Source organism: Lycorma delicatula, chromosome 6, assembly GCF_047948215.1.
Source record: "Lycorma delicatula isolate Av1 chromosome 6, ASM4794821v1, whole genome shotgun sequence".
Taxonomy (NCBI): Eukaryota; Metazoa; Arthropoda; class Insecta; order Hemiptera; family Fulgoridae; genus Lycorma; species Lycorma delicatula.
In genome coordinates, this window is record NC_134460.1 from 132519372 (window position 1) to 132591460 (window position 72089).

The 72089-nt window shown below is 29.6% G+C and overlaps 1 protein-coding gene across 2 annotated transcripts; it reads left to right on the forward strand.

Moving 5' to 3' along the window:
• Nucleotides 1-22418: 22418 nt before the first annotated feature.
• Nucleotides 22419-44292, forward strand: Myc (bHLH transcription factor Myc). Of its 2 annotated transcripts, XM_075368552.1 has the most exons (3): nt 22545-22879; nt 25878-27370; nt 41497-44292. In XM_075368552.1, the coding sequence occupies exons 2-3, from the start codon at nt 25918-25920 to the stop codon at nt 42108-42110; spliced, it is 2067 nt and encodes a 688-aa protein (XP_075224667.1). In that variant the 5' UTR covers nt 22545-22879; nt 25878-25917; the 3' UTR covers nt 42111-44292. The 2 variants fall into 2 exon arrangements, 1 of the variants encoding a protein (XP_075224667.1); XR_012756730.1 differs by lacking the exon at nt 25878-27370 and having other exon boundaries at nt 22419-22879; nt 41497-41632.
• The last annotated feature ends 27797 nt before the right edge of the window (nt 44293-72089 follow it).

A 72089-nucleotide genomic window follows, 5' to 3' on the forward strand; every position in this document is an offset into this window, starting at 1 on the left:
AACAAAGTATCATTTATATAGTAGAACTTTTAATGAATAAATTTTAATGGATGTAATAGGTCGATTTGTAACAATCTGGCTAAGGGAAGAAAACAACGGAGAATTACTTCACTCCTCACTTTTTTACATAAGTCTGGAATAGTATCCTGGTTATTATTGATAATTACTGTACAAGTTTCTTTATTTTTTCGTTTGCGTTATTATCTCTTATAGCCCTTGACAGTAATTACAATTACGACACTAAATATACAATAAATAAATTTAATTTACGACCGAGATTGTTGAATAGCCTACAATCAAATCATGGCGGCGTTATTATACGGTAACAATATTAAACAAATCGTTTTTACTATTTCTTTGAATGACAGATTGGAAACATATTATTGAATGTTCTGCAGCCAATGAGAGTTCATAATATTTTGATTTTTTGTAACTTAATCTGGACGCAATCAATACAGTTTATACTAACAAAAATAATAAAACAACGAATAATATGTAAAATTAAAAAATTAAAAACGTATAGTAAATCTAATCATACGAGTAGTTAACTTTTCAACGCGTACATGTGTCTTCGTCATTTTATAATCTATAATATGCTTGGTTGCCTTAACAAAAAATGATGTGAGCAAAAAATAAGCAGCGGAAACATCACATGTATAGTTTCCGGTGTGTTAAACATAATTTGTTTTTTTTTTCCTTTTTTTAGATTATACTAGTAATATCCACACCCCACACATGAGAAATAAGATTCATATTATTCCGCGTAGGATTTAATATAAAAGATTGTCAAATATTCTCTTAAATTAATTAACACAATTTTGTAATATTTTACCAAAGGAATTATATATTTTTTTAAATCCCACTTTCAAATTTTATAATTTCATTTAATTTTCCATAGTAATAGACTGTTGTAAAAATTTAAATCAATGTAGAATTTATTTTTTTAATAATTTTTACCATGCTGTTGTCAATTTTTTTATTTGAAAAAGAATAATACTAATAAAATGATTTATTAAAATTGGTTTAAGTAAAAAGTTTACAACATTAAAAAAAACTATGCTTACCAAAAATTATAAACCAATACGATGTTAATACAACACTCGTTACAGAAGACTAGGAAAACAATCGTGGAGTGATAAAAAAAACGACACGTTATGCAACTTTCATCTAGAAATTTTTAGTTAAAAACAAAAAAATTAATTTACATTTTTCTTTTTAAATTAAACACAGTGTATTAGTATTACGCGAGGTATGTCACAGTTTTAAATCGAATGTATACAATCTATTTTAATAAAAACGAAATAATTTTTTATCTATGACTAATATTGTGTAAATCCATTATTTTTTTATCATTATCTATTATATAATTTTATAATGTATTTATTATTTAGTTATATTAATGTGAAAGATTATGTATTGATTACATTGAGAATTTACTTCAATGTAAAAAAATCTATGTTATTTTATCAATGTTTTAAAATTAGACTATGTATTTAAAGTAACGATTCAAATACGTTTTTTACCGATTAAGTTTCCTTTAAAATTTAAAGTATGTTTCTGATTAACTTATACATAACAACACCTTTCAATTAATAATTTAATTAGTAAAGAAGTATTAAAAAACGTGTTTTCGTTGCAAGCACGTATTTCATATAGTAATAATGTTTTTCACTTATGAATATTTACACTAATTGTTTTATTTCATGTCAATTAATTTCCTTCCTTCCAGTAGAACGTTTTCTGTTGCATTCTCCAAACAACTGAATAAAAAATTTGCGAAAGTAAATTGAATGTTAATTTGTTACTTAAAAATATGCGTTAACCAAGCGTAATGAAGACAGTATATACAGAGTGATATTTTAGAATGGAAAGCTTTATACTGCTTATCTGAGAGGTATTTGGAGGTAGAAAGAAATGGGTCCTACATAGTTAATAAAGTCTCATGTCGACATCACATGACTTCCTTGTGCACCTATTAAATTACATATAAAACATTTTTTTTTTTAAATGAAAAGTACATAACATTTTATTTCATTATAACTTCGGATATTTTTCATATGTTTTCTTTTTATTGTTATTATTAGATTATTATTTATCGTAATTTTTTTTTACAATCAGAGGTTAATAATTAGTAATAAATGAATATATTTAAATTAAAAAAAAAGGTAAAAAAAAAAAGGAATAGATGAAGTCTGATTCGAACCGATGTGCCTTCCCTTGATCCAGATATTTCATTAATTACAATTTTATTTGCCTATAACTTTGGAACCAATGAAAATAAGTACCACTAATGGTGGTGGTATATCGTTGAAAAGCTCTCAATGAGAGCATATTACTCCGGCTAAGAAAAAAACGAAAATTTAATTTTTTTTATTTTTGGGCTTTTTTGGACACCTTTGGTACAGTCGATTGCAATCAAAAAGGTTGAAATCAAAAAGGCACAACTAGATATCACGTCAGTCCTAACCCCAAGATTTCAGCATTCTACGGCTAATTTTTTTTGAATTATGCGAGATAAATATGTACGTACAGACGTCACACCGAAACTAGTCAAAATGGATTAAGGGATGATCAAAATTTCCGTTAAAATTAGAAAATCGAAATTTTTCGCTCTCACAATTCTTCCTTTACTTCGTACAAGGAAGTAAAAAATCTGCATTATGGTGGGTTTTTAATTTTTTTTCCGCCGTCTTAAATCCGCCATATTGAATCAAACTTAATTTTTTTAAATAGAAAGATGGAAATATGAGAAATGATACGATTTAATATTTTACAAGAAAAACAAGGTGAAACCCGTTTTTCTGTTAATGCCTTCGTTATCGAGTTATAAGCATACAAACTTGCAAGAACGGCATATGTTTCACCTTTGTTTTTCTTGTAAAATTTTAAATCGAAATCACGTGTTGTATTTCCACTTTCCTGTTTAAAAAAATTAACTTTGATTTAATATGGAGAATCCACGACGGCTGACAAAAAATAAAAACCTACCATAATGCGCATTTTTTTAAATCCATTTTTTTCTGGCTCTAAATACATCTCAGATATGCGGTAAAAAGTTGTTTCCATACTTAAAAAATATCACCCGATATTATAATTAACAGATATTTATTAAAATAATTCTTCTGAGAGAAAACAACTCATGCTGCAATATAAGGGGAGTATTTTATTTACTTGGTAGATAAAAAATATCGGTTTTAATAACAAAGTTTTCTGTCTTTTTCTGATATTACTTATTCATCTTCATGAAATAAATATATTTATTGATATAAATATATCCAATAATAAATCTGAACATTAAAAAAATGCTTAATTTTTACGATTTTCTTTATAAACACCTATCCTGATTTTTGATTTCCGGTTAAACTTTTCAAGATATTGATTCTGCTATTATTTTGTTTTGTTAAGACCAGGGTTACTTCTAAATTTTTACTCTTTTAGAACATCTAAAGGTGTTCTTTTTTACACATATAGTAGACAAACTGTTAATTATATGTATAATTTAAATTACTTTGTTTATAGACCACAAAAAATATTAAGGAATATAAAAAGTAATTCGAAGGAATTTAAGAAGAAAGATCTCTACCAACAGGTTAAACTTCGATAAGAGAAAAAGTTTCCACCCTTAACAGGATAGATTCAAGAACATATAAACAGTGAGCGTTCATCCTATAAACACCCCCTGTGGGAGATAGGGAATTTTTATGTTTTGAATTGTAAACGTTAGCCGGCTAACGTAAAATGGTTTCCTACGTAAATTAAAAAGCCAATCAAGAAGATTCCTCGGCCTCATTCTCAGAATTGCATGGCGTGTGGGATTATCTAAATGAACCATAAACCGTTCAGCCAGAACGTCGCAAGAAGTTGAATCTTCAGCCAATATTATTAAAGAAATTACAAGCCGAGTCGACTTGACATCGGTGGCATTACTGAATATCTTTTAACATTTACAAAAATATGGCTAGGGGATTTTTAAAAAATTTTTTAAAATGTATGATTCGGGCAAAAAACGTTTTTATTTCAAATAAAATTGCAAACTTATTTTTATGGCTGTATGGCTGTTTTTACTTTCCTAGTATTTAACTTTGTAGAAATATCTTTTTCTTTTTAAAATTTAAAATGTTATTTTTATTGAATTGTTTATTAGAAAATTATATAATTGTTATTTTATATATGAATCTATAATATATATGAATCTTAACAAAGTAACAAAATAACAATTTTGTGTATATCAAACATCAGCATTGTTAAAAATAGGACTCTGTTCAACTTTTCACTCATTTGTGGTTTTAACTACGGTTAAAGAAAATTATACGTTAGTATTATAAACCACAAACTCAAGAGATTATTTATTCCAATCCTAGTTTTTGCATTACGAAACATTTTTCACAATTATCTTTCAATCACTCACTCCCTCGTTCACTCTTTAGGTTTTTTAATCCATTCTTCATTTTCTTCACTCGTTTAACTCACTCCGTCTAGAATGTTTGACGTTTGTTTTGAATTAATATTGTTCTGCTTACTCTAAATTTATCTCCGTATATATTTTGCGTGCGTCTGCGTGTGAGAGTGAGTTATCGTGCGCGCATGAGAGCGTGAGTATGTGCATGCGTGTATGGGTGTTAAGTACAGTAAATGAATAGAATTTTTATTATAACATTTCTCAATTAAAATTAGTTAAGAATAAATTTCCATAAATGATTATAAAATGTATGTTAAGTTAGAATCAAATAAACTGGAACAAGAACTCAGTATCAGTTTTGACATTTAATCAGTAAACGAATAAAAAACATTGAACCAGAAATCAATAATAAACCGTTTGCAAAACAATTGTTTTATACCAAAAGACAGGTGGTTGGTACACAAGAAATTATTATAAATGAACTAATTGAAGGTGAGAAAAATATGGCAAAGGGCGTTATTCCTCAATAATCATAGCCGTATACCACATACACACAAACGCGCGCACGACGCTACTGAATAAATGGAAAAATGCGATTACTGATTTTCTTAATTTTTTAAATAGTTAAGATTTAATTTATTCCCCTTTATGAGGGCCCCTTTACAACCCAGATTAATGTTTCTATATTTTGTTTCGCACTTAAAAAAATTGTTTTTTATTACTTTAGTTCCGTTATTTAATCTCTTAAAATGTCCACTGAATTTTTGCGGGTCGTGATTATTAAACGATAATGATCCATATGGCTCTTAGCTCCTACAAAAAAAATAAAATCTGTTTTCTTGGGCGGAGGAAAGAAAGACAAGGTAAAGGAATAGTTTCTATAATTGATCATTCGATATAACTTTAGAAATACTTAAACGTAATATGATGAAAAAAATGACTTATAAGAAACATAAATATATCTTTTTTTTTTAAATATGAAATGATTTTGTTGAAAACTCTAAAGCGGTAAACCTGCATGTTATAAAAATATATTATTAAATAAAAAGACTCAGATCAATAATTTTGGTTTACCAATATTAAAACTATTTTATCTCTCCTAATATTAAAAAAAAAATGAATGTGTCTACAAATTATGTTTTTATAATTAATTTTTTTGATATGATGTTAATTCGAGATGAAAGCTGTTTTTTATTTAATAAAATGAAAGCTCTGCCCAGTTACCAGTATCGTTATTTCCTTTTAATTTTTTTTTTATTGTGTAATTTAATGGTTTTTATTTGATAAATTGTACAAAAGGATAAATAGTCTAGTAGGTTTTTCTTCATCTTTAAACAATTGTTGTTTTAGCTTGGTTTATAAGATTTATTAAATGTAAAGATAATGTATCTTAATTTATTTTAAAATAATAATTAATTATTACTAACTGTTTAATATATCAAGATAATGCTTAAGAAAATTTAAAAATATAACCAAACTGTATAATATTTCTAATAGACTTTTAAATGTATACTCCTTTCAATTTTTTATATAAATTACGTACCGTGTTTTAAAAATTTTTTTAAAGTAAAGTCGACTGCATTACATTTATTTTAAGGTAAGAAAATATCACCTGTGATTGAGTTAGCTTTTACTGAAAGTTAATAGTCTTCAGAGCCTCATAAACTGAAGTAGCTTAACGATGAGCGAAAGCTCGCTCTCAGGCAAATAAGATCTAGAAGTATTAATTTTAACAATTTTTCATAATAAATACTAGTTTTTCTTTCGTGTTGAAGTCTTAACGTAAGACTGAATTTATTTTAATAAGTTTCTCCGATTTGTTTTTATAAAATTTCATTCAGACATCAACGGAAGGTTGTTCTTAAACAAAAAAAATTACACTATAAAGTACAAGGTTTAATAGTAATTATAAACAATTTTAAATGTCATGGACCTTACTTCCAGAAGATCTTTCGAAGTTACTAAGCAGAACTTGCTTCAGTTGAAAGTTATCTGTGACATTACCAGTAACTAACCCTAGTGGCGAAGTTTAACCTAATCAACTTTATAATTTTTAATAGTGTTAAAGTTTAACATGTTTTGTCATCACGTTTAACGAATGTTTATACTTCTTTATAGTCATCATTACCTAGCGTTGGATTATTACTGAGCAATAATAAAGAGTTAATAACTCACCGGGTTGGTCTAGTGGTGATCTCGTCATCGCAAATCAGCTGATTTCGAAATCGAGAGTTTTAAGATTAAAATCCCAGTAAAGGGCAGTACAGATATGAATACTAGATAGCGGGTGCCGGTGTTCTTTGGTGGTTGGGTTTCAATTAACCACACATCTCAGAAATGGTCAACCTGAAACTGTGCAAGACTACATTTCATTTACAATCATACAGATCATTCTCTGAAGGTGGTTCCGGAGGGTAAACAGAAAACGAAAAAAGTAATAAAAAGCTCATCTTAGTCAGTATGATATAAGAAATATTTTTACAAGAAACATTAAGAACTTTAGAAAATTTCGAAAAATAAACGTTAAAACACTATCAATTTCCCTATCTTTGAGACAGCCTTAACTCACACTAGTAGTTGTTATTTAATTTTTTTCTGGATTAATTATTGTATTTTCTACATCAAAACATGGCATTCTCGCCATTTTTTCTTCTAAACTACTTCTTTACACATTCGTGGGTATTTCTGTAGATTTATCAGTATTTTAAATAGAAATAAAACTATAAAATAAAAAAATAATGATAATACATACAACTGACTTAAAAAAAATGCTACTAATTTCAACTAAAATCTAAGTTTGTGCTAAAATCTGATGTCTTTTTTTATGTTTACTGGTTTTCAGTCTGAGACGGATTTTAAAAAAATTGTTAGAATTTGATAAAATAAAAATTTATACTTTATGTTGAATTTTTTGAATTCTAATTTCCTTTATAAAAAGAAGAATAAAGTTTATACTTGTAAACTATCTAAACTAATTAAACAAACCTTCCCCCCATTCATTTCAGAATCTCATTACGAAAATAAATATTAGCAATATTTGGAATAGTTAAAGATAATGTAGGATTGGTGGACGTGATATGACAATGTTAGTGACACCAGATGAAAAGATAAAAAAACCTACTTTATAAATCCATAAAAAAATAGGTTTAGGACGTAATCATTTTACTACAATTAAAATTAAATTTTACCTTGAATATCTTGAAATAAAATTTTTGCTTGAGAAGTTTTAATTAGATTGAATCATATAAGGAGTGAAGGGAGATAAATAACTTAATATCATTTGAAAAAAAGGAAGCCAAAATTTTTGCTTGTTCACGCCCTTAACGCAATTACTCGATTACTGGCTAATCACTTGGCGTATCTCTTTGATGACTGACTGTTCTTTTATAATCTCACGCATCTGGTTTGCGGTGCAAATGTTTCCCTTGAGATCGTTAATCATTTTACATTTTGATATTCCGATGCTGTTCCTCTTCATTCTTTCATTATTAAACCGTTAGCTACGTCTTGTATTAATATAATCAATTAACGGACAAACTAGCAGTTGACCGTTTATTGCTTCAGTCAAATTAACAATTCGTTCTGTTTGGTATGTACTAAAATGTACTTTGTCCAGTTTGTTATTTTATAGTTTATCATTTTATTTATCGTATATAAATATACACACCTATAAATGTATTTTTCGATAATTATAAACTAAACTGAACAAAATATTTTACAGCTTGATTTTGTAACATCATACATAGTCTGAAAATTTAAATGAAAAACTGTTTAATAATATTTGAAATTTCAATTTTTTTATATATATAATAGTACGATTGATAGAACTATAGGAGAAGTATTAGTTTATTAATCAAAAATTATTTGTAAAGCGATTTTTTTTTTTAGAAATTTTCTATGAATTTTTTGTCATAAAATAAAACATTGTAAGTATAAGTAAAAGTTTTTTAGTTACCAAAAAATTACTTTTCACTTATGATTGTCTGCTCTCGGCAAACCTTTTGCTATCATGTCCGTCTCCATTCTGTTCTACTTCTAGCTAAACTTATGATTTCCTGATAGCTCCTTTATAGATAGATCGTCTATTTAATATTTCCCGGCCTCTCTTCTTCGTATTTTCAATTGATTCATTTAGCACTGTTTTAATCAATTCTTCCCCTCTTATGGTAGTCTAAATTATCTTTTCTATTCTAAATTGTTCTGATTAAGCTGTTCTTGTTCACCCCCTTATTAGTTCACTTATAACTGTCTATCCATCTAATCTTCTTCATTTTCCTCTATGCCCACAGTACAAACAACTTCAGTCTTTTTTCCCTGCAGTGAAGACGTGCATTCCAAATCTTAACGTCTTCCTTAAATCTTAACTACGTAATATTTCTATTAAACGCTTCTTTAGTTTTGCTATTCTAATTTTTATTCCGTATCACTTTTTAATACAATTTCTCTAGTTATCTGTTCTGTTTTTTAACATTTATTTTTTAATTCCGAATTCTGTCATAACGTCTTCCAATTCTTTTAAGGATGCTTTTAATTTTTTGTCATCATTTCTAAATTTAGATTATTTAGCTTGTTATTGTGATGTTGAAAGCATTTCCATACTAATATTGAAGATAACTAAATTTAGGTAAATAAAAGTTTATTAGTAATTAATAAACACTATAAAGTATATTAAAATTGAACTTATCATATGTATGTCTTTCGTAAAAAGAAATACATGATTCTAAGAATTCTATTAATGGGGTAGTCAACCCGATAAAAGATTTTTTATGGACTTTTTTTTGTATATTAAAGTGCGTTTTATTTGAATAAGTAACTCATATTTGAGAATATTAATTAGTAAATAGTTTTAAATGAATATTATCATGGTCTTACTCATAGCCTAAAAATTTAGTTTTGTTTTTATCTATCCTTAATCATATTCAATTCTATTTCATTTCTTTGTTTACAATTGTATTTTCTGAATAAACACCTATTATAAATAAGTGGCTGTTAAAAATGCCACTTATTAAACAGTGAACTAAACGAAAGCAGACATAAAAACCAATTAAATAAAAAAATTAACTCCTAAAAAAAGTCTTGAAAAAAGTTAGAATGTAAAACAAAACTTGGAGAATGTGAACCATTATCTGGAGCTTCTCAGGAAAGTGTTGGTAGTTTAATTTCGGTAACATATCCCGCATCTCTTCCATGAAAAGGAAAAGCTGATCACGAGAGTTTCCAAATAGGATAGCAACAAAATGAATGAAAGAAGAAAGCGTTGAATGACAACTTTCAAAAGTGTTGCATTTCAAGATAGTAAAGGCAGTTACTTTTATACGGATTTGAATACTAGATCGTGGATACCGTTGTTCTTTGGTAGTTGGGTTTCAATTAATCACACATCTCAGGAATAGTCGACCTGACACTGTACAAGACTAAATTTTATTTACACATTCATACATATCATCCTCACTGATCCTCTGAAGTAATATGTTACGGTGATTCCGGAGGCTAAACAGAAAAAGAAAAGAGTGCAACGTTTCAAGAAAGAAGAAAAAACCAAGACTAGAAAATTTAAGAAAGAAGAAGAAGGAGGAGAATCATTGGGACTGAGATGTTCTAAGATAGCTTTTCTGGCTAAGTGAGAATATATTGGTAAATTTATTTTTATTTCCCAAAAAATTGATTTTTTGGTTTTTGAAACACTAGGACAGCTCTAACTCAGCTTTTAAATAGGATATGTTAATGATTCTTTATGGAAATTGGACAGATTTTCTGTACCTGTGATTTTTAGAGGGTATTTTAAAATACTTTATGAAAAAAGGTGAAATATCAACTAAATAAGAAAATTTAAAAAAGTAAATAAGTAAAGTGAAATATCAAGGAAATAAGAAAATTTTGAACAATTTTTAGATGTAACTTTACGATGCGACTTTGAAAACAAGCAAATAAAAAGTCTCTCTACCGATCATAGTGCAGAATTTTCTGTTTCATGTGACACAAAAATTATTATTCTAGGATAAATAGTTTTTGAGAAATATCCGTCCCCATGAATCGCTATTTTTAACCCCCCACCATAATTTTTGGGGTTGTAATCTATCTGTATGCATAATTTTTTTGTTTAATAATCTAAATTTATATATTAATTATTGTTAGATGTACAGTAGAATATCTGCAAAACAAACTAATTTTTTTTTTTTGGTTGACTACCCTCTTAACATTTTTCTGCATTCCAAAGAGTCAGATTACTTTTCGTAGGTAGCAGTTGGTTTACGTCATTTTTTTAAAACACTTCTTATTTTTGTAAAGTTGAAGGTAGTTGGCTTTTTCGTTTGTCGCGAACTGTTTTTCCCCTAAAATAGCGCGCGCGCGTGTGGGTTTTATAAAAAAATCAAACTATACAAATAAATATAAATTTTTAAAAATAAACATTAAAATAATATGCTCACAATAATTAGTAAAAAAAATATTTTTTTGAAATTTTTGGGTTAGAAAAGTTTTTATTGTTTAAATTGCAAATTGCCGCCGACTTTAGATGTCAAAATTAAAAAATTGAAGAAGTATTACAATTTTTAAAAGTTTATTAAAAATTAGTTTTATTGTATGTTTTAATTTTGTTTATTAAACAATTTCACTAACTCAGTCTATTTGTCAAACATTTCATTTTTTGAAGTTTGAATGTTTCAGCAAGAAATTAAACGTTAGGAAAGCAGGTTGTTGAGGATTTAAAACTAAAGGAAAAATTTCAGTTTTTGTACTCGAAAACCACTTTGAAATACAAGTAATAGAAAGAAGATAAAATCATTTTACAAATTATTAAATGAACCTTATAATTGTTTTATATCTTGTAGAAATTAATCCCGAAAACATTTTGGATAAAATCTATTTTAATTACATAAAATAAAAAAAAATTTCTGTTTATACAAAGTTAAAATCGGATAGTGTATCTCCAAATAATTGACTTTCTGTCGTCTAAAGAAATACACCCACAAGTATATATACTATCCCAGTATCCCGTTTCATCAAACCCACTCGTACAGCCAACACCCACACACTACCATCCAAGAAAACTTGGAATTATTCCAGATTTTTCATCACCCTACCTTTCTCCCACTAGCACACAAACAAATTCTGATAACTTTAATCAAACTCAAAGGAATTTTTCTTTTTCAGGCACTCTTAAAACTATCTTCTCATCATTTATCGTACAATTTTATTTATCTATTTGAATGATTTTAGATTCCAATAAATACTGGAATTAAATAAAGAAAATATAATTTTAATTTCTTTCATTCAAGAATTCCGGGTTAATGAGAAACTTTTAATTGTACTTTTCTTATTTGCTTATCCTGATAGATAAAAAAAAAATATATGTATCAAATTATATACTAAAATTTGTGTCACTTAATTTATTATCCTTTTCAATAGCAGTGTCCTCAAGACATCCCCGTCCATGATTAGATACTTCCTAATAATTGTAATCGTATCATTATAATAGCAGAAATTAAGAGACCTGGCTCTATTCTATGAACGGTACTTTACGATAATCTAACTGCATAATCGTCTCACTTCCTACCAAAGTACATCGGGATCCACAGATCCTTTCAACTTTAACACGGATTTAAAACCATAAATTAATATGGATTGTGGGTAAAGTGCCTTACCTGAAAACCGAAGAAAACAAAAGGAAAAAAACGAATTAAAGCAAAGGAAAAGGAGTGAATTGTGAGAAATACAATTACCCTAGAAGGAACCACAGCACGGCTTTTACCACGGATAGCTAAACCATTACTGTACAAAACTGGCACAAACAAACCTTCATTAGATGGAAATATTTTAATCCGAGCTGGAACCAATACATTTCTTATCAGCTACTGTGTAACGACACGATACATTAATAAAATTTTTCTTGTTTCCAGAAAAAAAAGAATCGCCCGGTAACAGAGGTTTAGAATTCCTAAAGGAACATCCAGGAAATGTTATCGACGCGTGGACGTATCCAATCTAATCCTTCAGACGTTCACAGAAAAGTTAGTTCCTAATATTTGTAATAAAATAAGTGAAATGGGAAAGAAGTGGGTTTTCATTAGATTAATACTTTCACGGAAAATTTCCATCACATACGGAAATGTGGAATTTAGGAAAACAAACTTACTGGAATCTGGCCAGAAAGCGATCAATAGGTCCACGTTTTCCTCATGTGAAATATTTTTTCGTTTAGTGTTCTGCATCACGTTTCTCTTTTTAAAATAATAAAACACTTACTTAAAAAATAAATGACACAATAAATATTACTTTGAAGAAATCTAGCGTGTTTTTAAACAATTCCTAGACGATACAGCCTTTCAACTACGAAGTGAAATTGGCCGGTGTCAATTTTTCCCCTCTTTCCTAATCGTGTTCTGTACGGAAGTGAAAATAATATTTTGATAAATATAAAATCTTTTTTTTTTTTGTGAACTGAAAGATTTAGAGTTGAGAATAACAAAGAAAAATTGTATTATACTGTAAAACTTCCAAGACGAATGACATTTTTACTGTCTTTTAGAGAATTGAGAAAATTAATAAAATAAAAATTAATATTATTTATAAAGTATAAATGTTGGTAAAAACATCTTCAATCATTTTTAAAAAATATAGATTACCTAACTTTGAAAGAAAAAAAACAGCGTCATTCTTAATTTTACTTTCTATAAGAGAAGAAAGTAGGTCGGCAGCCATGTAAATACATCTTGTTAACACTAAATTAAGAGTATCGAATATAAATGTGGATGTGAGCAGTTATTTTACATCATTTAATGTCAGTAACTTAATATGTTAACTTAATATTTTAGTGACTTTTGAATCATTCTGTTATCTCTATAAATAAAAATATTTGCACAGTAATTTTGTGTAACCATATATTTTAATGTATCCATATTTACATACATTGCATTGTTTAGGAATTGCTGTTTTATTTATTTATATAAAACATAACACTATCTAAAACAAGGAACAAGGAAAAGCAAGCAGTACAATATAGAAAGCTGACCGCTTCATGTCAGATATCTTTAGAGGGGAGAAAGTTAGAACAATATTTGTAATCGTGAATAATACACTGAATACTGATCAAAGTGCAGTTCTCTGGAAAAATATATTTTGTTTACTAGTAACTATAATAAAATAAAAATAATACTTGCTAAGAACAGTATTATGTTTTACCATCATTTAAAACAGAATACATTATTTTAATTTTACAGTACATTAATGGAATAATCAATGCATTAATGGATATATAAAGCAAATTTTTGCAATGTTTAGCAGTAAGAATTGTTCATGTGTTCGCTATTTCACTGTTCTGGTTTTTTTTTTTGCCGTAAAGAAAGAAAAACTAAGGTACAGTTAATTAAATTAGTTTAATCACTGATTATTGTGTTTCTATTTAATTTTATTTATTTTAAGTTGTAGTTAGACAATTCTCAAACATTTATTAATAAAGTACAAGTTTACTGGATGAATATAGAATAATCTTTAATAGAGTAATACACAGATTTTTTCGTTTCTTTCCCTTAAATACATATTCTATTTTTTTTCTTTTTATTTATTTTTTTTCTAAACAAAGGAAGATTTATTATTCATAAAACTGCTAATAATAACTAATTAATAAAGAAGATTACGGATAATCCAATCGTATTATTAAAAATAATTTAGAATATACTTTAATTAGTTGCAAACCGATAGTTTCAATTTGTCATTAAAGATTATATTAGAAGTTCTTAGTAAATTACGTATAGGTATGAGAACTCCATGTGTCGATTTTGCTGAAAAATTAATTATAATTATCGGATGAAAAGCTGAAATATTTACATAGTTGTACTAATCTTTATACTAAATGGTGAACTGTATTTTTGTCGACAGGGTATAATAAAATATATAATTATCGATCGCATAATTATTTTTAAATGACTCAACGCATTAACCCATAGTAAAATATAAACTCATTATTATAGATTAAGTACACTCTACGTAGATTGATCTAATTTATATCCCTTGTTTGTGCTAACGACATCCTGTTTAATAGCTGATTATGGTGACCAACATTGTACAAAAGCGTTCCCACGCAAAATTGCTTACTCAGAAGACTAGAAATCTTATAGTAAGCAGGCTTGTGTCTCCACCGTCTGACATTTTATTACTTTATATACGCTGCATTTAATAAATAAATTCCTTTTTAATCAACAAGTACAAAGTTCAAACAAAATATTTAATGTACACTTTAAATGTATGAACAGTTATTTAGTTCTTTAACTTAAAAAGGAATAAATGTTTAGATTGCGCTCAGTTAAAATAGTGTACCACCAAAAAGCTTATCAATTCATGATATAGGTTATATTTAAGAGAAACTACTGCGGTATTAGTTCTATATTTGGACGATTGTTGACTTATCGATTCCAGAATCTAAAAAATATTAATCTATCATCTTGTTACTTCTAGGTGGAATTTTCCGTTCATTCAATCGATTGACCAGTTCAAATTTTACATAGGCCAACAACGACCAACATTTTAAAAGTTATGCATTTTCTAGACCTGTTCCTGTGTATTTTGATTAATTTTCTAATAATACTCGCTACAACCATTTAAATTACTGTAAATTTCATTTTATACCTATCAGTAGAGCAGTTTATAAACCAGTTGGCTCATTCAAACACCAAATAATGCTTAGTAATGCTAAAGGTGTACATTATGGAGCATGATAAGCATTTAAATTTTGGATAAAAAGGAATTGTTGGTGTACTGCTGAACAGCGAAGGTCGAATTGTGTTTTTAGGATAAATAAACGTAACGGCTAAATACACTCACTCACTCACTCCCTCACTCGCTCACTCGCTCACTCGCTCACTCGCTCCCTCACTCACTCACTCACTCACTCACTCACTCACTCACTCACTCACTCACTCACTCACTCACTCACTCACTCACTCACTCACTCACACACTCACACACTCACACACTCACTCACACGCACACTCACTCACACGCTCACACGCTCACTCGCTCACTCGCACACTCGCGCACTCTCACACTCGCGCACTCTCACACTCGCCACTCGCACACTCGCACACACACTCGCACACACACACACTCACACACACTCACACACACACTCACACACACACACACACTCTCACACACTCTCACACACACTCACACACACTCACACACTCTCACACACACTCTCACACACTCTCTCACACTCACACACACTCACACTCACTCTCTCACACACACTCACTCTCACTCTCACACACACACACTCACTCGCACTCTCTCACACACTCACTCTCACACACTCACTCTCACTCTCTCACACACTCTCTCTCACACACTCACTCACACTCACTCTCACACACTCACTCACACTCACTCTCACACACACTCTCACTCACACACACACACTCACTCTCACTCTCACTCTCTCACACTCTCTCTCACACACTCTCTCACACACTCACTCTCACACTCACTCTCACACTCTCACTCACACTTTCTCACTCTCACTCACTCACTCACACACTCTCACTCTCACTCACTCACTCACACACACTCTCACTCACTCACACACACTCTTACACACTCACTCACACACACTCTTACACACTCACGCACACACTCACACACACTCACTCACACACTCACACACACCCACTCACACATTCACACACACACTCACTCTCACACACTCTTACACACTCACGCACACACTCACACACACTCACTCACACACTCACACACACCCACTCACACATTCACACACACACTCACTCTCACACACACACACACACACACACTCACTCACACTCACACACACTCACACTCACACTCACACACACTCACACACACACAATCACTCTCACACACTCACTCTCACACACTCACACACTCACTCTCACACACTCACACACTCACTCTCACACACACACTCTCACACACACACTCACTCTCACTCACTCTCGCTCTCACACACACACTCACTCTCACACTCACTCTCACACGCACACTCTCACACTCTCACTCTCACTCACACACTCTCACTCACGCTCACACACTCACTCACTCTCACTCACACACTCACTCACACACTCACTCTCACTCACACACTAACTCTCACTCACACACTCACTCTCACTCACACACTCACTCTCACTCACACACTAACTCTCACTCACTCTCACTCACACACTCACTCACTCTCACACACTCACTCTCACTCACTCACACACTCTCACTCTCACTCACTCACACACACTCTCACTCTCACTCACTCACTCACACACACTCTCACTCACTCACTCACACACACTCTTACTCACTCACTCACTCACACACACTCTTACTCACTCACTCACACACTCTCACTCACACACACTCACACACACACTCACACACACACACACTCACACACACTCTCACACACACACTCACACACACACTCACACACACACACACACACACTCACACACACTCACTCACACACACTCACTCACACACACACACACTCACTCACACACTCACTCACACTCACACTCTCACACACACACACACCTACTCACACACACACTCACTCACACACACACTCACTCACACACACACACACACACACACCTACTCACACACACACCTACTCACACACACACTCACACTCACACACCTACTCACACTCACTCACTCACATTCACTCACTCTCACACTCACTCACACACTCACTCTCACACTCACTCACTCTCACACTCACTCACTCTCACACTCACACACTCACTCTCACACTCACACTCACACACTCACTCTCACACTCACTCACACACTCACTCACACACACTCTCACTCACTCACTCACACACACTCTCACTCTTACACTCACTCTCACTCTTACACACACGCTCACTCTTACACACTCTCACACACACACTCTCACTCACTCTCACTCACTCACACACTCTCACTCACTCACACACTCTCACTCTCACTCACACACTCTCACTCACTTACACACTCACTCACTCACTCACACACACACTCACTCACTCACTCACTCACTCACTCACTCACTCACTCACTCACTCACTCACTCACTCACTCACTCACGTGAGTGTTCAAATCTCAGAAATAGTTGACCTGTGACTGTACAAGATTACACTTCACTTACACTCATACATATCGTCATTATTCATCCTCTGAAGTAATACCTGTCGTTGATTCCCGGAGGCTAAACAGGAAAAAAGATTGATAGCAGACATTTTGAACAGTTTTTGTAATTTAAGAATAAATTACGCTATTTTATTTGTTTTAGAAGTTTAGTTTTTTTTTTTTAATTGTATCCAATAATAGAAGGCTGTTCGTTTTATTCTAAAATTGTAACTCAGTATTTTCCATATAGGTACATATTTTTTGCATTAAAGAATGCATTATTTTCTTGCACTATTATTTTTTTTTTATTGACTTTACATATACGAATTTTTCCAGTATTAAATTTTCTATCAATTTAACCGATAGATTTTAATTGTTTGCTGAGAATTTAACGAATTTTTTTACGCCAAAGCTAAAAAAAATTTGATTTTCAGTTCTAGGACCCACTTTTTTTAGTTTTTCAGGTCAAAACCATAACAAACTATTAAATTTGCCCTAAATTTACCTTCCTGGAATTTCAGTAAGGTTTCATTTCAGCGTAGGAGCAGAAATCGGGACGAAATCTTCCTAACTGTAACTCGCTAACGAAGCGTTTTCGAACCCATGCTTACATAAACTTTTATTATTATTATTTTAATGAAAGAACACACCCAAGAAGTTTAGCAGAATTCTAGCGGTACACTCTGTGTATGGGTGTGTATATTAATACCCCGAAGCGGACGGATAGAGGGTGCGTTTCGGAAGATAATCTTATAAACAAATCGCTCTATCGGATTCCAGCCACCAAAAATTCCTTTGGATCGGTCCGTCATCCCAAAATTCACCACGTAAACTATGAATAGTGGTCCCTTTTCTATTTATTTCCCTCAGTTTACTAGAAAGACCCAGCAGAAAATGACGTAAGTCCGGATACTGCAATAGGTATGAGATGGTTGTACCCTCCGACATCCTTGCGTTCTATTCCAAAGTCCCGAGATATGTTAGCCAGGCTTAAGGAACTGATTCAGTGCATGAAAATAAGCAAAAACATTTACGTGGACGCTTACTAATATTATTTCTTGCTTCATTTTTCCTCTGTTTGTCCTTTTCTCAATAAAATCTTATATTTAAAAAAATCTGATGTGGACACCACATGACTTCCTTGTACGCCTATTAAATTACATATACACATTTTTTAAAACGAAAAGTACATAAAACTTTATTTCATCAATAACTTCTGAAAGTTTTTCAAATTTATTTATTTTTTTGTTATTATTGAATTCTTATTTATCGTAATTTTTTTTACAATCAGAGGTTAATAAATCAATATATTTAAATTAAAAAATAGGTTAAATAAAAAGGAGAAGAAGTCTGATTCGAACTGATATGCCTTCCCCTTTTAAGATCCAAATATTTCATTAATAAAAATTCATTTGGCTATAACTCTGGAACCAATGAAAATAAGTACCACTTATGATATATCGTTCAAATTCTCTGAACGAGGGCTTATTCCTCCAGTTAAAAAAGAGTACAAAATTCAAATTGTTTTGAATTTTGGGCTGTTTTGGAAACTTTGGTTCTGTCGATTGCAATCAAAAGGGGAGGTGTACCACTAGATGTTACAACAGTCCTAAATCCAAAATTTCAACATCCTAGCCAAATCGTTTTTGAGTTATGCGAAATACATACGTACGTACGTACAGACGTCACGCCAAAACTATTCAAAATGGATTCAGGGTTTGTTCAATGTTTATTTCCGTTGAAATCTCAAAACCGAAATTTTTAGCGATCACAATACTGATACAATAGTAAAGATATCTAGACTATGGCCTAATAACTATGTAAAACAATTCCGGTTAATAGGACCACCGGTTTTTTTATTGTTAACCACCAGCCGTTTAATTGGGGCATTTTCTGTTATAAAAGAAACATATTGGTTTAATTCATGTAAAGTTACGCCAGTATAACGATCCAAAAGGCCGCTTATAAGGCCCCCTAGCTGGTTCATTTTTTCTTTTACTTCTATAATATCACTATTTTATTAGTGATTTAAATCGCTTGACTGTTTTTGAATGTTGTGTTGAGGGATATAATGTCCTTAAATCACTGGTCTGCATAGTACGTACCCACCGGGTTGGTCTAGTGTGAACGCATCTCCGCAAATCAGCTGATTTAGAAGTCGAGCATTCAGCGTTCCAGCATTCAAGTCCTAGTAAAGGCAGTGACTTTTATACGGATTCGAATAGTAGATCGTGGATATCGGTGCTCTTTGGTGGTTGGGTTTCCATTAACCACACATCTGAGAAATGGTCGACCTGAGACTGTACAAGACTACACTTCATTTACACTCATATATATCATCCTCCTTCATCATCTGAAGTAATACCTGACGGTGATTCCCGGAGGCTAAACAGGAAAAAAAGGAAGGTTTGCACAGTAAGACGTGCGTGGCGACACAGATCACATCATGCAGTTATGACGAAGCAAATGTTTTTATTTTCTTCATTGAGAGTCCGTTGTTCATTGTGTATGGTACTTTTGTTATCATTTTTGCGTAATTATTTTCATAATCGTGGGTCTCTCTGTTACAAACACATCGCGTTATCTGGCTCAAAAAAAAACCAATGGATCGAATTACTGTGCTTTTTTGGATAAATATGTCTGGCAGTGGCAAATTAAAACTTCTTGTTATTGGTAAAGCAGGTAAATCACGATGTTTTAAGTGAGTTAGAATGGAACATTTACCCGTGCACTACTATTTAAAAAAAAAGCCTGGATGACGAGTCTAATTTTTTGTAATTGGCTGAGTGCTTGGGACGAGTTATAGAAAAAAATCAAATAATATTTGGCTGTTTATTGGTAATTGTGCTGCCCATCCTAATGTAGATTTACGAAACATTCAAATTGAGCTTCTGCCACCGAATACGAGTTTAATTCAATCGCTCGACATGGGAATACTAAAAAATAAAAAAATTATTTACCGAAATAAACTAATGAGTTACATTTCACAAGAAATTGAGAGGAAATACGTTGACTTCCTCGACTGCGGCTAAAGATGTTACTACACGTGTAAATTTGTTGCAGGCAATTCAGTTTGTAACCGACAATTGGGATGAAGTGAAAAGTAGCACTATCAGACATTGCTTTGCCAAAAGTAGTTTAAAAGTCAATGCCGTCGATGATACTGAAACAATCGATGGTCATGATAATGATTACGTTCTTTTGCAACACTAGGTTCAAAAATTTAAAGAGTTTTCATATATAGACGAAAAAATACAACGCTATGATTAGAATGAACCTGGTGATGAAGAAATAATTTAAAAAATTACTGGTATTCAACAACTGGAAGAGATTAAAGAAAATGAAGACGAAACCGTTATCAAACGCGTATCTACACAAGATGCAAAAACATTCATTGAAGGACTTCATTAGTATTTTGTATAAGAAGGCAATGAAGGAAGCCCGCTAGAAGAACTCCTAGTCTATGGGAAATTTGTAGAGGGCCAAGTATTAAAAGGGAGACGACGAAATAAAAGAATTTTTCAAAAAGTTTAAACAAGTAAGAGACATTAAAGTATTTTTTTTATTTTACTGTTCATAAATAGCAATGATTACTGAATTTTGCTCTTCTTATTTTGTTTATTAATTACGCAAGATTGCAAAAACTATTCAATAATGCATTGTACCAAAACAGTAGTTCTTTTTAAATGTAGTAGGCCTGATTTTATATGTAACTATGTAATGTAAAAGGATAGTAAATAATGAATCGTATTTTATTAGTCACGTATGTTAGGTAGAGTATTTAAATGTTTATTATGTTGTAATTTATAATACTGTTCAAATAATCTTAATGTTAGAAATAAAATTCAGAATAGTAAATCGCTAATTCGAGTTAATAATTAGAATATACCTTAGTATACCTTATTAGTACTTATAATTAGTATACCTTATTTGTGCATAGCTCTTCATTTCTCGTTAATATTGCTTAATAGGGCCAGGCGTTTAATAGGGTCATTTAGCCCCGGTTCCGAAGTGATCCGATTATCCGAAATCTACTCTACATATAAATATATGTAAAATAACTCAAATCTATATATATATATATAGTACCATAAATTGTAAGAATCTTACATATACAAAAAAAAATCTATATATACTGTATGAAGATTCTTAAAAATTTGTATGCTGGATCAAATAATTCGATGTGTTGTTAATATTATGTATTACATATGATTTTATTAAAAAGGTTTGACAATAATAGGGCAGAGTATAAAAGTAAACTAAATCTACCAATGTTTTATTTTTCAACTCTACAATTATCTCAAAACGAATTAAAATACTTAAGACAGTGATGTCCGGGACTGTCTACAAACGTAAGGAGGGATGGTGGGTTTTCCAGTAACTATGACTAATGAAATAAAAGTAGAAAAACGCAAGGAATGCATCATGGGGTTGAAATATATAGGAAAGGGGTGAGTTAATACGGGTGGGGATCTTCAGAGCAAGAAAGATTGATAAAGAATACGCTTGCTTATAAGGGTGGGGTGAGAGAAAGAAAGATAGACAGAGTTAAAGGAGAGGCGATTAAATACTCGAAGAGAGAAAGAACGATAAAGAGAGAAGTTAGAGTGAGACGAATAGAGCGAATGAGCTTTGGCCGAAGCGCCGGCTGGGAGGGAATGCGCACTGCAGGGCCCATTGAATATCCCCCCCACTCAATACGACTCATGCCGCATCCGCGCACGAATAAAATAGTTCGCCGGTCCTTATATTAAAGTAATGAAAGTACGAAATGTCAGAATGAAATACCTTAGTGTACGGTTTCGTCAATAAGATAAATCATTTAATATACTTAATTTTCATTTTGATCGGAAATCGTTGGTAATTTTCATTTAAATAGCCTTGACGCAGATGACAGAACATGACCCATTTGTTAAGAGTACCCGCGTTCCCGCCATACTCCAAGGCCGGTGTCTAGTCGCCTGGCGGAATGATACTAAGTCGGGCGTTGCCTATGTGTCAAATGCAGTACTTAAGTCAGTCGCTCTGTGCGCCTCTACCGGAAAGGTTGGTTGAGTGATTGTGCTGTCTCCTGGAGCTAATACGTGGTCATTCACCATCCTAATTGACCGGTTTTTTATTTAATAATGTCAATTGTTCTTTCAACTGGAATATTGTGCTCTGTTTCTTGTATATGTCGTTTATTTAGACAGTGGGTGTACGATTTCATTCTGACATAAGTATACAGTGTTTCGGTGTTGTCTCTGGTCGACGGCCGGCCGGCATTTTTTTTTGTTGAATACATAGTCATTTCTTAATTATTGGTTTACCACAATTATTTGGATATCATTTATATAGGTAAGTTCCATATTTTATTGTTTTTCATGTTATATTTAAGTATATACTGGTGTTCCTCGTTGACGTGTTCGTACGTGGCATATTGTACATGCTTAGGTATAGATACATGCGTAGTCGTCTCTTTAAATACTACTGCTTATTGCGGAAATATTTAATAGTTTTGATAAAAAATTATGTAAGATTACATTTCTGTTATGATTTATTTTGAACCTATTCCACAAATGGTAGATGTACTCCTTTTAATTCATATGAATGTATTAAATTATTTTCTATTAATTTTTTTTTCTTTTTAATTCTGTAATTTTGACTTGCTACGAACAGTGCGAGATTTTTTTTCAAATTAAATATTTTAACAATGTCCCGGATAATTCTCCGGAGTACGGTGTTAATATTTTCCTTCCGTTGTTTTTTTTTCAAAATTTAAGTTATTTTTACCAAAAAAAAAAAATGGGGTAAAAATTAAAATATTACTGATATTGAGATATTTATGAGATATTTATTGAGATATTTATGAATGAATATATACCTATAATTGTGCATAATATTAATTTCACAAATGGAGTGGGACTAAAATGTTTTGTTTAAATATTGCAAGAGGCGCCTGAAATGAAGTGAATGTTACATAACGAAAAGTTAAAATTATACTGTGGGTTTCATTACGTGGTGTAACTATCTACGCCCCTTATGAACTTACATTGCCATATGTTTCAGTTAAATGCATTCTTATGTATAAATTTTGTGTTCGATTATTTTTATAACATTTCGTTGTATTCTAAAATTTGTCATTCGTAGAGAACGATTGGGGTGTATGTTTTTCCTAATAATGAATATACTTAATATTGCATAGATTAATTAATCGAACGTAACTAATCTACAACACATTTATATCGTCGTATATTATGTTTAAAACGTGTCTATATCCTTCAGTTTTTACAAAAAAAAATATCCCATAAAATGTGTTATTGACATAATACGTGAAATCCGTTCTGTCACGATTTACCGTAAATGGCGGGAAAACTAATACCGTAAACTGTGTTGTGTTGTATTTCATTCATGATTTTGCTTGTGGCATTTAAAGTTTAAAAAAACCGTTGTCAGTATTATGTTAATTCTTGTTTATTTTGCTTATCACTTCTCTTAATGTTTTTTTTTTAATCTTAATGTTCACATTTTGAATGTAAAGAATTAAGAATATGCAATTTCTTAATTTTCAAATTATCATTTAATATATTGAGAAATTTTACTTTATGTTTTTAATTTGTATTTTTGTTCAACTTAATTTGGTTGGGCATTTCGAAAAATTTTAATGTATAAATGAGTTTTATTAGATAAAGCGTTAGTTTTGATCTTTTCTTTTTCAATTTAGTTTCACAAATTCAAAATTAATTAACCCTAAATTTTGTATTAACCATTTCATAGTATTTAATTTATAAAATTAAATACACTTATTCAATTATTATAATTTCATTTTTTTGCTTTTTTATTGTGATAAATTTTATTTTTAAATTGCACAAGTTAATCTGTCGTTATTGGGTAATAATTACATGTTTCTGTAGTAATGTTGTAGTAAAAATAGTAAATACGGTTGGCTATACGTCATATCGTGTCATTTAATACTCCGACTTATTGAATTAATTTGTTTTAATATCTCCAGTTTTTATTTATCCCTGTATGTATTAAGATAAATAACAATTTTAATTATCAAGGTAAATAAAAAAATTTTATGATAACAATGTTGCATCACTTTTAAATGTCATTTTTTTCTTTATCTGTTTTATTAAATGGGTTCTTATCGATTTTCGTTGCTACGTTTTTATTTGAGGGCGTTATACAATGTTTATTCTTTACTTAAAAAAAAATAAATTTTTTTACTTTTTTATGATTTACAGTATACTATGAGAATGCGTACTTAGGATTAGATTTTGCAGCTAAAATTTACGTAAATTGAATTTTTGATTGGTTATTGCTTAAATTAGATTTCTGTACATTATTTATTTATTTATTTATTTGATTTTTTGTTATTATAATTAACTTCTGTTGTAAGTGTTGAAATAGTTCCAACTTGGACAGATTTTAATCCAGTGTTTAGTAGAACTAAAGCTTATTTTCAAAATTGACAACTATTAAAAACTATTAAATATAACGTTTAAAGGACAGTAAAAAATTATGTAAGTTTAATATTGGGAGTATTTTTCATTACACTAATATCAATTAGGTGTGTTCGTTAAGAAAAGAGTTCTAAATATATTTTGAATCAAAAAATAAGTAAACTATACAGTTAACTTATAAGTTTACTGTAACTGCATAAATGTGAGGTACCTATAATTTTTTTAATTTGTCGTTAATTCGTTATTCCTGAACTTTTATGCGCAGTGTCCTTCATTCATATTTATCCAAAAAAATAATAATTTGATTAATGTTTCAAATTTTTGCTTAAATAAGTATTTTTAATCTAATTGGTTCGTAACAATAATTAAAATAATTATACTAAAATTACTGTAAAATAAAAACTTTTTGACCGTATATTGAATAATTTTTTTCTTTTTTAATTTGAATTTCTCGGTCGGTTACTGTTATTAAGCGTGTCTTTCTTTTTTTAAATTTTATTTCGCTATTTAATCATTAATTTTCGCGCGTATACAATAATTAGAAAAATCGTACAAATTACAATTTTTGAAATCTTAGTCCATTTTATTTTGTAATATTCCTTTAAAACGTTGATTACTTATAATTCTTTTATATGTAAATTATTATATTATAAATATTGTAAACTGTGCGGCTTATGAAATGTTAGTCTTCATTTTTTTCATGAATGTATATATGTAGATGAAAAAAATAAATATTTTTGAACATCAGGGCTGCTGCACATTAAATTTTTCATTGGCGGATCTGTTAAATCAGTTTCTTCCAAAAAAAATTTTAATATATATATTTTTCTTTTTTTTTCTTCTTTTTTTTGTGTATTTATTTGACGCAGAAAAATGCTCGCGTGTTTCAGCAAACCCCTGTTGAACATCTGTACGTTTGACGAAGACGGAATGCCGATCCAGTTTTACAATTTGGATATTTTTGAGTGCTGGGGTGAAGACGATTCTTCATTCATCAATGATCTCGAATTCTACTCGTCTTCTTCATCATCCTCATCGCCAGTGATTCAGGATACAATAATGATGGGAGGTACATCAGCGTTATTCATACCCGGAACAAATTGTTGGAAAAAATTTGACAATTACGATGATGAATTTTTTATATCGATGTCATCACAGAATCCCTTACTGTTGGACGAATTAACAATCGATGATGAATGGGAAGCCGATGAGCTTATCGTATCACCGTCATATAGTGTATCTGATGATTATGATAGGAACGGTGTTATTAATCATGACTGTATGTGGGCTGGGCATTGCTTTGATAGTGAACACGAATCTAGGACGTTTTCAAGACAGTCTTTTAATTCTACGTTCAGTAGTGAAAGTGCTAACACAAACAATTACGTTATTAGTAGTAATATCAGTAGTAGTAGTAGTAGTAGTAGTAGTAGTAATAATAATAATAATAATAATAATAATAATAGGACAGGACCGACAATACACCAACCTCAGAGTAATAGTAATAATAATAATAATTGTAGTAATAATAATAATAACCCTAATAATTGTAGTGTTGTGCAAACAATTGAAGTGCCCAGTATATGTGGACCTATACGAAGGACAGGTGTTATCGTCCAAAAAACTGTTGGACGGAGTTTATTAATTAAATCAAGAACTAAAAGTGAAAATAATTTAATTAATAACAGTTGTAATAATAATAGCGTATGTAATAATAACAGTTCTGCTTATAATAGTAACAATAACGGATTAGTTAATATGAAAACAAGTAATACGATTAATAATAATTATGTCAATAATAGTTGTAGTGTTCCAACGCCACCTGTTACACATAGCAGACCCGAAACACCTCAGTCTTTACCAGAATCCGAAGATGATTCGTACGAAATCGATTTGTCTACGGTATTTTCTAATATAGATAACATTAAACCACCACAGGGAGCCTTGTGGGACGATGTTTTAGCTGCCGTTGAGCAGGAACAGGCCGATGGAATCGAAATACCTCTTATTAATAGTAATTGTAGTAATATTAATAGACTGATGGATGAATTACTAGAAGATTCTGAAACACCATCTTCGATATCATCAGTTGCTAGTGCGTTATGTTCGAATAAAATTACGGTTACGGATTCGGGTGGCTCTATTAGTGTTTCACCAGTGTTAAAGAAATCTTCCTTGTCAAATATTAATATCGGAATCAAGTCTGCAAACTCTACTAGCACTACCACAACTATCACTACCACTACCACCACCACAAGTAATACGACTACTGGAGTTAATAACATTATCGCAGCTGCCACAACAGTCGTCAGCGATCACAGTTATGATAAAAGTCCTTGGTCACATTTAGAACATCTTGGAATTCAAACTCCATCCGATTCAGGTAAATACCTACTGATATCTCACATACATTTAGTACATATAATATATATTTGTATATGAAATATTTATACAGTTCATTTTTTCACCGTAGTTTCATGGAATTTAATTTAAAATCAGTTTATCCTCCTTATTTTTCTTTATACGTTTCTTAAGTCTTTCATTTTACTTGCGGATATACTCTATTTCTTATTTTTTTCTCCGCTGGATACCACCCAAATATTATTTGTAATTTTTTTACCTTCCAGAAATTGTTTTCATTTTTTGAACTGTTTACCTCTTATTCCTTCAATCAATTCTCTGTTCGGTTTTTTCCATATTATTTTACATCTAAACGGTCTTTTTCCGTAATGTTGAACTTTTGAGTTTTTTCATCTATTTAATATAGTTACCTTGACCTTTGTAGTTCCAAAATTTGTTAGAAATCTGTTTATTTAACCATGTTCGTACATTCGGACCACGTATTCATATAATTTTAGTCATAATTTTATTGTTACTTACAGGTCTTCAATTTTTCTGTGCCCTTCTGTTCTTCTTTGACCATAATTTTTTATCTTTAGTAGATTTCCCATTTTAGTTATATTTGTAGTTTCCATGCTGTACAAGATGACTGGTGTTATAACTGTGCTATAATGGCTTAATATTGCGGATTTGTAGAAACGTTCTTTTTATTGTAAATATTTTTTGAGTAAACATTAGTTCTGATTTGTGCTTTTTCGTCTAAATCTGTTCGTTTCTACTAAAATTATTTAGTAGAAACAATTTTTTTTCTTTTATTTCAAATTTTTTATTAAAAAAAATCAATTTATAGAATTAAACAATATTGTAATGTTGTTTTATATATATGTCAATTAAGGATTGGGAAAATTAATAAAATTAGGCAGGGCCGAGAGATTTTCTTTTTGTCTGTTTATGTATTTATGTATAATGACTTTGCATAACATATAATTTAATATAGTTTGTACAGATTAAAAAAAAATCTACCTATTTTGTTAGAAGTGGGTAAATAAAATAAAAATTATTGCATTCTGATGAGCAACGCTCTCTACCTACAACGACTATTATCTAGTTGCACAAGTTGGAGGTCTGACAATGCTCTGCCTATTTTAGTAGTGAGGGAAAAAGCGCGGGAAACATTGACCGCCTCAAGGTCATATGTTTAAATGGCCCTGCTTGAACTCTAGTGTGGTATGGAGTATCATATTTTTATTCCTTATTTATCTGTTTTTTAAATGACGTTAATTTTTCTTTATTAAGTATTCTTTTCATTTATTTACGTTAAGTATTATTAATTTATTTTTATTCAAAAGTGATCAAATAACTAAATTATGTAGTTTTATCCTAATTTGTTAAAGATGTTTATAATAAATGTTTCATTTTCTAATTTATTAATCTTAGATGATGGAAATATTTGTTTTTTGCATCAGTGATTATATATGTACAATATTTTTATAGCTATTATCTTATCTATATTAGAAATGTATGTTTATTTATATTTTCGGTTTTGTTTTCCTTAATTTTTCAAATTAATTTGTAATAAATAAAAAAATATTTAAGTTAGCTTTCGTTAGGAAATTCTTATTTATTTCCAGGAATTTTTAGTTTTAACTTAGCTTTGACCTTGGTATTTTTATCAGTAGTTAAAATGTTGATGCAAATAAAACCTTGATGAGCCTCTACATAGTCCGGCTTTATTGATATAAAACAGGCGCCAGTTGTATTACGTCATTACCGTTTTCCTTATAAAATAAGTTATACTTGCTGTTTCTGCATTAACATTTATTTCCTGGTATTATTTATACATTACATCTATATTTATAATACGAAGAATTAATTGTTGGAAATTCTTAATTTAAGCTATTTTCTTAAGAATTTTAAATGTTTTTTTAAAGTCGTTAAAATTTAATTTGTTTTTATATAGCAAGCGGTTATAATTAGTTTCTTTTGCTACTTTACCCTTTATTAATATTAATTATTTTCAAACGTTGTATGAAGTATCGAGTTCATATTTTGTTTACTTTTTTAAGAATTGCAGGATAGTTTTCTTCCTTTTTTTCATACGGTTTATACAATTGTTATTTTATTTAGTTCAATAAATCTATTCTTTTTCCTACATTTTAGTTTTTCTTTTCAAATGTATTTTATACATTTCCTAACATTTGTTTTTCTTTTTGAAGGAGAATAGCTATTTTACTTTATTGATTTTATTAAAATTCCTTACTCCTGAAAAATTATGGGATATGTTAAAAGTTACATGTTGAACCGGTTTACTCATTTTATGCGATAACTTTAGTGCTTCATTTTAAAATTAAGTTTTTGGATGTATTTTTTATGGTAAAATAAATTTCTCTTTTTTATAAACATAATACGTAATGTTAATTTTACCTATACCTTAAGAGGTGTTTTAAGTAATTTACTTTTTTTGTCATTAAAATCTCTATAATGAAGTTCGTTTCGTTGAACTATAATAAGTTTTATTAGCCCTTTGTATTTCTTAACGCATAAGCAGATAAGGCATGCGCATTTTTATTTGTTAATTTGTACTCTGGTATGTAGCTATTTAGTGGATAATATTTGATTTCCGAGCAATGAATGGGATAGCTATGCGTAATCGCTGCCCTTGAATAGTTCACTGGGTCGTCGCTCAACTTCAAGGACAGATATAAACTGCCCACTAGCGATCTCTCATGTCGTATTGGGAAAACTATGCCTGCTTCCAGTGCTGCTCGATCTCCCTCTTCTTTTATATATCTTTGCCCCTCCCTGAATCATTCGACTCTCTGAACCATCCCACAACATTCGCAATGGAATGGAATGAATGTCCGTACAGTTTTCATACTTCCTTTCTCACGGATATTTTAATTCTTATTCTGCTTGATTTTTATTTGTTTTATTTTAAAAACTTTTAAAATATTTTTAATTTTTTCCGTAAACTTTAATGCTTAAATAATATTTAGTCGCGTTCTTTTACTATTTATATAATTTAATTAATGCAGATCTGTTTACTTCATTTTAATATATTTATCGAATTCATTTAGAAAAAATCTAACTACATAAGCCCGAGAGCTTCATGGAATAAAAACATTTTCTGGAAAACGCCTTTTCATTTCTCTTTAATAATATACATTTGTATCAATGATATATACAAAAAATAAAATAAATTCTGAAACTAGTTTCATTTGCTTTCTGAAGGGGTTATTTAAGTTTTTATGCCCTATCGTACAAAAATTTTCGACCGTACAAATTTATTTATAACTTAATTTGTATTCAGAACTGATGTCCTCCTTGCTTATATTTACAGTTTGTTTTTCTTTTACTATTTTATCAATTCATCTTATCCAAGATACTGCATTTATATCGTAACCTGAATGTTATAATGTAGTCTTCTGTTTACCGATCAGAATTGTGTCGCCGCCTACGTGGCGGCAACCTGTTCATTATTGTTAAAGTGTTGAATTGAATATTGTATTCTTATCGTAATATAACGTGTGTATGTATACATTATAGCAGTTGTTTGTAAATATGTTGTTTGTTTATTCATTCCTTTTGTTCGTAATGAACCAACAGTATTGTTGTAATAACATAGTATTTTATGGATGTGATGTACCTGTCATTTTCATTTACACTTTGACATAAAACTGTGGACTATATAATTTTTGACTTGTCACAAAAAATTATGTACATTTAGATGTTACTGTCGAATTATATTGAAATTCTATGGTCTTTTCACATAGGTTGTATTTCACTTTTGACTATACATTTATTCGTCACTATTAATTATTATTTTGAATAGTAATGGGGGGGAGGCAAATTGACCTATATTCAATGATGTTTAAAAGTATAAACGTATAATTGCATACAAATTTATTATTACCAGCTAAAAATATTTTTAGATATTCTTCTTTTTTTGTTAGAAAAACAAGCTATAAAATATTATCATTAATAATTTACTTCATTAAGTTATATATTTACCTCCTTTACTTTAAACGTATAGTTGCCGTGTCATTTCGATAATTATATAAATTTCCTTTAGGTCCAGAATTTCCTGCCCTACTGTAAAACATTTTATTAATTCAGTTATCTTTGATCGTACGTTTATATGATCCTTTAAAGAAAAAAAAAATTATATGTATTTAATTGGCGAGTAGAAATTTTATGAATCTATAATATTTTAATGTTAATAAGGGCCGTTTAGCATTATTGTTTTTAGTTCTTAGTTACTGTTACTGGACGATTTATTTTATTAGGCGTCGATGTCAAAAACTGAATGTTTTTCCTAACAAATACCTTTTACTTAACTTATAGATGTCAGTTCATTCATAGTACTCGTGTGTTTTACTTTTAATTGGATTATATTTTGTAATAATGTCTTAATTTAGCGTAATAAAAACAATTTAAATGTACGGGTAACCACGAAGTTACAGTGCAAAATATTTAGTGTTAACCTTGTAGGCAAAGATTTAAATAATAGCCTGAAGATACCTGAGCTTAAACATTTTGCTTTTCAATAAATTTAGAGAATTAGGTTATGTTAAAATTGACATTTAGATAGATGACTAAAAATAGTTCTTTTAAAAATTAATGTTTAATGATGATAAACAACGCAAAATATTATTAAGCATTTAGATACATTTATTTATCTATTGTTTTTTTCTCTATCAATACTAGTTAATGAATTTGAGAAAGTGCTAACAGTTTATTTGTTGAATTTAAACTATTATTTATTTACTATATACATAAATACAGGTGTTTTTGTAACGAGTAGATTCTTAGTTTACTAGTTCACGTGCATGCCACATGTTTATAAATGGAAATAGCCTGGTAAGAATTAAATAAGCTGTCAAGTCATCTAGTGCATGATTTCTTTATCCCTTCCAACATTTTTTGAACGAAGTCATGTTAGCCTATATGATTTGTAAAGAAAAGTTTTAATCCGAATTTTATAAATTATTTTTTAAGGTGCTTCATAATTGCTTTGCTTATTAGTCAACATTTATAAATTATTTCGGTATATTTTTTGTTTGTATTTATTTTTTTATGTAAAAAAAGCAGTTATTTTATATTTCTGAGAACCTATAAATATAATATAAATGAATGATGATTTAATAATACAAATGTGTGTGTTTGTAATAGAAAATGTGGAATACAATCTGCTAGTTTTTCTTAACCGCATTTTAAATTATATTAAATAAATATTATTTACTTATTAATCTATTATCATTTTCTTCGATTTTATTATTCCCTATTTACATTGATTAATAATGATTTATCAGGAAATTATTGTTATTCGTTCATTATTAATTTATTGTATTAAATATCTGCCTTTTTAGCTTTTATTATTCTATTACCTTACGTTGTTTCCGTTATAACCTGTAGTGTTGTTATGTATTGTAACTTTACTAATAACATATGTTTTTGGCTGAATCATTTAGTTAGTAGGAAGTTATCTATAATACTGTATTTTGTTAGAAAATGCATTAATATAAAATTAGATTCATGGGAATGAAATTTTATTTGATATTATTTCGCGTGTTTTGAGCAAGCATGTGTGATATAATAATACAGCATGCAATACGATTTTACATCCTCATAACTTTGATTTTATTTATTTTAGCTAAGTTAAAATGCTTTATGTAAATTATTTAATTTCCTATGAATTACTACCGGTCCAGTTACATATTTTTCTAATTAGTTATTTTTTGAAATTATGTCGAACTCGTTATCATAAATCTATTAACCTTTATAATATGGATGTTTGAATAGCCATACGCTTGTATACAGCCCTCTGAATATACGTTTGTATATTCAGAGTAAGGGTGGCGTAGAAAGTCATCACTTCTAAAGTATTCTTCAAAGATAGAATCGTTATTATATGGAGAGAAAAAAATAATTGCAATTATTATATTTTGATTGCTGTAAATATAATTCAAATATACAGCGCTCTGCTTTTCATTATAGACCCGTTGATAGACTGAGTGATAATACTTCATAATATCATTGTTGTGATAATTTACCCCACGGTTTTAGTTTGGTTTCTCTAAAATGATTGTACATATAGGTAGATTTTGATTGACACAACCTTCTTCGATAAATATATTTTAATTAAAACAATAATACTTAAACTTAATTTGGATTTTTATGTTTATAATATTTGTTGCATAAACTAATTGAAATCTGTTCATGAGTGGTGGATGAATGTAGTAGTAACACTAACCACCGGGTCGGTCTAGTGGTGAACGCTTCTTCCCAAATCAGCTGATTTGGAAATCGACAATTCCTGCGTTCAAGTCCTAGTAAAGTCAGTTATTTTTATACGGATTGAACACTAGATCGTGGATACCGGGTGTTCTTTGGTAGTTTGATTTCAATTAACCACACTTCTCAGGGTTGGTCGAACTGAGACTGTAGAAGATTACATTCGCACATATCATCCTCATTTATCCTCTGAAGTATTAACTGAACGGTAATTGCCGGAGGCTAAACAGGAAAAAGAAAGAAAGTAGTAGTAGTAACCCTATCCGTATTTCATATTTTATGCTTGTGTTATTAAAATACGTTTATATAAAGAGACTTCTGTTGATATTTACAAAATTTCGTTTATTAAATTTTCAAGATATATCTATTTATTTTTAATTTTTTTTTGTAATTTTTTAGATAGGCTTTCTTACTATTTTTATTTCATACTAATATTGTACGCATTAAATAAAGGAAAAAACTCTTGCAGTCAATGTAAGTTTTTAATTTGTTTAACCGGAATATTGTCTTATCAGAATTCTCCCTTTCTCTGTCGTTTTATTTCAGTACAGTTTTATCATTTTGCTATTTTGTTTCGTATAATTATATAAAAATTCGAAATGTTTAAAAGTCTAATTTTGATGTTGTTATATTCTTTGAACTTACCGATTAAATAAATATGTATAACTTTGAAAGAGACCGTAACAACACAAGTATTCAGCTTACACAATATTTAGTCTACTTTTGTTTAAATATTTTGTTGTTACAAAACTGAACTTCGAATTTATTATCTAATATATTTGTTGATTCTGAAGACTCTTCTTATAATTGCTTTATTTTTGCTCGGTTCAGTGGGATTCGGACAAGATTTTAATCAGTTTTTTAACGACTTTTATTGCTCTATTTATGTTAATAGGAATTTTTAAATTATTATTTTTATTTCTGAATTTTTTTTTAATTTGTTTTTTTATCATTTTCTTTTATGAATTGATTCTGTTTTTATAATATTGATTATTGGGCATATTGAACTTGTTATGTAGTAGTTATTTGATTATTATTTATAAATTATAGTTTTATTCTATCTTAAATCTGAAAATCCTTTTATAAAATTAGCAAATGATAATGAATTTCTTTTTGCAAGGTTTTTATTTTTATAATTACTTTAAGTAGGTCTGAAATTATTTAAATGTGTGTGTGTGTATGATAATACTTTTATATTTTTATGTGTGATACTTTGTGGTATAAAACGTCATAAAGAGGTCATCGACCGCCCTCACCTGTAGGAATGTTTCCTCTCCACGGTTCTCTTCTACTGTTCGCTTAACCCACCCTCCTTTCTTCTTCTCTTGTACTTCACTTCCCTTCACTGGTCTGTGCCGAGTCGTTCTTTGCAGACTGGATCGCTCGGAATCGCAAGCATTCCTTTATAACAACAGTGCAGTTTCCTTTGCTTAGTAACCATACTAATGATCTCTTAGTTGGCAGCAAAAGTGTACTAGGGCGATCCTAAAGTCTGCTAATCAAACTGACTAGATTGAATTAATTTGTGTGTGTGTGGAATGAGGTGGTTGGCTAGTAAGCTAATTTATATTTTGAAGACTGGCAGCTGATATAATTAAGCTTACAATTGAGACTGAACATCAGCTAAATAAAAATTTTAGTTTAATTTACGAGTCGAAAGTATTTTATAGGTTTAGTAGGTTTGTAATAGCAAAGCTTTTAATAACCAGTAATAAATTGGTATCTTGCTTTTCCCTCTACGTTATAACAAGAAATTTATTTATAAAGAAATAATCGTTATTTTAATATTAATTGGAAATTCCATTAGAATTTACGTTTACACCATTTTATTTCTACTGATTTTCCAAATATGGTTCAAATAAGTTTACTGCTGCTAACATTTCACCCGCCGTATAATAAATAGGTTTATTGTTATTTCACTTAAAACGTAGTGTAACATTTTGTGTGTGTCTGTGTTTTGAGATCACACTTTAATCATTAAAAGATGCAAATATTCAGAAAATATTTACCTCTGGGTGTTTATTATATTTCCATTATATATCTTTGATACGAAAAGACAATATTGACTGATAAAATTCCAGTCTACTGTATGAAGATTTTGTAAAGTTTATATATAAATTATTTATTGATGCGGCTTTACTGGATGTGTTTTACTTTTAGGTTCTGATTTAATATTTATTTTAATTTTAAAGAAAAATAATTAGGTAGATAATCGACGTAAACAACCCCTCTTTCTTTTTTTTATAACAGTTTTATTACACATTGCCTGATTAAAAAAAAATTTCATAGTTTCTTTTTTACCTATAAACATTCTTTCGATTAATGTCATATCCCATATTGTAATTATTAGCTTTCATAAAACGACTTTTATGAAGTTATTGGATGTTAAATTTTACGTAGTTAGGTACTCTGTTAAATTTATCGTTCCTTATTTTATTTACTTGATTTATTGCTGTTTTTCGCAAATTTAGATTATTAATTAACTGGCTTCAAAAGATTTTTAATTTTTTTCTGTTTTTTTTTTTTTTTTTGTAATAATAAGTTTTTCACTGGGCATAGATATACTTTTTTATGGAATAATACACCCTATGTGATAATGGGTTTAACCCAGAAAAACAGTATTTACTGACCTCAATCAAATGAGAGACTACTTTTTTAATATTATTACAGCGCAACTTTAATTTTATATCAATTTTGTCTTTACTTTTCTTCCAATAAAAATCGTAGAACTGTTATGTACTTCCGTAAAATAGAATTAATCTAAGGAATGTGAATTAATGTACACATGATTTCTCTGCTCAATAGAATTAAAATTTGGAACTTGTAGTTTTGGAAATAATTTTTCACCTTTAATAATAGTTGATTACACTTTTTATTACCTTACTGTGTTAAATTTTTTTAAATAAGTTAATCACTATAAAATATTTATCAAAATATATGGATTTCTTTAAGTTTAAATGTTTTGATGATCAACATTTACATTATTAAAAGTAGATTTCATTTGAATTATAATCAGATATTTCTTTTGTCAAGTACATGTTATAGATTATTAAAAGAAAAAAAGATCGTTGAATATAAATAAATAAAGTTATTACATAGCGTATTTAAAAGTTTCATTATTATAGACTAGTTTAAATTGAATATTTTTTGTAGTTGGTTAAAGCAACTCTTTGGCACGTTAGTTGCCCTAGATGTGCTGCTATAGATAGCGCAGTTTTAAACTATATTCATTCTCCCAACTCCTTTATATACCTGATACTGATTGCCCGCCTGGCGGCGTCGCTACAGTCAAGAGCTACTCGGCTCTTTGCCACCTCTTCCGCATTAGATTTTTTATTTATTATTTTTGAAACCACTTTGATAAAAAAGAAGAGTAACTAAATTATCCAGTAACATATTCTGACTAATCATTAGTAAAATAAAACAGGCTGTAAATGAGATCTTGTTTTACTTCTTTTTTTTCTTTTAATATAATGTTTATTGTAGTTAGTACGACTTTCTATTTTTTTCTGATAAATTTGTAAGAGCCATTGTTATACTGACTATATAAAAATATATCTCTTTCACACTCCCTTTCTGCCTTCTTCCTAGCTGGTTTTAAACAAATTTTACAATGTATACTTCTTTAGCCAGGTATTTGACTAATGTGTAAAATATTCTGAACGGTATCTAGAATCCAGTTACTGGACAGTACAAATGTAACCTAACTAAAAAATTGATTGAAGGTGCTACACAAAAATCAAATTGTTTAATTTACTATATTCTGATATTTCAACGCAATCTGTATGTATTCTGTACTTAAACAAATTAGAATATTATTAAATAGATAGCTTTCTTCTTATTTTAAACAATAGTATGTTAGCGAAACATTCAACAAAAATTTATTCTTAAATTTTGCGACTTGTAGTTACTGGGTTGTAATTAATTAATCATTCGGTCGCTGATCGTGAATTTACTACCTAGGTAATTGGTTCAGAAAGAATTCAAAAACAATTCCATGAATCACAAGGATAAAACAATGTATTATTATTTATGTCGTGTGTTTATCTTAATAAGGATTAATAAGTTTGTATCTTCCTATATAGCCATAATTCAATTTATTTGATTAAAGAGATTAGTAAGCTTGAGTAATAATTGTATTTTATTGCCGATTAATGTTGTGGGAAATAAATTCCGTTAATTAACGGTGACGTAAGTTACGATACGGTTTTATTTGTATATATATATATACTTTTTTTATATATATATTTTTTTCAATAAGGTTTATGTGAATGTGTCTCCTCCCAACGATGTTTTGTAAGTTCCTTTTTTTCTGAAAAATTATTATTGATATATTTGAATAAATGTTAAATTTCTTTTTCTATGTAAATTTGAATAAATCTATTGCAAAAATATTTGTTCAAGAAACTACTGCATAAATGTAATCTTTTTTAAATTATTAATTATAATTTTAAAATATAATAATATCTCAAACCTTATTTATGGGAAGAAAATATGGTGCTAAAATGTCTTAGTGCAAGAAAATAGAAATCGTAACATGGATTCAAACCTGACACTTAACGGATGAAAGGCTTTTAGTAGTATACAAACTCGCCATGAAAGTCCAGTATTCTTGTTATATTGTTGAGAGTAAATTTCATAATAGCATAACTCGTAAATAATTAGTTTTAATTAAATGTAGCTTAATTTATGTAATAATTAATTTTTATGATGTGATCAAGAAAACAAAAAGTGTTTCAGTCCGTTATTTTAAACTTAAGGGGGTAGAATTTCTGATGAGAAAAAAGGTGTTAAGTAAGCTGAAGTAGGAAGAGTCTGAAACAGAAGAAGGTCGTTGGACTGGCAGTTCAATTGAGAGCTGATCTCTCCTCGACTTACCCTACCACTGTTATATAGTATCATACTATTGCTATATACATGACGCCGGCCGACCCGGTTCTGAAACTCCCCCGCAAACTCTGCACATATTACTACTATTATTCTACAACCTCGCATCTTTTGCTATAAATGCATCCGGATATTTGCAGATTCAGTTTTAAAACGAGGACGATGTCACAGCTCATTGCTTCTTGCACCGTACCTGTCTCTCCGTTGCACTGTTAATTTTATTTAGTGTATATCTCTTTTAATAAACTTCCATTGACTTTGTTCGCAATTTTATTACGTGTTATATTATAATTTTATTCTTGTCTTAACTGAAGAAACACCTAAGGAAAACGTATTATTTTTTTTTAATAATTTAAATTGAAATATATCCTTAATATATAATAAATTTTTTTTTCGGAACAAAGGAATTAATTTTAATTAAAATCATTGCCTGTAGTTGTAATTTTTTTCGTTAAGTAAGCTTACGATCTTGTATTTCTAACAAAAAATCTTTTAATTATACTTGATGCTTCAATAAATCTGTATTTTTATACATTTTAATGATTGGTGGTTTTAACTCTGATTTAGAAAAAAACGCTATTTTTTTATTAATCGGTTATCTTTGTTTATGAAAATCTGTAAAGCGTTGGCCAAATAGTTAATCCCATTTTTTTTCTTTTTGTGTTTTTAAAATTGGTGTTATTTGTAACTAATTTGGTTTTTCTTTTTGTAAATTTTCGTAGTTTATACTCCATACACAAGTATTGTTAAAGCCAGTTATCTAATGATATGATTAATCTTATTGTATTGTTCTTTTCTATAATTGCCGTTGCAGATTACAATATTGATAATGTAAAAATAAATGTAATTGTTATTAGAAACAAGTTTTAGCATTCTGTACAGTACGAATAGATGTTAATGTCTGTCAACATGTGTCTACATATCTGGGGTGTGGCTGTGAAAAACTGGGAGTAGTACCAGAGTACATGATAGCGTTGCGGGCGGGCTGCGATTAATGATAAAGTATAGTAAGGCAGAAGGGTTTGTGAGTACGTGTCGGGTGGTAGTTGATGACGAAATGCAAGATGGCGGGAGTCCGTCGCGGCGCCTTGACGTCACTAGTGCGGTCGATGCGTCGCGGCAGTCCCGGCCTGCGCAATGTCGTCCATAGTATTGCATGGTCGGCGGGTCAATGCCTTAACGTGACCTTGACGCGGACCAGGGTGTGGCGTCTACATGCTCTGATAAGACGCCACCCCCCTCTCTTTTCACGTGTTCCTTGCTTTACTACTATATTTTCTTTAATAACTTATTTAATGATGAATAAGAAAGATCAGAATTTCTTAGGTTTGGAAGTAACATTGAACCACTTCGCTGTGAAAAGTGGTTGATTTTTTACATTTTACAACAAAGTTTACACATTATTCAAGAAACAGGCAGAAACATGAACCCCCCCCCCCCCAGAAAGAAAACGGGATTATTTATACCTATGAAAAAAGGGTGTTTTTCTACCCCCAGTTTTAAAAATGATGTGCTCAAAATTAATTGGGTTTAACTAATTTAGTAAAATATACTTGGTTTAAATTTTATAAATGAATTTAGTAATTATATATTAATAAAATTTAATCATCCACCCTTAATGTTAATCTAATCTCAACTGTTGGCAGAAATAGCTGCTTAACCACCAGTTCCGACATTACTAACCCAACCCGATGCCACAGCTGGATTGTTGATACAAAAATATTTGTATGATACAAAAGATATTTTTATTAATCGATATTGTTCATTTATATATTTATGAAATGACATTTAATACTATTCTTTATGTAAATATCTTTTTTTAATTGAAAACTTGGAATTTTATTTAAGATATTAATTGTAGAATCTTAAATGTGCTAATGAATTTAATGATTACTATTATTATATTTATATATGTAGATCTATCTCCATGAAATTGCATAAACTACATGTGGGTTAAAGGTCACGTGGTCATACTCTTATATAACCGATGGATCGTTTGTGGTAGTGGGGATGAATACTAGACGTCTGCATTCCCACCCCTATTTCGACCTCTTTGCAGTATTTATACCGCTGCTGTGGAAATAACATTAGTGTAGAGGGATGTGTTGTAAGCGTCGTAAATTAATTTAAAATTTAAGCTCTTCCTTTTTTTAAGCATGTTTTGTGCTCGTTTAAATAATACACAAATATATTTTTCCTTTTTTTTTATTTGTAGCTTAAAGTTTTATTAATATTTTTTTTTTTTTAATTGAAATGCATTAAATTATTTGTAGAAAATTTTAATCTTACAGCTAAGCTACTAATGACATATTTTTTTTTTAAATTAAGTTTACAACTTTTGTACGTGTAAATGGGGTAAAAATTATGTGGAGAACTACTTTTTTTCTTCTTGTAATGTATAATTTCTTATTGTTTTGGAATAGATCACTTATAAGCTCCATTCCAACTCTCGTCACTCCTAAATTAATAAAAAAAGGTCACACCCTATTTCCTCGTACTAGCTTCAAAGTTGTGTGATAAATAATGTAAAATATATATTGTTATATTTGTTCTATCATTGAGTAATTTTTATAGTTAATCAAGTCTTAATCATATTAAGCTATTTTAAAAACTTTGCTACGTGTGTAATTTCAGCTACGTAACCAAATCCCGTTCGATTACAGACAATGACATTTAATAGCAGCAGTAAAAAGCATTATTTCAATTCAGTAGCAGATATAATCGGAAGGTGTAAATACTCTACCGTATTATATTGGGCCATTTATTTAATTCATTCTTTGGAAGGCAATATCTTATCCTCTTGCAGTATTAATATAATTATAATGATTTTAGACAGAAAAAAGGTGCCTTTCTCTAGATAGAAAATGTAGATAAATTATATATTTTTTTAATGTAAATTTTACGTTAATTTAATTTTAATTATAGGATATTTATTTAAACGGAATTAAAATATTAATTTTATTCGTTTTTCTCTTTTTCTGTTCACAGAAGAAGAAATAGATGTAGTATCACTTTTTGAAAGATCGAGAACTGCTAGTAGATCATCGAGCGCTTCAAGTAATTCTGGATCGACAGCACTTCCGACTAAACCGAGTGCTAAAGATCAAGAAAAAATACAAGTGATAACTACATCAAAATTATTATCGGCATCAAGAGCGGTAAGTCGACGATTAAAAACAAAAGTAACCGGTAGAAGTAAACCGTTTCATCATTGCGGTAAAAGAAGAATATCTGAGAGTGAAGAATTCAAGACTAAAATAAATAAAAAACCTCGTGTGTACTATAAACCAGCCAAATCAAGATTTGCAACGGATTCTGAGTCTGATTCTAAAGAAAAAAGAGATATGCATAATAATATGGAAAGAATGAGACGGATCGATTTAAGGAATTCTTTTGAAGAATTAAGAGCACTTGTACCTTCATTGGCGAATAAAGAACGAGCGCCTAAAGTTGTAATATTACAGGACGCGGCCGGTTACTGTACCGATCTTAAAATACACAGTAGACAGCTCACTAGCCAAGTTACTGCATTAAGGAAAGAACAGGAACGACTTCGTGCTACAGTTTCTGGTTTACGGCGATCTTTAGCTGCTAACCGTTAAAGAAGGAAGACATTTAGCGTTAAATAATATAAACCCCCCGAATAAATACCGGCCTAAATCAGCCTGCACCTCCATTCGTAGTTTATTATTAATATTATTATATTGTGTCCTTTCTTATAATTTTGTACTTTTATATCAATTATATATATTCATAAATCTATTAAACTATTATTATACATAGTGTACAGTTTTATTGTAATTGATGATTGTAAGATGATGTTTGTTTTATTGTAAGATGATGTGTTATTTATATTATATTTATCATAGTGTATTTTCTACAGATTTTGTAATTTCGTTATAAAAAATTTTATAATTTAAAAGGATAAATAGTGTTATATTTCATCAGCGTTTATATTTTATATATAAGTTTTTTTTTATTATGCAACAAAGAAGATATTATTTTTTATTTTATTATTATTTTTTCTTTCACAATAAAAATAATATAAACTCGCAGTCAGTGATAATCATTTAGACAAAAGAAAATGCTAAATAATTTTTATATACAGAATATTAGTAAAATTATTATCCTTGAATTATATATCTATATATATTACTGTGCCTAATATTTTTACCGCAGTAGTTAGAGAATATTCATGGAATAAATAGGTATTACGAATATTTTTTAATTATTTCTAAAAAAAAGAGGGATGGATTTTTATAACAAAATAATTAGAGGTTTTATTTTGTTTAATTATACTATATATCCTGTTCTGTTGTAAAATTTTTGTTTGTTTTTTTCCTTTATATACATTTATATATGATATATATTTACATATTATATTATACAATGCATAATATATAGCCTTGAAATTACATACAAAATAGCAAAATTTTTATGCCGTTGTAATCAATACATGATTATTTTAGAAAAAAATAATCACAGTGAAACGAAAGAATTTTTTTTTATTAACAAAAATTGTTTATTAATAAATAGTAAGATAAAAAATATAATTATATGTTAGTTTATAAGACATTAAAGATGAATGCTATAAGCCAAAGTTGCTCATAATTAGTGAGAGTTGTATCAGTAATATAAAGTAAATATTGTTAATTTTTATTATTGGGAGAAATAATGCATCTTAAAACAAATATATATTACATAAGTAATGGTTAGGAAGGAGTGTGTTAAGTGTTATAATTTTTATTATATATGTAGCTATCCTATGGTTTTATTGTATTATAAAACATAGTTGAATTTATTTTAAATATTTTTGTATTGTAATTACTTGTTTTATCAATTAAAAATTTAATAAGAATTTTAAAGTTCACTTATTGATATTTTTTTCGGTTTAATCTTTTTTTTTCATATTTTGTATTTAGTGCATTTATATTTTGTGGTTTTTTTTTTTACTAGTGTATTTTAATTATATGTTGAGTATTTCTTGCATTACTTTGTTCGTAACCGATGATATTATAACTAAATTTACTTATAAACTAATTAATTATATAAAATTAACTTTGACAATAAAAAAATAAAAATATTGAAGTACTACAATAAATAGTAGTGGCGTTTTGCTTGTTGTAAATGTTATGTCACTTTTACTCACTAAAAAACAGAAAAAAAACATTTTTTATACGTTTTTAAATTTTTATTACTCATTGTTTTCTTTTTATAAAAATATTTATTTATGTAAAATGAATTTTTTTATGTTTGTAGAATAACGGTTTTTTTGGTAATATTATATTAGTTAAATTTCATTGTGAAACAATTAATCCCTACCTTTTTTTTATTTTTGTTATAAACTATTTTTTTTTTTTTTGCATGTTAGGTGATAATTTCTTCTTTTTTTGATTTAAAATATATTATCTTTAATTGTATTAAGATAGTTTTTTTTTTTAATTACTATTAATTGATTAATAATGAATTAAGTTATTTTTATGCATATTATAATCATTATTTTTAAATTACAATTTGTTAATTTAAATTACTTCAGAAAAATATTTTTTTAAAATTATATTTAAAAAATAAAATAACTTTTTATACATGTATTATTATATAAAAATGAAACAAAACAAAATTAGCGAGTATTTATTTGTAAATGTGAAATCGTATTAAAAATTTGAGAAATTACATTTCACAGGAAAATTAATAACGAACATAAATTTCATTTTAATGCTATGTATTTCTTCTTAGCTTTGATTGTTGGATTATGATAAAATAAAAAAAATATATATTACTGCATCGTATTGGAAGGTATTTATTGTTGTCTTCATGAGACCCGTACTTTATCATTTGAATTTATTAACTTAAATTATTGAAATTCAACCAGGTTCGTTAACTGCAATTTTCTTTCTGTAGTTTGAATCAAAGGAAGGTTCGTAGAATTTTGTTTAGTAGCATTTCATTTATGTTATTAAGGAATGACTAATGTGCCAGATGTTAAGTTTCTTCTGGGAATAGCAGTTCTGTCCCAGAGAATATTTTGTATTTATTTATCTCCTGTTTTTCCCCCTTTCCTTTTGAGATTGTAGACTTAACATTTTGCACGCAAAAATAATGTTACTTATACTTTAGAGAAATGTTTTAAAAATTATAAATTAATCTACCCCCCTCGCTAACTTGAGGGGACGGAAAATTTTGAGTTTCACGATAAACGTTTTGCATATTTTGAAAGCGATTCAAACGCCATTATTAAGAGGAAGTTCTGCTCAATGCAACATTGTATGGATTATATTATAACCGCTCATGGACATGTTAAAAATTTTTTACTTTTTTCAAAGATTCTAAAGTAACTTTGACTTTAATGCTTTTTTATTAATATTTCTGTTAAGAATGAAGTAATGCTTCTACTGGGTTGCGTAGAATATTTTTCGAGCAATTTAAAAAAAATATGTCGCTCAAATAGTAGAACTTAAGGTATATTTATTTAAAACTTATAGTTTTAACTGTTAGAATTTCCATTTTTAGAGTTCGAAATTTGGCGACATTATAGAAAACTAATAATATTATTACAAGTTGAATATGCTAATACTAAAGATACAAATAACGTTTATGAGTGTTCCAAAATAAATAATTTTAAATACTTATAGAACATAAGCACCAAAATATCATTTTTTGCACACATGAACGTAACCTCAAACTTGAAAAAAATCCCTAAATAAAAAATTAATTCGGCAGAAATTCAAAACACTCAATAATTTAATTAAAAGTCAAAATAACCTAAAAGAAATGCAAGTTTCAGAACGTAAGCATTACGTACAAAAACACATGAAATATTTTTATTTTCTGACTAGGAATAGCTGCCGGCCTCCGTGGCGCAAATGGCAGCGTCTTGGCATTTCATCCACAGGTCCAGGGTTTGAATCCCGGTCAGGCATGGCATTTTTACACACTACAAAAATTGTCATTCATTTCATCCTCTGCAGTAATACATTACTATGGTTCCGGAGGCTAAAAGAAAAGAAATAACATATAAATTCTCTCTGTAGGTAACATAATTTATGAGATAATCGCATTTAAATTAAGTTTTTTGCACGAGGGAAAATATTTCATCATGCAAATAATTTTTAAATATTTCTAGTCATAATTCTTAGGGGAAACAATTTAATAAAAATAAATTTTTATTTTACATTTAAAGAGCAGCTAAACATTTGCTCGTAAGAAGGTGTCTTTATTTTCTTTCGGTGAACATTCTATTGTCCTGTTTCTTCTCCGAATGATTGTAAAAATATTGGCAAAATTTCAAAGTTCTTCTCAAAATGCACAACTATATATGTATGGAGTTTATTGTATTCTAGAAATTATGCATCACACCTTTGAAAAATATGTACCTCTTGCAAAATAAAAATGTTAAAAAATAACTACGATAAAAAGAGGATTGATTGGATGTGAAATGTATAATTATACATATATATTTGCAAACCGAACTATGTTTCAGGTAGCATTTAGCTATAAGATTGACAACCTTCGATCATCGTACTCAGCTGGCTGTGTACGTAACTTATTAAGTTTCAAACAAAAATACTTGTGGCTGGTACCTCATTATCTATTTCAACCATCAGGTAGTGTAATGTTGAACATTGAATGGTAGGTATATCATAACAAAAGTCATTGGCTATATATATCCATAATTGTAAGTACGTCTCTTCGATGAAATAATACAATTAGTGTAGACTGTAACGTTACTTTTAAAGAACATAGAATGGAATATGATTAACCAATTTCAGGTACAAAAAGAAAGCAAGTCTCAATTGATGTAACTCTTAAATGAACAAGATTCCTTTGGCATCTGAAAACATCTTTATTACCAGGTAAGTTTGTCACTCCTTAATACGAAATAATTGGAAGGCAACTATTTGGAATAAGTAAATCCCTTTACACATGTCCCCTTTTAATCTTGCACTATTGCCTACATCTATAAATCGTCTGTACACCATTTATAAATGAAGCCAAAACGTTGTCTCGTTAGTACGATTTATCTTTTAATCTTTAGTTTGAAAACACTGCCGTTTGTAAATCTACGTCTTAAGTAAGTATAGATTTTAAATTCAGAAATGGATTCTTATCTCTTCCTTATCTGCTCAATTTACTGTCTTATCAATAACATATTTGAACTGATTGAAGTGAAGAATAGAATTGGTTAGAATAAGACTGATCAACCGTAAATTTATCTTGCAACTCATTAAAATAATTGGCCTAACTGAAATCCAACTGTTTCTCAAATATAAGTTTAATCATTATTAAAAAAGTATTCTAACAATCGTATACAGTCAATACAAATATAACAAAATTGGAATGCAAGAATAGCGGGAGTTTATCTCCCTACTAATCGCAGAGCCTGGACGAATGTCCTTTGCTGCTCTGTCTAGTTTATCAGGCGTGTCATTATTTATTTAGTGGCGGTTTTATAACAAAATTAAGCCGATATCTGTAATAACTGCCTGTAATTGCAGTATAAATTTTAGTTTTTGATTGGGTTTAATTAAAAGAAAACGAGCTGAAAATAAATTGTACACTGTTTTGAGGGGTAATAGCATTTAAGTTGAACATTATTCTTCTTGAGAGGCACAAATTTTTTTATTATAATTGTAAATCATATGCTGGCTTGAAACTAGTAAAACCTAAATTTCAAACTTGTGTGAAGAGGACTTCTGTAATATCAAATAAATGAATTTGTTTTGAGAACAACGTATATGAAAAGTTTGGCGACTAAATTCTTTCAGTAATTATACTTTTTAATTACAACATTTTGGAGTAGACAGGAAAATAAATGAATCATTAAAGATAATATAGTTGAGCTAATACTTAATTTGTAATCTTAAGATAAAAGTATAATTTGTTACACAAATATGTCAACAAAACTATTTTTTTACCTTCCAAGAAATCAAGAAGAATAATGATAAATGACAATAATTAATTAAATGAGCTTTCGATTCTTAATTGTACTTTATCATTTTATTAATACTTATATGTACTTTAATATAAAGTCTTTTTTTACAATTTGTGCCAAAATACTGTGACCTTAAACAGAGAAGTAAATTAAATAAAATAATTTCGTATAAAGATGATTTTAGTATTGTCGTTTTGACTGTAAATAACATGCTTAGTTACAAAATTAATTGCAGAAGTTATGTCACTACTGACCGGGATTTGAACTCTGTGCATTCTGGATGAAAGACAAAGAAACTGTAAAATAATATTTTTTGTACGGCTTTCGTAAATTATTACAGATAAATTTCTTATAATTAATAAATAGAATGGATTCGTTCAAAACCAGAATCATTTTACTTAATATTATTTCGCTGTAATATAAAAAGTAGGAAAATATTAACTAACTATATGCTTAATGTTTTTTTGCGCAAGAAATTTATTAAAATAAAAAACAGGAATAAATTTTTTTTGTTTAATATTAAAATTTAGACCCTTTACATAAGTACAAACTCGCTGTAAACACGAATACCAGGTGGGTATAATTTTAAAATTGAGGCTACCTTGAAAAGGAAATTCAATTTCACACTGTGCGACCGAAAGTAATACTGTACTTTTCTTCGAAAAGTCTGTAAAAATTTCTAAAATGTTATTTCGTTTTACTGTTACAAAATACTCGAAACGTTGTACCAATTTTAGACGTTTCTGTAGTTAAGGTAAACCCAACAATCATTTACATATGCTGAAATTGCTATATTTATTCAAATCAAGAAGAGAGGGCAGTTAATTTCCTAGAGAAATTTCTAGGTGGCCAAAATTAGTTTCTGATTCTAGAAGATATCCAATATCTTCTAGAATGCTGATTCAGTATTAGTGGATTTTCCAAAACCGAGAACAATGTTTCATTCTTTCATCGTGCTGACAAAACCACACTCCCGTCGAGATTGGTATTTGGTGAGTGAATACTACAGACTTCGTTTCTTAGAATTAATATATAATTTTATACGTAACACTTTCAAGTTACGATTATCGTAACACTGAACTGTTTATTATGGTACATGATAAATTAGAATTTGAAGTCTGTAATGACAACTAACTTTTAACGTTTCTGTTTACTCACTTTTAACGTGATAAATGGTGACATAGCTTCTTTTCTACCTCTTATTTTTGTTTTTAAGATACTATAATTTATAATTACTTATATAAGTTTGATGTAAAGTAATAATGTTTTGTTTATTTATTACCTTGTAGTAATATCCGAAGGCATCTTTACTTAAAACTTGCGATTTTAGGTAAGTATTTATAATAAATGGGACGTAAAGAAGTAAATCGCCCTTCATGAACAACCATCATAATTTCTACGTCACTGAAGAGCAATATCACTTTCAACCAGGTTTGTTGAAGAATCATCGTATATTAAAAACAAATATTGCTATTTCAAAACTGATGTAGAATGATGAGTAGGTTTTTGACTAAGGTATCCTAGCTAATAGCATTAAATAATTAGGTTTAGTTAAGAAATACTATAATTGTTACAACTTCTTTATTAATTATATAAACTTGTATATTTACGGGAAAAATTTAATTAATCATATATAAAAGAGTCTATAAAACAATAGAATAAATATTAAATTGAAATAAAATACCGGACCATTTATGTAAAATTTACAAATATTAATTAATGTTTAAAGATATTTTTAAACAACACATCTAAGTATTACATTTAAAATAATATATTATTGGTAAACCATACGGTGTTATAAGAGTAGAACAATATCATTTAGAAAGAAGTATAGTATGTGTAAGAATTTTTCAATGTAAATAAACAATAACAAACAGAAAAACATTTTCCTCTTAACCAAAAACAGACATTCTTATCTTATATACGAAAAGAGAATTTACAAGTTATTTAGAAATTACAAATAAAAGTACAAAAATATAATTTTTAACAATGAATGTACTAAAAAGTAAAGAACAAAATAATATTATATATATATATATATTCATACATTAATAGAATAATTTTAACCAAAAAATTTATCACCTATTTCCGGCTGCCAGATATATTTTTTTAATAAAGTGGTCTTTTTAGCTTTCTTTTTCCTGTTTAGCCTCCGGTAACTACCGTTTAGATAATTCTTCAGAGAATGATATGTATGAGTGTAAATGAAGTGTAGTCTTGTACATTCTCAGTTCGACCATTCCTGAGATGTGTGGTTAATTGAAACCCAACCACCAAAGAACACCGGTATCCACGATCTAGTATTCAAATCCGTGTAAAAATGGTCTTTTTAGCTGGTATAATAATACTCCACAGCACGATATTTAACCAATTTTCAATACCCTAATTTCTCCAAACGTGGAATGTCAAGGCAATACCGTTAATGTGACATAAATCTTGTTATGCTTTCACAAAAAAAGCATCAATGTTCAATGTTGGATATCCCAAAAATATTTGTAAGTTCTTTATGATAACTAAAATAATTGCCACTTGTTCATGTCAAGGTTTGTAGGAAGAATCAGGAATATACTATTATCCGGTTGTCTTCTTAAATGAGTCGAGTATACTTTTTGAATTAATATGCCAAGCTCATTAATGTAAATGTAATGTGTGTTTTTTCTTTATTATGTAATTTAAATTACTCTTTTTTAACCGTACGTTTTAATGTTATTATTACCGTAGTAAATTTTATTTAAAAAAAAAATTATAGTCTAAAAAATTTGTGATGATAACTGAGGTCATCCTAAAATTATATCAGTTTATAGACCTACATTATATTTACTTACGACATTCTTATCAGTTAGCCCTCTATTCCCTCTTTTAAATTATGTCAGATGTAATATAAATGATAAAGATAAGAACAGTGTTTTATAATTAACGAAAAAAAAATTAATGAAATTTAATTTGTATAGATAAAAATGGCCTTCAAATGGATATTAATAACATAAAAGAAACAAAAAATCAAATAACTTTTGACGCATGTTGTTATAAAGATAATTTTCACTAAAAAAAAATGTATGTATAACCTATTAGTATCTTTTTTTTTAAATTAAAATATAAAAATAATTTAATTTTGATAATTTAAATTTAAAAAATTGATTTTAATGTAACCTACTAATAAATAATACTAATACGTTACCTGACGTAAAACACAAGTTTGTTTAAGAACAGCAATAGTTCATGCAAGATTTTATAGGAAAATGAGGAATATAGTGGTGTCCATTGTCTTAAATGAGTCAAATATACTATTTCGAATTAATAAGTTACGCTCATTAAACTACTGTTGGAAATCAGGTTAAGCATTACAATTATTGTGATAGACATCTCGACAAATAAGCTTGAAGCTTGGACGTGGGATATGGAAATGGAATTTTGTAATGTATAAAAAATATCAATGCCTGATCGGGATTCGAACCCCACCACCAGTAAGATAGGCGAGACGGTACCACTCCGCTGCGGAGGTGGGCTAAATATAGAATACATATATTACAATATAATACATATATATAATATAACATAATACATATGTATATATATATAATATAATATATATATATACATATATAATACATATATAATATAACATAATACATATATATAATACAATATAGAATTTTACCAACCCTTCTATGAAGTTCATAGTAAAGGATATTGTTTGATAAATGCTTTATTTTTAAAGGTTTGTACTCGTAAACGTGGTCCAAACGCACCAAACATTTTTGTAAATTTTGTTAACAATGAATAAAACAAGATAAGTAGATTAAAAATACGCCGTGAGACTTCAATAACACCCCTAAATAGTTCGTAAGGTAAAATTCTATATTGTATTTTATATGTAAATAAAATATATACATTGTAATAAATAAATAAAATAGGTTTTTTATTTAAAAACCAAACCTCATACTTTTTTAGGGTTTAACGGATTTACAGCTCTAAGAATAAAACCATGCTGTACATCATAAGAACAATCTGTAAAACGAATATGATAATTTTTAGCAGTTTTCTTCGGTGGGAGAAATCAGAATGGTATAAAGTCGCAAATAAATGATTCCTTTTTTATCAAAAAAAAAAAAAACATTACGTAAAAGGTTTCTTCTCAATTATTTTAATTTTTACACAGCTAATTTTAATTTATTTGCAAAAATAAAGTCGATAATTTTTACGTATTATTTTTCGCTACGATATTAATTCAAAATCAAGAAACTAATTGAGCGTCACCCTCTTGTTTCTGGATTAAATAAAGGATAATGAAGGAGCTTTTATTAGAGGACAATCAAAAATACATTGTTTATACATATTCTTTTAAATGTTTAAAAATGTAGGACCTATGTGTTTGTATTTAAATTTTAACAGTTTTTAAGCTTTAGTCCCATTTCTTCTATTCATTAATGATGACAAAATACTATTTCCTATGAGATTATTCAAAAGTTAATACAGCAACAAATCTTATTAAATATTTGAACTTCCGCTCATCAATGAACTTTAGTAATGGTATTCAATTAATAGCACTATAAATCTATAAGTTCTCTTTGAATTATGTTTTATAACATATAAAAAATATTTCTGATTTTAGAAACAAAAATCACAACACCTTTGCTGTCTTCTGACTTAAATTAGATTATTATTGCCAATTTATTAAATTTCTGGATAAAAATTATTAACCTTTAAAATTAAAAAAAAGTACGTATATGTTATTTACTATAACTTATAAAAAATGTTTGACAATTTTTATTTACACACACATATGCAGAGGAAAATGAAATTTACTAAATACACCTACTCGAAATGATTATTTTTCGGTGTGAGACTTAAGACGCCCCTTCCCTAGAAAACAGCTCAATTTTCTTTAAATGGTGTATAAATTTTTTTACCATTAACATGTAAAATCTTTGAGTTGCCCCCTCCCCCAACCATGGTTCAATTGGTGGGGTGGCCTTTATTCTGAAAAATAGATCATCTTGAGGTAGAAGAATCTGTTAAATTTCATTTTTCTTTATTTAACTGTTGAAAAGTTATTTAAGAGTTGTCATATTTTATTGTTAATATAACGAGTATCTGAGAGGAGATATTTAACAATTTACTCTTTGGCAAATTTAATCAAAACTATTTGTGATTAAATGCCATGAGGGTTATTTACAACTTGTTTCTAATTTCACTGTTTAATTATTTGGCCTCCTCGTTAAAAATATTCTATGTGTATTATATACTATTACTCTGATTATTGGAGACAATCTGACGCGAGACATAAGTCACGTGAAAAAAAAAAAAATGGCAGAGTAATTCAAACCCACCGGATTGGACTAGTGGTGAACTCGTCATCGCAAATAAGCTGATTTCGAAGTCGAGAGTGTTAAGGTCAAATCTTAGTAAAGGCAGTAGTTACTTTTATACACATTTGTTTCAATACTAAATCGTAAATTGGTGGTTGGGTTTCAATTAACTACACATCTCAAGAATGGTCGACCTTTTTCGTGTTTTTGTTTATTTTTTTTTATACCCCCCCCCCCCCTGAGCCGGACCCTCAGTTAAGTATAACGCAGTCCAAGGGAGTGTCCTTAAACTCTAACAGGCCTTCCCGCTCACCAGCTGAACAACCGGCAAGGCAGGTCGGTCTTCCGGTTGGATCTTTTATTTTATGCCTGCCTCTAATCGCCAGCGAGGAGACTTCAGATCCAGCAATACCGTAACCTTCATCCCATCCCAGGGGCCGGGTCTCAGTCTTTTGAGTACCTTATGCCTCAAATGGGGAGTCCCCAAGGGGATCTCCCACCGGGACTTTGGTCTTGACTCCCCCCTAAAAGACGTCAGGTCCAGATCGTCGTCACATCTCGATTCCCCCCCGAGGGGAGAAGATCCCACCTCGTAGCGTGTCCGGTCGCTACACCACCCCCTCCGTTCCTAGCCAGTAGTGGCTTTATTGGAGGACATCTTCTCGCCCTCAAACTGATTGCGCACCACAGCTTTCAGTCCAGGCCTCGCAGAGATGCCACCGATGCAGATGCCCCGAGGGACATTTGCATCGGTAAAGTTCACCCCGAGATAGTTTTTCGTGTTTATGCCTTCAGAATGAAGACGACGGATACCTGCAGCTACCACGTCGCCTTCAGGAACTAAGCTAGAAGCCTAACCGCGGAACGAAGACCCCGCGCCAAGACTAACTATTAAAGAGCCACTTTCTGAATGTCTCAGATCCGTACTAATAACCTCCAAAACAAACTTTCTCACTAAAGTTTTATACATCGAAATTTAGACCTAGTTCCCTTAAGAACCCCGCTTAATACTCAAAATTAGTTTCTATCTGACTCCGCTCCGGTCTGCCCGGAAGAGGAGAATTAACGCCTACTCCCCACAGCGCCATCACGGAGTCCCGCATGACATTCACCATCTTTCGCAGACCGCCGCCAAGACTCCCCTGCATACCACCAAAGCAGTACCCAGAGACGCCCCGCCGACAGTGTCATTAGCTCATTAAGATCGTCGTCACAGCAGAAAGCGTCAGACTTCACACATGGAGTCCCCAGCTCATCATCGGAGCCACACATCAGGGCATAACGGCCCTCACAGCTGGGGCTGTCCAACATTTCCCGTTAGAAACCCCTCCTCCGTTCCTCATCATCTTTAGCTCGGAGCACCGTCCGAGAAACGAGGCTGAACGCATCCCGGCAAGCTGCAGAAGCGATGATATAAGGTAGTAGAGACGCAGGTGACAAACCAGTAATCTCCGCATGAGCCCTTTGGTCGACCTGAGACTGCACAAGATTACACTTCATTTACACTCATAAATATTCTCATTCATCCTCTGATGTAATACCTTACGGTGGTTCCTGAAGCAAAACAGAAAAAGAAAGAAGCGTAATCTTCAAGAGCAACCATCACCCCATTTCAGGCTTACTAAGGAGATTTTGGATAGATGTGGTATTCCATTGTTTTGTAGCAGTAATTAACAAGTTATCCCTAAAACGGGATAAACATAAAAAAAATCCCACTCAGGATTTAGTAATGCAAGTAAGAATCGAAATGGTTTCGTGTTGCCTTGCAGTGATGTACCTTTACTGATCCGAATATAAAGTAAACACATTAATTCCACTAAAATACACATGATACTCAGCACAAAAGAAGCGACATCTTTGCTCTGTTTACTTCAGTAACTAACTGGTTGTATTTTAGATATCATTACTATCAGAGTCACCAATTCTGATTAATACCTTTTGTACATCAGGTAATTTATAAAAATTAAAGCTATAATAGAGATTTGGAGAGATAGCATAAAGCAACGAATTAATATATCCCTTTTTGTGAAAAACAATGCTTCCTTTTAGCAAAAGATAAATAATAAACAATTATAGAATTTGTTTTTGTTTTATACCTAGTTAAAATCTGCCCCATTTTGATATCTTTTGTTTTTAATCAACGTTGAAATTCTTTGTTTGTATTTAGTTTCTGTGGACTTTATTCACACCGCTTTACCCAGAATCAAATTCTCTACAAGTTTATTTAAAACGTTTATGCGTTTATTAGCTATTTAACAAAGTAATTTTACGCCAAACATCGAAATGTGTTTTTTTTTACCTTAATATTTTGTCTTTCCCTAATAAAACGTTTCTCATAAACTACTAAAAATATGGTACTAAATATATACTAATATATTTTTTTCAATATTTCAGGTCAGTTTTATATAAAACCACTGAATTTACTCCTTAATTTGGGTTCCGAGAAAACTAAGTCAATGTCCCTAAATTAAAAAAAAAATGTTACCGTACGCGCATATTATCACTAGGCGCGGAATCTTTCGCTAACGCAACTTTTCCAAAATTGTTTGTATGAACTCTTCTTTATTTTCACCAGTAGAACATATTCTGAGTATTTCTTACGTACCTAGTGAAAAAAAAAAAAACAAAAAAACAATTGCTATTTAATTTGACTTCTTTATTAACATCATTGATAATGATAATTAAAAAAATGTTTATATCGCTCGCATTATAAAATATGTTGTATCTATCCGAAGGGAATAACATTAAACAGACTGAAAAAATTACTGGTTGTAAGAAAAATCCTCGTGTCTTAACATTTGTGGGCTAAACTAAATGTCCAGAACATGAAGGCGACGTTCGTTCATCCGATGAGTTCAGTCCACTTGTACGCTGAATCCACGAAGGCTCGTTAAAACAGTATATAAAAGCTGTACACCAACTGAATAATAAAGGAAAAATAAGCTAAATATTTACCATCTTTGTACAACAGTAGGCCATAATTAATCCAACAAATTATTCATACTATATAACCTCCAGACTGGTATATTAAAATTCTGTTTAAATAGTTATCAATAAAATAAATAATAACATAAAATATATTTATACTATGATGCAGTCAGTAGTTTTTATACGGATTTGAATACTAGACAGTGGGTGGATTCAATTAACCATCATCTCAGGAATGGTTGGCCTGAGTATTTAAGACTACATCTCATCATCATCTCATTGAACGTTGTGGGGGGGGGGGGGGGGATTGCTTATTGTTCACTAGTTGAACGGATTGCAACGTACACATGAAGAATATAAAATAAATAATGAAATATAATAACATAAAATCAATTCTATTTAATTTTCATTTCTGTTAAGCTAAAAATAGTCCTATTGCAGATTTATGGAATGTACGATTTGATGTTTTTTTTTTATTTTAGTTAAAGGTAGATTTAAAAAAATAGATAAGCATTCTAATTTTTTTTTTACTGTAGACAGTACATATCTTTTTTAAATTTGTTTCCAAGTTTAAAACCTGTTTTTCTTCCTTGGTATGGTTTGGCCATTATCTTAGTTTAGACACATCACTGCATTAATGTTATTTTCAGAATAAAATCGTTGAATCAGATGAAGATAGTAGATTAAAAAGAGAAAAGCAGCTGATTCACAGGAATCTTTTTTCTTTTTGCAAATGACTATACTTCCTTAAATGGTGAAGAATTTCGAACGAATGTTAATCTAAAATGAATAAAAGAATTGCAGAAATGGAGAGAGAAAGAAGGGAAATAACTTGTAAAAGATAAAAGTGTCACAGAAAACCAGTTTTGCTAAATCATTCCCGAAAGCTCGCCTGCTTTCAAGCCTCACTTAGTTTTAAATTGTTGCTACAGCATATGCTGTATTAATTTTATAAATTATATTGTACTCTAAACCACACAATTTAAATTAACTTTTGATCATATATACGATATTCATACACATGTATAATATACATTTGTAGTAAATAAAAATAATTCAATCTTTTTTTACTCCACTCAGTTATATACGTTACTTAAATCCTTTTTTTGAACTCTATTATTTCCATATGCCCATCACCGCTTTACATAATTTTTTTTTCATTCATATTCTTTCTTATTAGAAATAAAATTTAATCTTTTGGAAATTTAAAATTTTATTTTAATTTATTTATGGCTTCCATTTATTTCAGTGTCATCTCAATTTTAAAATAATGTGTCCCACAACAATTAAATTGATAAAATGCTAATTATCTTCTCAATTCTTAGTTTTCTTGCATTCTTAAACAATAAATAATGTGTGTGGTGGTAGGTTTTTCTTTTTATGCACATAACAAATTAGTTTAGTACTTCATATTTTCACAGATAGAGCTATAAAATATTTTCAATTAGTTTCAACATTTTTATTTTATATCGGAACCCAGTTTCCTAATCTTTCATTTAAAACTGAAGAACTAAATTTGTTGATATCTGTATTTTATGATTAGAATTTTTTATTTAATTATTAAGTACGTACTTTTTATATAATTATTTTCAAAATATTTTTCGATACAAATGTTTCAGCGGAAGAACTCCAGTCAACAAATTGTTGGAGCGAGGGTAATGTTCCCAGATCTCATTCCTGATTGTTATTAGAAACCCGATTTTTTTTTACTCATGGATGAGAATTTACATTATTATTATTATTTGTACATTATATATATATAATGTACGGTTGGTAACTGCATATATAGGATAATTTATTAAACTAATAAATGATTGATAAAAAATTTTAAGACAAAGAATCAAACGGTTTGATTATCAATTTTTTCTTAACAGACTCTTTAATATAAGAAATTTAAAGATTTTTCTCTCTTTCCAACAAAAATTTCCCATTCGTTAGAAAGTATGATTATGTTGAGTTATGTAGAGTAATATTATGCTTTTATTTGTAATTAAAATTCAAATACATCAAAAAATTTTATATTTATAAAAGAATTTTGGACTTTACATAACAATTTCAGTCCTCCATAATTTTTTTCTGTACTCTTCACTGGCTCAAAAGCGAAACAGCAATTAGTAATATTGTTTAGTACATAATCCAGCTGTCCTTTTTTAAACTTATATGTGTATATATATATATAATGTGTGTGTGTGTGTGTGTGAGAGAGAAATTTTCTATTAAAATCCATCCTAAGGGAGATTTTCAATTATAAAATTAGTCAGAAAAATGAATAATAGTAATACCTGTTAAACTATTAATTTAACTCCCATGTCACTTACCACTTATGTGATGTAGTAAAATAAAGCGTCTATACTCCCTTTTCCATGCGAGATTATGGGAGTTAGATCCCTGGCCGGCATATCTTAACAATAACCGCTCCTCAAAGCTATCTCCATGCCAGTATTTTGTTGTTCGATTCTAATTATTTAAAATTTCTGGCCTAGTAATTCAGAAAAATTTTATTAACTACCGAAAATAAATGGGTATTTGTCACCAATCTAAGTTATTGACTGTTTAGTGAATATAATTTCTCTTGGAGTAAACTTTTCTGAATAACGTTGGGTACATACAATGTTATAGATTTGTCTATGAATTATTGAAAGATAATCTTTTAATAGCAGCTTTGCATTCCACATAAGAAGTATTAAATCTTCTCAATTTCTGTAGTTCTATACATCTTTAAAACATGGTTAATATAAAATTCTGTAAATTGGCTTTTCTAAATTTATTCCTCAGGATGAATTTATTTTAAAGTCTTAATTTAAAATATATATAGGAGATAACGCTCTCTTCTTTGAAAACAAAATAGTTTTTTGATATGCAACACTAAAAAAAATATACTTAAAAAGAAACAAACCCTATAAATTTCAAATAATTTTGAGTTTTTTTCTAATTACTATCAGTTGTAGATCCCTTAAAAGTAATCATTTTTTATTAAGGATATATATTTTTTAAATTTAATCACCATAAAATTCTAATTATTGCATTCTTCTTACAAAGTATTTTATGGTCTATCTGTTAAAGATGCATACGAAGCAAAATATTTTAATAAAAATCTGATTTGGACACCACATTTCTTTCTTGTACGCCTATTAAATTACATGCACACATTTTTTTAAAATGAAAAGTACGAAAAATTTTATTTCATTAATAGCTTCTGATATTTTTTCTTTTTCTTTAATGTTATTATATATCGTAAAATTTTTCACAATCGGAGGATAAAATATTTAATAAATCAATATGTTTAAATTAAAAAAAAAGTTAGAAAAACGAGATGAAGTCTGATTCGAACCGATGTGTCTTCCTCTTGTAAGATTAAAATACTTCGTTAATTAAAATTGTATTTGGCTATAACTCTGGAACCTATGAAAATAAGCGTCACTTATGATATGTCGTTGAAAAGCTCTCAATGAGCGCTTATTATTGCAGTTAAGAAAAAGTCCAAAATCCAATTTTTTGGGGATTTTGGGCTGTTTTGGACACTTTTGGTTGCAGTAGATTGCAAACAAAAGGGGAAGTGCACAACTAGATGTTGCAACATACAACAGTCCTAAATCCAAAATTTCAACATTTTAAGGCTAATCGTTTTTGCGTTGTGGGAGATACATCGTACGTACAGACGTCACGCCGAAACTAGTGAAAATGGATTTAGGGTTGGTCAAAATGGATATTTCCGTTGAAATCTGAAAACCGAAATTTTTGCGATTACAATTCTTCCTTGTACTTCGTGCAAGGAAGGAAAAATTATAGAGAATAAAATTTATTAAAATTCTAATGTTACATTTAAAAAAAATGTGAAGAGAGGATCCTCTCTTCCTTCCTCAAGAAACCACTTTCTTAAATGCTAGCTCAGAAAGAATTTTTCGAAAATTGACCATAATAAAAACAAAAAGAATTTTATGTAAATTTAAAGGATATGTTTTTCAGTTTTTTTAACGGGAGTCAATTTCTGCTCGCATTAACGAGAAATAATTTTTTATTTGCGTTAAAAATTTACACTAAAAATTGAAAAAATCTAGTTTTCAAGAATAAAAGAAAAAACGATAAAACCATACCCCGAAAGTCTTACATAAGTTTACTTTCTGGTAATACATTTAACTGAGAATAAAAAAAACAGGTAATATAACTAATTGTAGATTTATATAGTTAACATATGTTCTGAAAAGTTCAATCACTAAGATAAAATTAAATTTACGTAACTGATGGAGGAGTTAAACCTGATTAATGACATTAAAAACTTGTTGCTTGCATAAAAACAAGTTTCTCAGTAAATATTAAGAATATGTTTTATCAGAAAGTTATATATATATATATATATATAAAATGACTTATATATATATATATATATATATATATATATATATATATATATACACTGAGGGCTGAAAAATAACTTACAACCTTTTCTAACGTTTTTTATAATTGAAATAATTGGATGGGGTTTGCTGTATTTTCGCTTGTACTGAGGGACTATTTCATTGATCGTATATTTCACTCTTTTTCACTTTTTGTTGGTGTTTGGCGGGGGAGAGCTACTCAAAGATTTCATCATTTTAAAGACCTCGATTACATGAGAAAAATTATACAATTAAAATTAAACTGATCGCCCAATCCAAAATGGCGGCCAACAATGTGTTTATTTCAGATAGATAACTAACTACGGTTGTATGTTCCCCTTCAATTTTTTTGTTATTTGAGGTATCCCGATTCTCTTTTTGGAAATCCTTTCCTATAGGATAGGTAAACTCAGTAAACCCCAATTTAAAGTATTCTGCCTTTTGAGGTGCAGGGATGGTTCAAAAGTTTTGAATGGGTCATATGGTCATGTGATACATTTCTTTAAAAGTGTTTGCGAGCAATAATCAGTTCTAATTATTTAAACCAAAATGGCGACCACAATTGTCATTACTTTAATTAAACATTTTTTTTTAAATTATCTAAATTTTTCAAATACTTCTTTTAATTAAACTTACTTTCTTGAATTTAAAAATTATTAAATAATAATTAATTTACTCATTTTTTAACATTAAAAATTTGTTTCATCAGAAATTTCTAAGTAATTTCTGTTTCTTAAGTTGACAATTTCAACAGCAATTTCAACAATCAAACAAAGGCAAGTAACATTTTTCAAAACGTTTTTTGAAGGGGCGTGGTTTATGCTATTCTTGGTTCCTTTTCTAATCTATCCTAATCCTGTGATTGTTTGTAATTCCAATTTTTGTCTTCCTTAACATTTTATAACTTCTCTGTTTTCCACTAATAAAAAATTAATTAAATCGGGATTTTTTATTTGTATTAAGGATATTTTTCTAAATGTTATCAGCTTAGTCTTTTACATTTCTGCAACAAAATATTTACCTGACTTATCCATCTGAAAACATTTCACATTCTGAATTTATGGAATGACCAAATTTTCCAATTGTAGCAGCATATCTAAAAATTCCTTGTTTTTTTCTTTGGTTTACGTTTCACCTACTATAAAAGCACTGCACTCAAGATAAATATCAACAACAATTTTCTTGTTAACTTTTAATTCTATACTCTTTACTGCATCAAACCTCTCTTTGCTTGTCCTGCCTGTTTTTATCCATTTTTAATAATTTAATTACACAAATTATCAAATCTTTCAATTTTTGATGTTCGTTGCTCCCCATCTAGGCGCTTCAAATCCGTAGGACTCGACGTCTAAAACTGAATTTATTGAAAATATTTAAATTGTTTAAAATTATTATTTATTTTTCTGCAGATAATAAATATATTACTCTAATATATTTATCCACGTCTTTGTTTAGTTCAATAATTTTTTTAACTCCTAAAAACGTTTAGAGTGTGAGAATCTTAGCTGTTCTTTTCACTCTCCATAATAAAGGATGGTGCGTGGGTTTGTGTCTGTTGTATGTGCTCACATTTTTATTTTAGCTGCTACTGGCTCAGAGCGGACCAATGGTGGTGCGCCGGGCGGCTGCGCGCAGCGCACGTACAATTCATTCGTTCGAACGACATAACTCTTCATACCAACGATTTATATAAAATTATATTTGTGTTTTGGAGATAAAAAATCTGATGTGGACGCCACATGACTTCCTTGTACGCCTATTAAATTACAAATACAATTTTTTTTTAAATTTAAAGTACATACAATTTTATTTCATTAATAACTTTCGATATTTTTTCCTAATTTTTTTTTTATGTTATTATTTACCGTAAAACTGTTTGACAATCACAGGTTAATAATTATTAATAAATCAATATATTTAAATTAAAAAACGGAGATGAAGTCTGATTCGAATAGATGTACCTTCTCTCCTTGTAAGATACAAATATTTCGTTAATGAAAATTTTATTTAGCTATAATTCTGGAACCAATGCAATTAAGCACCACTTATGATATATCGTTGAAAAGCTTATTACTGCAGTTAACTAAAAGTCCAAAATCCAAATGTTTTGGGATTTTGAGCTTATTTTTTACACTTGGTTCAGTCAATTGCAATTAAAAGGGGAGGTGTACAACTACATGTTACAACAATCCTAAATCCAAAATTTCAACATACTACAGCTAATCGTTTTTAAGTTATGCGAGATACATACGAACGTACGTACGTGCATTCATACATACATTCATGCCGAATCTAGTCAAAATGGATTCAGGGATGGTCAAAATGGATATTTCCGTTGAATACTGAAAACCGAAATTTTTCGCGATTATACCTTTACTTCATACAAGGAAGAAAAAAGGAAAGCACTGGGGTTAGAGCTGTGGTATAAAATCACAACTCAAGAAACAGCTAAAAATGTTCAGGATTTTGAAGCTTATGTTGTAAAAGTTTTTGTTGTTATTACGCTAAATTGATGAACGTTATTTAGTTACAATTGGTAAAAATATTTCAAAAATTACGTGTAATGAAACATAAACCATGCAACATTTTCACGGCGGACCGTAGGTTTACCTTCTTCCTAGAATAAATATATTGTTTTTACCTGTGTAAATTTAATTTTGTTAAATTAATGATCATATTGCTATTGTTGGCTATTTTTCTCTAAACATTAATCAATGAATCAAATAAGGATAATGGCTATGTTTTAAACTTATAATTATAATGTAAACTTGTAAGTTATTTAAAAATTAGTTTGAAATGTAGCTTTTTTTGAAAAGGGAACTTACTACCTTATTCCTTAAAAAAACTTTTAATAGTATTTTATGGTAACTTAATGATGCTGATATCTAAATGTAGAGAAATATCTATGTCAGGTCTTCATATGTTTGTTATATTGTAAAACCATCGAGGTTTCTTATTTATCATGACAAAAATTATCATTTACTAGTACCTAAAATATTCTCAGAAGCGGATAAGTCATTTCATACTGGAAGCTGAACCCAAAATACTAGATATGGGTCTCGTCAGGAGCGATATTATATTATACTTAATAGGGAGTGGTAAATTTCATTGCTAAAAAATATGAAAAGCTAATCAAATCAAAATAAGTCGCCAAATAATACTTACATATTAAAATTCTGTTCTATATAACTGTTCATCAAGTACTTTTCATGAATGTGGACGGTCAGTTACATTTTGTTTTCATGCATAGCACCGGGTAATTCAAAAAGGATTTCACAACTTTAAAACAACAAAATATAAAAAATTTATTGAGATAACTTACAGATTCTCGTTGAGGTCTCAATTCATAGCAAAGCACATCAAGTTTTGACTTGCTTAGTTCATTAGTACCTAATTCGGCAACCAGCGCCTTCACCTGTGTTGTTAAAAACAGATACATTTACTGGTGCGGGACGTGCTCGCTGTGTTTTTGTTTCACGTGGGTGGATAAAGTGACAAATGTTGCGGCAAATCGATGAAGAAAGAAGCATTTGGAAAAATATAGTTAAAAGAAAACACATATTAAGGCACCCTGGAATAGTCGCTTTAATATTGGAAGGACAGGTAGAAGGAAAAAATTATGTTGGCAGGCCACGTTTGGAATACGTAAAACAAATGGTTAGGAATGTAGGATGTAGAGGGTATACTGAAATGAAACGACTAGCACTAGATAGGGAATCTTGGAGAGCTGCATCAAACAAGTCAAATGACTGAAGACAAAAAAAAAAAAAATTAAAGTTGTGAAGTTCTTTTGGAAGTAGTTTTTGAATTGCTTTACTGTTTTTTAATATCATTACTAGAATTTTTACTTCTATGTTAATGTCGATATCTGTTTATTTTTATATACATTTTCGTTCGTAAAGAATTGAACAAAAATATACAGACAATTGAGTTGAAGTAATAATATGACTAATAGATAAATATTAAAGTAAAAGATAATTAAACGATCACAGATCACTCTTGAAAAACTACTATATACCATATACCAATTTAAATCACATAACTCAAAATCAATGCAGTTTACATACTACTTTACCGACTATTAATATAATTTTTAATTCTGCATCATCATATATTTATTCCGGCAGTGGTCTTAGGATACATTAAAACAGCTAATAAGTTGTAATGAACATAATAAAAGGCTAATAATTCTTTTCACTTCTTCATTTTTTTACAAATAATAATTATAAATTTACAATGATCTGTGTGTCGTTGGCGTGGTTTATAAACCGGTGACCGTTACAAAAATATCATTTTAAGAATAATAATTACACTAAATTACCTTTAACCTTGAAATTATAAGACAGATACAAGGATGTAATTACATTAAAATTAAATTTAACAGTTTAAAAATAATCTTATTAGGTTTATTATTATTTCGTTAAGTGTAAAAAATTAAATAGAAAAACACCGTGTAATGTTTCTAAAATTATTTTTATAATTTTTTTTTTTTTTTATATGTAAATAAAAATAAAAAATACGAACTTAGAATTCATCCTTGTAATATTAATTTTAAATTGATATTTATTACTTCAGACATTGTTATGACTAGTATAATTTTAAATTCGTTGTCATGTGTTACGTAATTTTATACATACCTGTACACAATAACTACAGTAATAAACCACACCATTTAAATATCTTAGAAAAAGTTAAAATCGAATCAGTTTTTACACAGATTTGAACATTAGACAATGAATACAAGTGTACTTTGGTGGTGGGGATTCAATTAATCACACTTCTCAGAAATGGTAGGCCTGAGTCTGTACAAGATTATACCTCATTGTATATCATACATATCATCCTGATCAAAATGGGCCGTGGAGGGGAGGTTTCTTATTGTTCACTAGTTGAACAGTTTGCAACGTACACATTAGAAATATTTTTTAAAAAATCTGTATCAATTATTGATTCCTAACACGTTGATTTTATAGATCAGTTGTTTATTCTTGTAACCAATAGTTTATGACTTCTTTACAAAGAAAAAGAAGTCAGGGATTTAACTACAAAAGAAATAGTTAATATTTTTTGTAGAATACAGCGTTTTACAGAGGAAAGAAAATATTGATAATAAAAAACTCATAATAATAAAAATGTGTGTGTAAAATGTGATGTTAATCAATCATGGAAAACTAAACATTTTAGTAAAATTGAAAAGAAGATATTCTAAGGCAAAGTGAAGAATATAAGAAATTGTTGCAAAATACTGCAAAAAAATTAATTACGTTTTAAAATTTTAAGATGTTTTGTGATAATTGGTATGATTAACATGTCCTGCATTGCCCTAAAGGTAATGCAGGACATGCATTACCTGCGACATCTCGGGATGTTTTGACCCAGATTTTAGTAAGTTTAACTAATTTTTAATTGGAAACAAGGGCCTAACCTTTCAACCGCTAACCATTTCGATCGCGATTATTAGCTACGTCATCTACTGGTAGAGTCACGATCGAGAAGCATTATTTAGAATCTCAGATTATGACACATAGCTGCTTAATATATATAAATATACTAATGTTTCATATACCATTAGAAAGCTAGAGTTTCATTTTATAAAATGTTACCATTAATTATAATTTTTAAAAGAAGATTATGGTAAAAGTTATAGCTACGAAATTATAATTATCACGCGAAATCGTAATGGCATTGCATACAGCAGATCTCTCTGGCTTGATTTATTTACTGTGAGTTTCTATGTTTTCTATAAAAATGAGTGGATTGTCTAATTCTAGTGCTATTCGCGATTATTTGAGTGAAATATATATAAGTATTGATGATTATGCAGACCTAAATGTGACTTTTTTGGTTACATGGGAGACGTGAATTCTGATTGTGAAGAACTTTATAAACCAGATTCTGGCGAAGGTGGTTTGTGCAATAGAAGAAGTAGATATTCGTGCAACTACGCCTGTAAATAATCCTGTATGGGTGAGGATGTATCCCCCAGAGGCTGATGCTGATATTGAAAGCAAATTTCAGGTTAGACATCTTGGGATAAGAAACTGTTCCCCTCGCAATAGTATCCCTAATACTTACTTTTTATTTATTTTTCACCAGAGAAATATGGAATTTCTTGGTTACAGAAACCTATACACATGCCTACCTACGCAAATCCTAAACATTTTCTAGTGGAAAAATTTTCTAGATTACAAATATCGGCTGATGTATGCATCAGTCAAATAAATCTACGTAATAAACATGGTATCATCGGGAAAAAGTGTAGAACATTACTGGGACACAAAACGATCTCAGAGAATGCTTTGCTTTCCTGAGAAAATAGTTCTCAACTGATTTCAGACAATAAGTACTACGTTGCACGTTAGCTCTATGCCAAATATTCTAAGGGGACAACCTACGCGTGATCCTTGATATAAGGTAAGAACTTATCTTATGTTGCTTTCAAAAAATATTTTATACCTAAACAAAATATTTGTATTGATGAATCAATAATAGGATGAAAATCGGTCTGTCTTTATACAGTATATGCCGAATAAAAGGCATGCTCAATTTTGAGTGGTAAAATTTGAACAAAAAAAATTTGTTCTACATGCACAACATAACTGTAAGAACTGTAAGATGTTGTGCATGTAGAACAATTTAGTGTAAAAAGCTTTATAGAAGCTGCGGATGATTCTTTTCCTGAATATGTAATAATTGATTTAATGACTATGAGTCGGTAGTTAGATAACCACTACCATTTGTTTTTCGGGCAACTTCTACACAAAGTTACCGCTTGTTAAGAAGCTGTTTGAAAAATATACTTATTTAAGTATAAACTGGACAAAAAACTGAACAAAAAATTTACCCAAATTTATCTTGCAGATCAAGTTAACAGCTTCACAGAACGTCTATATTAGAAAAAAAATTAAAAACCCTTCTCTGGGGTTACATGCAAAAATCAACCCGGAAACTATTGTATTTACTATCTACGGGCTACAGGCTGTCATGCTTCAATTTCCCACCGGGTTGGTCTAGTGGTGAACGCGTCTTCCCAAATCAGCTGATTTGGAAGTCGAGAGTTCCAGCGTTCAAGTCCTATTTAAGTCAGTTATTTTTGTACGGATTTGAATACTAGATCGTGGATACCGGTGTTCTTTGGTGATTGGGTTTCAATTAACCAAACATCTCAGCAATGGTCGAACTGTACAAGACTATACTTCATTTACACTCATTTATTCATCCTCTGAAGTAATATCTGAACGGTAATTACCAGAGGCTAAACAGGAAAAAGAAAAGTCTGTCATGCTGACGATGTGATCCAAATCAGAAATGCAATACAGGAGAAATAGCCTCTATTAATTAATAAGTACAACTTGAATATTGAAGGGGTGGATTCGAATGATAAATCTATTTATCATGTACTAGACCGATCAGGAGATATTGGAAAAGAATTTTCTGTAATGTGTTGAACATGGCATTGATGAATGCCTATATTTTGTATGCAAACAATACAGACAAACCTCTGGAACGACGAGAATTTGTTATCAGCATTGTGGAACACCTAGTATATGAAGAAAAATTACCAGATCCAGTAATACATGTCAATCCAGGTCCAACCGGTACAGATAAACATGAACTGGTACATCTCACTGGTAAAAAAATTCGGCTGTGCATTGTTTGTTCAAGCAAATAAAATTCAAGAAGCCATTTTTGGTGTCCAGGTTGCAATTCTGGGGCACACCCTGTCTACTATAACAAATTGCAGCACTTCTGGGAAGCTTGGTAAGTAAAGGCAACATTCTAACTTGGAACCAGACTCAAATAATAAATTTTTATGTTTTTGGAATCTATATAAAATTTTTGGCTTTTGTGTTTAATGGAATAAAATAAATCTAAAATTTGTTGTACTCTCTATAGAGAATGAAAGCGAACAAAAAAATTTAATTTTAGTTTTTTTTTAATAAGTGACGCTATCAGAATGAAAGGTATTTTTTTATTTTTTTTATATTAGCATGTTATTCAGAATTTTACAAATAAAATGCTGTTTTATAGTGGCAGTCAAGCTTTCATATTTATTTTATACCAAGTTTTTTAATGCAGGGCTTCATTATGCTTAAAAATCGCTTAGCATTTTAAGAAAAACAGACAACCGTTTCAGGATTAACCTGTTTAAAATTGAGGTAGTCAAAAAAAGGAAACAATGAGAATTGATTTATACAATGTAGTTTCATGAAATTGGGCTAATAACTCATACAGAATGTTATTATGAAATATATAGAGGAGTAATATGCAAAATCACCGGAGTCTAGTCAAACGGAAATGACGTGAAGGAAATCTAAAACGATTTTTGGAATGTAGAGCATTTAATCGCTTACTGAGAAAGAATGTGATGTGGTAGATGAATAAAAAAAGTAAACGTAGTGGGAAGAGTGAAGAGTGACCTTGAATAAAACAAAAGGATGATGGCATGTCAGTAAGATGTTTAAGAAGGAACCGAAGGAGCGTGTTGCTGGTTGAATCGGATTTCTAACGGCATTAAAGGAATGAAATGAAAAGAAAAAAATAACTATGGTAGATTTCAATTTACTTCTGATAAGTTTATCTAGATTTGAAATTCCTAACGTTCTACTTATGTACTTTTGCGTTTACTCAAGACGATTGGTTTTTTTTTAATAAATCTTTTCTCGTTATAACAACTTCTGTTCGTGCAGTTTCTTTTATATTTTACCGTTTACTTGTACATTGTTTTATGATAGCTGATAGAATTCTTTAAATACTGACGGCTAAGTATAAAGATTGGTTTGTAGGAAGTCCCGTCTCAGAGATGCAATTATTTTAAATGTTTGGGACCGGAAAGATTCCGACTTTTTAAACATACGAGTATATACTATACGTATTTATATACTCGTTCTTGATATGTTAACCCCGACACATATTCACTCTTCATATAAAAACAATAAATTATTAACATTAAAATAAAAATATTATGTTGTACAATTAACAAATTATTCCCGTGCATTATTAGCGCATTAACGTATAATACTTACGTGTTTACCTGTAAACTAAACTCTTACCCTTTTATCACACAAATATAAAATATAGGTGAACGTACTTTCGTATACTTTACGTACGTTGATTTTACGATTTAAATTTCTGCGAAAGCAGATCGATCAGAAATTCCTGAAAAAAAAATTATAAAACGTATTCAACGAAGACACACGCGCGCGCGCTTCATTTATCATATACATGGTGTGTGTGTGTGTGTGTGTGTGTGTGTGTGTTGTGTGAGAGAGAGAGAGTGAGCGAGAGAGTGAGTGCGCGCGTATACACACAGATATGTTTATGTGTATATCATAATTGTTATCATCTGAGACTAGAAATCTATGAGATTGTTATTTAACTTCTATTTTTTATAGTTTGCCACCTTAGATATTAAAGAATATCTCACCTTAAGTAAATCTGAACCTTACAACGGAGATATTTTCGAATGACCTCTACCCGAAAGTTGTCTCAAAAAATTATTTCTGCCGTTTGCTTCCACTTTATGAAATCATTAACTCAACTTTTTGGAAGAATTTCAAAAGCAACAACAATTGCCAAAACTTTTTAAAAAAATTATATATTTTTAAATGATAATCTCTCTAAAGAAGTATTAATAATAACGAAATCTTGCCCTGATATACGAAAATTAAAAGTTAGGATAAGATAGAAAATATTTACAAAATAGGTATAAAATTATTTCATCCGATCCTTTTATAGAATTTTCGTTTTTTTAAATGTTATTTAAATAACATTTAATATATTTAATATTTTATTTATATTGTTAATGTATTTAATTTCTTAACAGTAGTGCCATCCCAAAAATGAAAAAGTTTTACCCACCGAATTTTTCTGTAGCTTTATTTGCTATATTAAAAAATCTGTTGTGGACACCATAGACTTCCTTGTACACCTGTTCAATTAAATATACATGTTTTTTTTTTTAAATGAAAAGAACATAAAATTTTTATTTTATTAATAACTTCTGATATTTTTTTCTTTATTTATTGAATTATTATTTATTGTAAAACTTTTTTACAATCAGAGGTTAATAATTATTAATAAATCAATATATTTAAATTAAAAAAAAAGGAGATGAAGTCGGATTTGAACCGATGTGCCTTCTCCATGTAAGATCCAAATATTTTATTCATTAAGCTTTTATTTGGCTATAACTCTGGAATCAATGAAAATAAGTACCACTTATGACATATCGTTGAAAAACTCTCAATGAGGGCTTATTACTGCAGTTAAGAAAAAGTCCAAAATCCAAGTTTATTTTTTTGATTTTGGGCTTTTTTGGACACTTTTGCTCCAGTCCATTGCATTCAAAAGGGGAGGTGCACAAATAGATGTTAGCCCTAATTCCAAATTTTTCAACATCCTACGGCTAATCGTTTTTGAGTTATACGAGATACATAGGTACGTACAGACGTCACGCCGAAACCAGTCAAACTGAATTTAGGGATGGTCAAAATTTATATTTTCATTAAAATCTGAAAACCGAAATTTTTGGCGATCTTAATCCTTCATTTACTTTGTATAAGGAAGTAAAAAAACTTTACAAGTTGTGATTAATTTGGTAAAATCACTATTTTAATAAATAATCGTCCATAATCATTTTATTATGAAACGTATATTAAATTTACTATTTTGTGTTATGTTAAAAGAATCTGTTGCCCTATATTAATAAAATTAATTTATTATTTATGGATTAATTAAAAATTATACCAGTTAACATTCTTTGGAACGCGAGAATTTGTAGTTTTTTACGTTGTTTTTCATTTTTTTTTTAAATTTTCACGTAGAAATACCATAAATATCGAAACATTTGTCATTATGGTATAGCAAACCAATGTTTTAAGTTATGATGGCAAAGATAAAATGAAAAATTTCTATTTCTGATTAATAACAATTACCCGTGTGGAGTTCCTGATCTCTCATCGGGTGCCTCCCCAGCTGGCGGATTGGTGAATATTGATGGGTACCGGGGAAATAAAATTCCCGGAGCGGACCAAAATCAGAGCTGCTTCTTTGTAGTTAGAGTTTTATAGCCAAAGGATAGGGGAAGAAAACCCCTATTAGAAATAACCCGGAAACCCTAGGATATGGGTTTTGCGTCGGGTTAAAACCCGACTAAGTAAAAAGCTACTCGTTAAGAAATTTATAAACAACCCTCGGGGAATGAAATACCTTATTCGGAAACGAAGCAAAATGGAAGTATGGATATGAATTATGATCGGTGTCAATGAATCAGAAATAAAACAGGATGTAGTGGTACAGGATATGGAACCTTTCTTTCTTTTTCCTGTTTAGCCTCCGGTAATTACCGTTTAGATAATTCTTCAGAGGATGAATGAGGATGATATGTATGAGTGTAAATGAAGTGTTTGTTAGTCTTGTACATTCTCAGTTCGACCATTCCTGAGATGTGTGGTTAATTGAAACCCAACCACCAAAGAACACCGGTATCCACGATCTAGTATTCAAATCCGTGTAAAAATAATTGGCTTTACTAGGACTTGAACGCTGTAACTCTCGACTTCCAAATCAGCTGATTTGGGAAGACGCGTTAACCACTAGACCAACCTGGTGGGTTAGGATATGGAACCTAAGGACGATGATTGTAACGGGGAAAATGCAGGAAATAGCAAATTAAATGACAAAGCAGAAAATTGGTAAGAATAGAAGGAAAGGCGGCCCAAGAATAAGATTTTATTGAATGGATGGATGTGAGAAGTTACATGGAGATGACGATTAGTTAGGAAACATTGGCGAGGATGGATTTTCATATTGGGCAAGAAGAGAAATAATAACAACCAGTAACTTTAACATTTAATCGATTTATTTATAATTAAAGATTACATAAGACACTTTTATATAGATGTTTAAAAGATTCCTGTTGTTGTTCTCAACAATATATACTGTGTATTTCTTAGATGAAACAACTAAATTCACATCATAAGCTGAATGCAAAACAGTAATTAAAAGGTAAATAATTACTGTTCTTTCCAACTT

What these genes read in the sequence shown, in the direction of transcription:
- Myc (XM_075368552.1), top strand. Translation starts at nt 25,918, where the DNA reads ATGCCGATCCAGTTTTACAATTTGGATATTTTTGAGTGCTGGGGTGAA. An exon ending in TCAAACTCCATCCGATTCAG is followed by an intron (nt 27,371 to 41,496) that starts GTAAATACCTAC and finishes TTCTGTTCACAG; the next exon opens with AAGAAGAAATAGATGTAGTA.